Here is a 63,357-nt window from a genome sequence, read left to right as displayed (position 1 = left end):
ATGAAAATAAGTTAATTATGAACAAATTTGGTAACAAAGTAATTGACAAAATTTTTTATTTGATGTTAAGTGACATTCTATATTTAAATAAATGTTGTTGTTATTGTTATTATTATATTTTGTGTTATGTGAAAAATATTCTAAAGTAGTGATCGACACCTGTATCGATCGTACTCATATAATTATGTATTTCATACTTTATTACACATACTATAATTAAAAATCATTATCAATAATAATCACAATAATGTATGGTATATATAATAATATGGTGCGATTAGTTATAATGTCGACTAACATTGTAAATTTTCTCTACTACATCGGCCCCCCCGACTCAAGTTTTCTGGCTCCGTCCCTGATTGCAGTGTTGTAAAACTCGGCATCCTCGGTGCCTAGGCGGCCTCCTCGGCGCTAGGCGGCGCCATACCGTGCCGCTTTTGATTGTAGTCGGCCATTACTCGGCCGGCCGCCTAGGAGGTCAATTCGGCCGAGTCGGTCAACTCAGCCAACTCGTTCGAGTCGATCGATTTTGTCCAATTTTGACCGATTTTGTCTTATTTTGATCGATTTCGTCCCATGTTGTCTTTCATTAATTATTGATTTTAATATTATTATGATATTATGACGTATAAATTATCGTTATTTCATTTATTTGGATGTGTTATTTGATTGAATGTTGAAAACACTCTCATTAAAATTGTCAAACTACAAACCTGTCACTATTTTTTAAAATTTTTTTAATGCCCGCCTAGCACCGCCTAGATTCTGCCTAGACGCCGCCTAGGCGCTGCCCGAACGCCCGCCTAGCGCCTGCTGCAGCCATGTTTAATTGATACATTATAATGTCAAGAAATGCGCTTCAAAGGGCACTTATTATTATTATTATTATTATTATTATTATTATTATTTGCGTACCTCATATTAGCTTCCTTGTTTTTTTCGAACTTGCCGACATGCCAGGGCAATCACATTAAATATCCCACACAAATATTCGCTGTGCCAGTCGGGTCGGAGATATGACTGCACTAATGTCTTGTTCTGATCTGTTGAAACAAAAAGTAGTTGATGTTGTCACTTGGCCAGAGATGTTTGGGTCGAAATGAAGACAACTTATAAAGTTGACCTTTCAAATCTGCTAAAATATCTGTCGTTAACCTCTATAGTATGTGCAAATTAATTCATGAGTTTCTTCTTCGTCTTTTATAGATTATGGACTCTATGTGCAAACTAATTTAATTCAAAATGACATTCAAATTATGTTTTTGCATGTAAATTTATTATGTGCATGTAATTAATAAATTATTTACTTATAAATAAATTGAAATATAATATATTAATTGCATGTACATAATTTATTAACTACAATCACATAATATGTTAACTGCAAATACATAAATTGATTGTCAAACTTAAAAATTACAATTAGGTCAATCAACTTGTAAAAAAAAATAAAAGTATAATTAGTATTTTGGTAGATTACCATCAAGATACTTATTTTTTGGATGTAGCCCAGAATTTTTTCACTGTCGGAAACAATAATTAATCTCTTCGCTGAATTGTACGCACCTCTATTGGTGGGACAATTGATCTAGAGAAAGCTGATCCGTACATGAAGAATCTTTTAGTTAATTTTTCATGCTAATATAGCTCCCATATATAGTTTTAAATTAATGTGTTTTGTTAAATTTCAATTTCAATAATAATAATAATAAGAGTAAATACCCAAAATGGTCCCTCGACTATAGCAAAATTCACAAATTGGTCTTCGACTTTCAATTTCAACCAATTAAGTCCTTAACTTTGTAATTTTAACATAATTTGGTCCTCTGTCTATTTGACCGTTTGTTGACTGTGATTTTTGAGGATATATATGTAATTTCATGGTCCATCGTCGGTTTTTTAAGATTTTGGTTGCATTTACAGACCGCACTGTTACATTTGAATCCACTGCCGAAAGCAATCTACCAAATCCGGTCGTCTTTCTTCATCCTCCCTTTGGATTCAATGTAGTTGAGTTCGTACCAGAGCGAAGAAGACGATGTGTTTCCGGACCAGTGCAACGTCATCCTGGAGGACTCCACGTGCTCCGACGAGAGCTGAAGGTTCTTCTGGAGATCGTCGATCACGGTCAACAAATGATCAAATAGATGGAGGACCAAATCGTGTCAAAATTACAAAGTTAAGGACTTAATTGGTTGAAATTGAAAGTCGAGGACCAATTTGTGAATTTAGCTATAGTCGAGGGACCATTTTGGGTATTTACTCTAATAATAATAATAATAATAATAATAATAATAATAATAATAATAATAATAATAGAATTTCTTTATAAAGGTAAAACTTCTTGTCCTGGCAAGCTAGCAGGGCATGGGCAAGTCTTACACTCAGAGCATCCTTAATAGTTAATTTTCATTGTGATTTTTGAGGGATTTTTATAAGTGTGATTAAAAAATAGATAAAAATGAGATGAAAAAGAAAAAAATAATAATAAATTCTGATATTTAAAAAAAAAAAAAAAAAAAAGTGTTTCAAAAGTCACTCTGACGAAACACGCGCTCGCTGTGGCTTGTGGGTGCAAGGTGCGCACCAAGTGCGCATCTGTCTTTAGTTTTTTTTTTTTTTAATTATGACTGAATGGGTGAGAACCCCAACCCAAGAAAGGTTGGCCCAAGAAGGGAATCCAAGACAAGGGACGTGAGCTGGCCGTGGAAGAAGCCCAGTGAAAGCTTGGGCCGAGTCCAGGAGTCGGCCCAGGCCCAAGTCCATGGAGAGACGGCTCAGAGCCATTAAGCGAGCGTTGAGAGGCCTCATTTAAAAAGACCCGGCCCCGGAGCCGTTGGAGGCATTCAAGGCAAGACCCGGTCAGACCGTTACGGATTCAAGGAGCCGTTAGCCGATCCGGTAACGGTACACCACGGCTCGGTGGTTGTAATTAGCCTTGAAGTCAACCATTAATGGCCTTCAAGTCGGCAGGAGGAGAGCCTGCTATATAAAGGCTCCTCCACCCTTGTAATAGGGACAGGTTGATCCCAGGAGAAAAGAGAGATACACTTGAAGCCATTAGAAATACTTCCATTTCTTTTACAACCCTGTGTGAAAGGTGAATCCACCAACTAAGGTTGTGTTGGACCTCCCTGGGCCGGAAAACTCAAAAACCAACACTGGCGTCGTCTGTGGGGATCGATACAAAGAGCTACGTGACTCTCTGAGCAGGGCTAGTCCCGAAGACGAACGGAAAAGTGTCATAAACATGTCGGAAGGACGAGACCAAGCAAACAACCGGAACAACGGGATATAGGCAGATCTAAGAAACCAGTTGAACCAACGAAATGCTCAAAGTCAAGGAAATGAAACGGCACCGGTGAACCGGCAGCCGCCTATGATACACCTCACCCCGGAACAACTCCACGCGATCGGACGAGCCTTCGCCGACGCGAGTCGAGGGGTGAGGGAACATTCAGTTTCACGGCCGATGCCTCGCCATCAACAACTGTCCCAGAGGCCGGAAGACGGACAGGAAAATCAACGGGTAGAGAGCCAGCCAGTGCGATCAGTCCACTCAAGGCTGGGTCCGAATGCTGGGCGGCAGCCTGCACGAGAACGACTAGGAGAAAGGGAGCCCAACCGCGCACCAGCAGGACCCCGAAACCGGGAGACCGGTCGGGAAAGAGCTCGCACCCGGAGAACCAAAACTCGAACGCGACGGACCGAGCGCATAACGCGCCAAGATGACCAACCGGCCGAATCAGAAGTCGGTGAAAGCACAGAGTCCATCGGAAACCACACTCACAATGAAGGCGACGTGGCCCAGTTGGCCCGAGAGGTACGAGACCTGAGAGAACAAATGGGGGGAAAGACCAAATTCCCTGGGCAGACGTTGCTCACAGCTTTGTCATTCTCTTCCGAGATCATGTCCTACAAAGTACCCGGCGACTTTAAATTTCCGGAACAAGCCACCTTCGATGAATCCGGAGATCCGCGCGAACATTTGCTTAGTTATCAAGCCAAAATGCAATTCTTGGGAGTGCGAGACCGGGTGATGTACCGCGCCTTCTTGCCCACGCTGAAAGGCTCGGCACAAAGGTGGTTAGTGGCACTGCCCCCCAAGTCAATTCACAGTTTCGAGGAGTTAGCCGACCGCTTCATGAGCCACTACGCGGCCAACATTAAGCCTCAGAAGGATCTGACTCATCTGGGAGACATTCACCAAGAAGAAGGCGAATCTCTGAAAACCTATTTAGCCCGCTGGCAGAAAGAAATCCAATCCATTGAGGAAGTCGAGGACCAGACGGCACTAACCTTCTTCATCGAGTCTTTGCGGTCTGGTCAGCTATACCGAGATCTGCGGGACAATCGCCCGGCCACCTATGCGGAAGCCATACACATGGCCAACAAGAGGGCCAACATGGAACAGGCTATGAAACACAAACGACAACGCGATGTCGGAGGATCCGCCAGTGGGAAGAGGACGCGAACCGAAACAAAGGAAAGGCGCTCGGAAGTGACCCGGCGACCCGATGCCAGACGGCCATACGACAGGCCCGTCGTACACCCCTATTGGCCGGTTCCCGAACGGCCAGTGCACGAGGTACAAGCAGTCGCTCCACCTCCGCCCCCGCCGACTAACGACCACGCGATAAGCGATGAGGCGGGTAAGACCTCTAAATACTGTCGTTACCACAAATCCTACACTCACAGCACGGAAGAGTGCTTCTATTTGAAGAAGATCATGGAAGGTATCATCCAGCAAGGGACCCCGCCTCCTAATCAGTGGAGGCGGAGGTCGGCCATTCAGGGGGACGAGGATCCCACTGCCCCCGCGGAGAGCAGTCGAGGCAAGTAGCCGGCTTCTGATGAAGACGAGGCTCAGTGGCGTCAGAAGCCGGTTATCAATATGATAGTTGGCGGACCGGAAGGTGGGGACTCAGCGAATACTCGAAAGGCCTGGGCTCGGCAGCTATATGTCGGGACGGTATATGGGCGCGAGGAGAACTCTAAGAAGATATGTCGAGAGCCTATCACTTTCACTGATAGAGATTTACCCACGGGAGAGACGCCGCATCGAGATGCGCTGGTCATTGCGATGGATATCAATGGGGTAGTCGTTCGCCGGATCCTGGTTGACACGGGGAGCAGCGTCAACGTGCTATACCTCGAGACCTTCGACAAAATGGGGCTAACCCGAGAACAGCTAAACCCCGTTAAAACACCACTCACCGGTTTTACGGGGGACTCGGTGGAGGCAGAAGGATCCATCACCCTGCCTGTCGAGATTGGCAGTCATCTCGACGTGCAAAGGCTTAGTATGAAGTTCATTGTGGTAAACCTGGCCTGCTCCCACAACGCTATACTCGGTCGACCGGGCCTGGAGGACCTAGGAGCTTTGATTTCCATCGAGCATCTCTGCCTGAAATTCCGTACACCAAGTGGGATAGGCACGGTGCGTTGCGACAGGAGAGTCGCCCGCGACTGCTACCTGCAGGCCTGCCGAGGGATGGGCAAGCGCGAGATGCAGGTCCATGAGATTACGGAAAGGCCTCCGAAGAAGGCGACGATACCTCGCCCGGGGCCGGCCGTAGAATTGGAGGAGGTTGAGATTGACCCTGATCAACCGGACAGGCGAGTCCGAATTAGGGTCGGCCTCCCCGAGGAAATGCGAAAGGAAGTCATTAAGGTGCTTCGAGAGCATCGACTGGTTTTCGCCTTGGGTCCGGAGGACATGCCTGGTGTCGACCGATCCATCATCGCTCATAGACTCACCGTGGATCCTAGCCATCGACCAGTCGTGCAGAAGAAACGGTATCTCGCCAATGATCGAAGGGAGTTTGTGAAAAAGGAGGAGAGCACGCTGTTGGCAGCGGGCCACATTCGCGAGGTCAAATACCCGGAATGGTTGGCAAACGTAGTCCTCGTACCAAAGCCCCCGGCTTGGCGGATGTGCGTTGACTACACCGACTTCAACAAGGCCTGCCCAAAAGACCCGTTTCCCTTACCTCGGATCGATCAGCTAGTCGACGAAACCGCCGGGTCGGCCCTGTTAAGCTTCATGGACGCCTTCAGAGGGTACCATCAAATTTTCATGCATCCTGCCGACGAGGAGAAAACCGCATTCCTGACACCGGATGGAGTGTATTGTTATCGAGTCATGCCATTCGGACTCAAGAATGTCGGAGTTACTTATACCCGGATGGTGGCCCGGCTGTTCCAAGATCTGTTGGGAAAATCCATGGCCGCATACGTGGACGACATGCTCGTCAAAAGCCGGGAAGAGAGCAAGCACGCGGGGGATCTGGCCGACTGCTTTCAAGTAATGATAGATATAACCTCCGGTTGAACCCTAAGAAATGTGCCTTCGCGGTGCAAGGCGAAAAATTCTTGGGATATATGGTTACCAAGCGAGGCATCGAGCCCAACCTGGAGAAGGTCCAAGCCATCATCGATATGCAGCCTCCCAGCTCCGTCAAAGACCTGCAACGGTTGACTGGTCGACTGGTTGCCCTCAGTCGCTTCCTGAGCAAGGCGGCGGATAAAACTATACCTTTCTTCGAAGCCATGAAGAAGAAGGAAGGCTTCGCCTGGACAGCCGAGTGCCAGCAGTCGTTCGAGGAATTAAAGCAATACCTTTTTACGCCTCCCGTATTGTCCACCCCACAGGTGGGTGAGCCTCTGTTTTTATACCTGGCTGCTTCCCCGAAGGCCGTGAGCTCGGTGCTGGTTTGAGAAGAGGAACGAGCCCAGCACCCGGTATATTATGTGAGCCGCTCCTTGAAAGCCGCCGAAACACGGTACTTGGCCTTAGAAAAGATAGTTTATGCGCTGGTGATTACCGTGCGCAAGTTGGCGCCCTATTTCCAAGCCCACACTGTCCGAGTACTGACTGATCAACCGTTGGGGAGCGTCTTGCGGAACCCCTCGTCGTCTGGTCGTTTGGTGAAGTGGGCCGTGGAATTAACCCAGTACGGGATTGAGTATCAGCCACGGCCTTCCATAAAAGGCCAAGCCTTGGTCGAGTGCACAGCGGGCGAAGAGGAAAAGGTACGCACCTCGGAAGATGACTTTGGCGAATAGTGGGAGATGCACGCGGATGCAGCCGCCAGTCGACAACATTGCGGGGGCGGAGTCATGCTAATCACACCAGAAGGGTTCCGACTATATTACGCACTGAGCTATTCATTCCCAACGACCAACAACGAGGCCGAATATGAGGCAGTGTTGAACGGTCGTCGACTCGTCAAGGCACTGGGAGTAGAACGATTGCGGATCAAAACTGACTCTAGATTGATAGTAGGGCAGATCTCAGGCACGTGTGAGGCTAAGAACGCCCGCATGACCCTTTACAGGGAGAAGGCGATGGAGATGTTAAAGGAGTTCAGGGCCTACGAAATAGAATATATCTCTCGGACAGACGACGTGGAGGTCGACATACTGTCCAAGATCGCATTGGAATGAGTGCCGGATCACCTCATTAAGATTTGCCAGAAGGAAGAGCTGAGTCGGCCGAGTATCGAGGAGACGCCGTCGGAAGTCCAGCAGGTGACTCACGCAGAGTGGGATCGGGGGAAGAACCCCGAGATGTTTTAGATCGATGATATCCGACGGTTTAAGGAGATGGGCGAATTGCCCGAAGACCCAGGAGTCGCCGCCAGGGTTCGACGGAAAGCCCCTTCTTTCCAAATCCTTGATGGGCAGCTATACAAGCGATCATTCGGTGGTCCTCTTCTGAAATGTCTGCTTAGACCCGAGGCCAAGAAGATAATGGATGAAGCCCATAGAGGCATCTGTGACGCCCACCAAGGCGCCCACACACTCGCTCGAAAGCTAGTCGTCCAAGGATACTATTGGCCGACCATGATACGGGATTGCATCGAGTGGATAGCAAAGTGTGGCGTGTGCCAAGCCTTTGCCAGGAAGGACACGCGGCCTGCCACCTTCTACACCCCGGTCACCACGGCCATCCCTTTTGCTAAATAGGGAATCGACTTATTGGGACTGTTACCAGTCGCCCCGGGAAGCTTGAAATTCTGCGTAGTGGCCATCGATTACTTCACCAAATGGATCGAGGCCGAGCCTCTAGCTACCATCACCGAATATCAATGTCGACGCTTCCTATGGAAAAAGGTGATTTGCCATTTTGGCCTGCCCGAGCATATCGTTAGCGACAACGGTCGACAATTCGATTGCCAAGCGTTCGCCGACTTTTGTCGTCGACACGACATCCGTCACACCAAGGTATCCGTGGCATACCCCCAGGCCAATGGACAAGTCGAGAACGCGAATCGAACCATAGTGGACGGGATCCAAAAGAAGCTGGAAGACATTGGAGGGAATTGGGCGGATGAGCTTGACCGGGTCCTATGGGCTTATCGTACTACGCAACGACGAGCGACCGGCGAGAGCCCGTTTTCCCTAGCATACAGCTTCGAGGCCAAGGTTCCGATAGAATTCGTAGAGCCCACTCACCGAGTCCGCAGTTACTCCGATGAAGAGAACGAAGAGAACCTCCGAATTGAGAAGAATTTCCTAAAAGAAAGAAGGGAAGCCGCAGACGCCCGGATGGTTGAGTACCAACAAGCCGTGAAAAGGTATCGTGATCGGAGGATTCGCCCGTGAACCTTCCAAGTCGGGGACCTCGTGTTGCGAGACCGGCAGGCGAGCCAACCCACGGAAGGGGGAAAGTTCGCAGTCAAATGGGAAGGACCGTACCGTATTGCCGCGGTGGTCCAAGCCGGCACCTACAAGCTTGAAACCTTGGAGGGCAGGCCCGTAGACTGGATCTGGAATGTCATCCATTTGAAGAAATTCTACCAGTAGAAAGAGGTTAGCCATGTACAAGCACCTAAGTTTCGAAACTTGAATAAAAGGGCACGAATTACCGCCAAATACTGCTGGACTCGGCGAAAGTGATAGGGAACAAGGGCCCAGACCCTTAGTCGTTTCCGTGAAAAAGCCAAAAGGAGTCGCCTCGACTGAGGGACTAGGCGAGTATATAAAGAAACAACGGGGCACTGACCCTAAACTGTTTCTAAGAGAAGAAAAAGCCTAAGGAGTCGCCTCGACTGAGGGACTCGGCGAGAGAGATAGGGAACAAGGGCCGACCCTTAGTCGTTTCCGTGAAAAAGCCAAAAGGAGTCGCCTCGACTGAGGGACTCAGCGAGTATATAAAGAAACAACGGGGCACTGACCCTAAAATGTTTCTAAGAGAAGAAAAAGCCTAAGGATTCGCCTCGACTGAGGGACTCGGCGAGAGAGATAGGGAACAAGGGCACAGACCCTTAGTCGTTTCCGTGAAAAAGCCAAAAGGAGTCGCCTCGACTGAGGGACTCGGCGAGTATATAAAGAAAAAACGGGGCACTGACCCTAAACTGTTTCTAAGAGAAGAAAAAGCCTAAGGAGTCGCCTCGACTGAGGGACTCGGAGAGAGAGATAGGGAACCAGGGCCCAGACCCTTAGTCGTTTCCGTGAAAATGCCAAAAGGAGTCGCCTCGACTGAGGGACTCGGCGAGTATATAAAGAAACAACGGGGCACTGACCCTAAACTGTTTCTAAGAGAAGAAAAAACCTAAGGAATCGCCTCGACTGAGGGACTCGGCGAGAGAGATAGGGAACAAGGGCCCAGACCCTTAGTCGTTTCCGTGAAAAAGCCAAAAGGAATCGCCTCGACTGAGGGACTCGGCGAGTATATAAAGAAACAACGGGGCACTGACCCTAAACTGTTTCTAAGAGAAGAAAAAGCCTAAGGAGTCGCCTCGACTGAGGGACTCGGCAAGAGAGATAGGAAACAAAGGCCCAGACCCTTAGTCGTTTCCGGGAAGAAGGCAAAGAGAATTCTCCTTGACCAAGGGACTCGGCGAGGTGAGATCCGAGATGAATACTTGAATCCTTAAAAATGCTTCTGGTGAACCTTGAGAGTCGCCCCAACAGAAGAACTCGATGAAGGCTTAGACCGTCCTAGAAGGACCCGACGCCTTAGCAATTTGTTCGATTTTGAGAATCATGAAGTAGTTAAAAGAGTGATCGAGGCCAAGACCATTCAAAAGAAGCAAAAGCAAGAAATTTTTTATTAATAAAAAAGGCCCGAGAGGGAGACCAGCCCGTACAAAAAAAGAGGCTATCCAAAAAAGACTAGCTCTAAGCTACTGGGGGAGGAGTGTCGACGTCGACCCTCTCAACTTGCTCTCCTGCCGTTGGTCCAGCGGGGAGAACAGAAGAAGGATCCTCTGCTCGGAGGGGGGGCTCTGTAAGCTCTGAAGGCTCGGCCACGGGTAGGACCGCCGAATCTGCAGGCTCCGCCACAGGAAGAGCGACCGGATCCACAGTCGATACGGGCTGATCAGTCGCCGGAAGGAGGTCTAGCAGTGGCTTGAGGCCCCAGCTCTCGGGAGTAAAGGCAGGATCTCGGGTCTGCAGGACGGCGTAGGTTTCCTTCTGAGCCTCGTGAAAGCCAAGGCGATAGTCACGCTCGCCCAAGTCCAGAAGATAGTCGTCCCCCTCCGGCGTCGCCAGCCACTCCGTGGCAATCTCCTTTTGACGAGCCGCTATTGCCGCCTTCACATCCGCCTCGAAAGCCGCCGACTTCTTGTAATCCTCCACCAAGGTCGCGGCAATGGTCGCGGCCTTGTCCCGCTCCTCCTCCCACTGACGGGTAACCCTTAGTAGCTCGGAGGTATGCACCTCCACCGACTTGGCGTGCTTAGCCTGCTCTTCCAGGAAAGCTTCCTCCGTTTGGCGCAGTCGAGTGGACAGAGACTGCAGCCCAGTCTTGTACTCCCTCAGCCGCCTGCGCAGTTCCATCTGGAAAGTAAGGTTCTGCAAGGCCACGAGGAGTCAGATAACAAGAAGAAAAGAACAAGGAGATGGTAGGTCAGAAACACTTACGCGGTACGATTGGCGAAGTGAGGCCTCGATGATGTATTCGTCTGGCATGGCGCCAGTCGTCGCCACGTCCTTAGGAAGAAGGACGTGTTCGGCCCAGGAGCGGACGGAGGAATTGCCTTGCCAGATCTGGGCATCCTCATCAACCTCGACGCTCAACCAGATCTTCTTGGGAGCCGGCGCATCCGGTTGCTCGACCGGCCGTTTGTTGCTCGGACTCTCAGATGGAGGAGGAGGCGGCAGTCGAGTAGGCGAGACGACGGGCGACGGCGTCAAGTCGACCACCGTACATGGTGGTGGAGGAGTCGACTTTGGAGCCGGTGACGGCTGGGATGAAGAGGCAGCAGCAGCGCCGGTAGCGCGTTGAGTCAGCCGACGCCTCATCTTTTCGGCTCTGTCAACCATATCTGGAGTCGGAGCGGCAGCCTCGTCGGAACTGGTGGAGTCGGAGTCGTAAGGACCTACAAAGAAGAAGATCAGTGTTAGCAGTCGGACAAGAAAAGAAAGAGAAAGGAAAGGCATGGGAGAACTACCTAAGGTGGTCGCGCCGTCTGACAGCAAACCTTGTTTTGCCATGGCTCGGACCCGAGACCAGTACTTAATGGAGTACGGCCCGAAGCCCTTCAAGAACTCGCCACCCTGGATCGCATCTTGAGAGAAGACGGCGCGCCGAGAGCAGGGCTTGAATAGAGCGGCCGGCCACAAGGTTGGAAAGGTGAAGGGAGAAAGAGCGGGACGAACAAAGAAGTAGAGGGGCTTCCAGTCCTTGATGGAATCGGACAACCCCTCGAAAAGCTGTCGCCCTAGACGGGCGGCAACCTGGACAAAGCCCGGCGAGTGCGAGCCAACCTTATTCACGGTAAAGAGATACCGAAACAGGTCCAGATCTGGCTCACACATTCACCAATGGCAGAGGTTTATGAAGCAGGTGAGGAGGCGATGAGAATTGGGCACCAGTTGACCCGAAACCAAATTATAATGGCGAAAGAAGAGGGAGAGAAACAGACGCGGAGGAACTCGTAAGCCGAAGGCAACCGAGTGCAAGTGAATACCAACACAACCCTCCGGTGGGTCATGAATGGGCCGGCCCTCCGGGGCAAAGACTAAGGCCGAAGGCCCAAGTAGAAAACGGGTCATGTCCAGGTCCGCCGCAGTAACGACGGACGGTGGCCCGGCCGGCCGGACGATGGAATCAAACTTGCCTCGCGGCCGTCCGGCGCCGTCTGGCAGAGCCGCCACCGTCGTTAGAGGAGCAGGGCTTATGGGAGTAACCCGCCCCCGAAGAAGAAGGGGTCGGTTGAAAAGAAGACGCCGATGGAAGACCGTCCGGAATTTCCATGCAACGGGGAGAAGAAGAAGAAGAAAAAGAAGAAGAAGAAGAAGGAGGAGGAGAAGAAGATGACGAGGAAGTCGCCGCTGGGTTTTCGGCCGAGCGACGACGAGAAGAAGAAGAAGGGGAGGAGGAAGACATTTACCAACCTGAGTGTGGACTGAGGAAATTGCAGAGAGGATCGGAGGTGCTTGGCCCTGAGTATGGAGATTTGGAGAAAGTAAGGAGAAGAGAGAAGAAAATGGCTATTTAAAAAGGGGGGGAATCCCAACGGACAGCCACGCGTCACCCTCTCATTGGAGAAGAGAAGGGTGACAAGAGGTGAAAAGACGCCGTAATTAATGCCTCGGAAGGCGGAGAGACGGTTCAGACCTAGGGCTAGCCTACGGGCGGCGCATCTACCCTAAGCGTGAACCGGTGTCAGTGACCCAGCCTGCTAAGCTAAAAGCCCATCGTAGGCCACGGCCTCTGGGCCCACCGGGTCTAGGGTGGAAGTTTCCAGAAAGGTCCGATGGAACCCGGTCCATCAGTCGACACGGGCAGGGCACACAAAAAGATTCTGGTCTCAGAGTCGGACAACCAGATTTGGCGACTCCTCAACAAAGAAAAGTTCCCATGGGAGAGGGGTTAGAAGTCGATCAAGGAATGGATGAGCATCAAGCAAAACAGGAAAGCATACAATTTATTCGATAAACACGAAAAGTACAAGGCCCAAGACTCGGCCGAAGGCAAGATACAAGGGAAAAGCAGATCAGGGCTTGGTTTCCTTCTCCTCTGACAGGCGAGCAGGCGGAGGGCCCTCCAAGAAGTACTGAGGTCGGAAAAGCAGAGGACTCGGTTCAGGCTCCGACACCTCGTCTAGGTATACAGCCGGCTTCCCATCGTCGATCATTTGCAGGGGCCTCTCTAGGGCACTCGGAGACATAGCTACCCCAAAGAGCGCAGGAACCTCCCACACTTCTTCCTCCTCTGGAACTGGGTCGTCCGCCACTGGTTCCATTTCCGCGACAGCTGGCTCTGTACACATTAGGTCCAGCATGTCCGGGGGCACCACAATGGGGTCTGAAGCCGAGTCGCCCACCAAACGCCCTCCATTAGCCAGCCTCTTTTGCTTCAGCTTCTCCAGTCGAGCATGCTCCTGGTTGCGGATGGACCAGCGGCGATCACCGTCTCTGTAGCTCATAGTTCCGCGCTTTTGAAAATGAGGTATATTGTGATTTGCACGAACCATGAAAGGTCCTTATATAGCCATGTGGAAGCGAATACCTAGGCGAGAATCACGGAAGAAATTGTAACTGACATAACTGAACCGGATTAGACGGATGACGCGAATCTCTGTCAGAGACTAGTTCCATCAAATCCGCCTGGGAAGAGTGAGATTCGCACGCCGCGCAGAAAAGATTAGATTCACCCGAGATATGGGGAATCTTGCAGATGTCAAACTGAAAAAAGCCTGACGATGTGGCCGACTCCTCAACTAGTCAGCCAGAAGTATACACGACAAGCCCGAAATATAAGACAAGGCGGAAAGATAGCATTTTATTGAAAATGGGGATACAACGAGTCGGGGGCTTATTACAACAAGAAATAATTAAAATGCTCCTAAGTAAGCCCCTCGGAAATACGAAGCCGACACTGGTCGAGGTGATCACTTGCCGGGTGAAGAGGAGTCGCTTCCCAAGAACATTCCCCCCGATGGCCCAGGGGGAGAGGGGCAGAACAAATCCCAGAAGGACGACATGAACGGTAGGTCCACAGGCTCCTCCTCATCAGGATACGTCTCCAAGTAACGAGCGTAATCCTCATCATCCATCAGGCCCGTGACTGGCCCGTCCGGGTCATCTAGTGGAATAGAGAACGTCATGAGAAAAGTCAATTGCTCAGGGACGGCCACCTCCACGAAGGACCCATCTTGAGAAGTCGCCCTGGCGGTTGTTGGAGTCGGCGGGCGGAGCAGAGATGGCACGACCTCTCGCTGAGGCGGGGTCGGCGGTTGAGGAGCTGAGGAGGTGGCACCCGCAGGAGATCTCCGAGAAGTCGGTCGAGAAGCTTTCTTCTTGCTTTCCCTCTCAAGTCGAGTCCGCTTCAAAGGAAGGGGACGTCGAGGAGAGCCGAAATCGATCCGCTTCCCTTTTAGAGGTGAGCGACCCATGGTGGACCAGTGGATGAGATGAGGAGAGTGCGAGACCATTTATAGGAGCCGCGCAGAGCTAGGAGAATCCAAACGGTTCCGTTGAATCCGGGAAGATGCAGAGAATCCGGGCGTCATAAGGGATATTGAATGCATGGATCCGGTGATTGAAAGAGATGATCAGTTACTACTTTTCCAAATCCGGATTAGCGGATCGGATGTGGAAAAGTGAGGGACTGGTTGATGGGGTGAGAACCCCAGCCCAAAAAAGGTTGGCCCAAGAAGGGAATCTAAGATAAGGGACGTGGGCTGGCCGTGGAAGAAGCCCAGTGAAAGCTTGGGCCGAGTCCAGGAGTCGGCCCAGGCCCAAGTCCATGGAGAGACGGCTCAGAGCCATTAAGCGAGCGTTGAGAGGCCTCATTTAAAAAGACCCGGCCCCGGAGCCGTTGGAGGCATTCAAGGCAAGACTCGGTCAGACCGTTACGGATTCAAGGAGCCGTTAGCCGATCCGATAACGGCACACAACGGCTCGGTGGTTGTAATTAGCCTTGAAGTCAGCCATTAATGGCCTTCAAGTCGGCAGGAGGGGAGCCTGCTATATAAAGGCTCCTCCACCCTTGTAATGGGGACAGGTTGATCCCAGGAGAAAATAGATATACACTTGAAGCCATTAGAAATACTTCCATTTCTTTTACAACCCTGTGTGAAAGGTGAATCCACCAACTAAGGTTGTGTTGGACCTCCCTGGGCCCGAAAACCCAAAAACCAACAATGACATTATCTTGTTCTTTGCAGAAGGAATAACCCATGAAATAAGCTCACCCTATATTTATAAATAACCCACCCAAGTTATTTCATCTGACATAATCCAAGTATTATTCCCTAGTAGGGATGCTCTTAGAGCATCTCCAATAGTGGTGGCAGTGGCGAACCCAGTGTGGGGGCAGCTGCCCCCACTCCACCCACCCCACCCCTTTATATATATATATATATATATATATATATATATATATATATATATATATATATATATATATATATATATATAGCATGAAATATTATATAAAATCTATATTTATGTTAAAAATATTAATAGTTTAAGTAGTTTAGTTGGTTGAATTTCAAATTTTATGTTTTAAAAGGCTTATGTCATGGGTTCAAATCTCATTAGCAACACGTTTAATTATCTTCTCTCTTTCATTTCTTCACAAGATAAATTAAAATATTTTTAGTCTACTTTTTATGAATCATTTAATTAAAAAATTAAATGCTTTTTATAGTCTAGTTTTTATAAATCATTTAATTAATGTAGTATACAAGTTTATAATATACTTTATTGTATTCGAAGTAATTTAGAAAAATTGATCTAACTAAAAGAAATTAAAATTTAAAAGTATTTATAAATATATTGTTATTCAAATTATTTTATCTAATTGATTATGTTTCATATTTTCTCATAAATATATTGTAATTTATAATGTATTTTGTATTTTAACCTTATTATGGTTGTTCGATATTTTGTCATTGACATTTCTAACGTCATTTAATATTCGCCCCCACTCAGATGATTTTCTTGGTCCGCCACTGAGTGGTGGGTTTTTTTTTTTTGTGATTTTTGAGGTGCCAATTAGAAGAGAGGGAAATGAAAGAGGAAAAAGAAAAGGAAAAGGGAAAAAAATAAAGAGGTCTGACACGAAGAAAAAAAAAACATAAGTTCTGATGCGCTCGGCTGGGTGCGGTATGTGCAATCCCACTCACGAGGGTTGCGACTCTCATTTCCTTTTTCTCTCTCCTGGCGGACCCCACAAAAAATCAATATTGCATGAGGAACTTATTTCTTCTCTCTCTTCCCTTAAGAGATGTTGCGAGTTTGAACCCCTCTCATGTGAAAAAACTCAATCTGATAAGCATTTGCCCCTTAATTGGGTCGACTCGGTGCAAATGAGATTCGTCTGAGTATAATATGGAGTTAAAGGTGTCTCATACATTTAAGGCCTACTCAGGACATCTCATATCCCATGGTCTGACCAACAAAAAAATATATTATATTAAAAAGGAATTGTAAATACTGCGTAACAAACAGGTCATGATTTTAAAGACACCCCCATAGCATCTTCATTTTGCTTTTGGAGCCATAGGAATTGATCTGAAAAAGCTAGTGACCGTGGGTTTACCTCCTCACCCAAAATAAGACTCATATAACTAGGACGCCTTGGTAATAATCCTTTGATCATATATAGATAAGCTTTAGTTTTTTTGCATCTCATTTGACTCATTTTCATACTCTACTGTACATACTGAGTTCAACACCTTCAGTTCCCCTCTAATGTGTAATATGCGCGACCGCATAACATCCCAAATTTTTAGGGGCCCCATATTTAAAAAATAAAATTCTATGTGTATATAGTATACCTTATTTCAGGTTAAGTGCATGGAGATTGAATCAATTGCTGATAGGGTGAAATTGAGCTAAATTGACTAGTCACAATCATTTGGTTTGAAATCTTATATGCGGTTAATTCAGTTAGCAAGCAATAATTAACAAATAAAAGATATGCTTCTTTATGTTGCTATTAATCAAATTAAAGGGTTAGTTTCTTTCCTCAAGAATTATAGAGAAAATGGTTTTTCTAGTGCCATGGATATTACAAAGGAATTGCCACTCAATTAGAAATTGAGCCAGTTTTGGTTTTTTGTTTAGTTCTGACAAATTACAATCGATGGTTGATATGGATTTGAAGTCTTGTTGCATTTGTTTAGATGCCGCTCTTAAGAGAGATGAACGGTGTGGTGATATTGATGGAAATGGATTATATATTGAGCTAAAATTGTTAAGAGAGATTTTATCGAAAAAAAAAAAAAAAAAAAAGGGGCAGTGAGTATATTGAATTTATTGGAACAGGATGGTTGTTTTCCAAATGCTACTATAGCATAACGAATATTATTACTATCTCAATTATTGTTGCCTCTGTAAAAAATGAGTTTTTCAAAGTTGAAATTGTTGAAATCTTACTTACGATCAACTTAGGATGAAAAGTGAGCATGACCAACACTCATGAACGGATTCTACAATTACCTTTTAACTTAGAGACGAAAAGTGCAATTTTTCCTTAATAATCATTTACTTTACAACACGATTTTATAATATAAAACTATAAAATTCGACAAAAGAAAAAGTATTACATCAAGAAATTCTATCATTTCAATTGAACATGAAAATACTAGCTAATTACTAAGGGTAAAAATTACAAATATTATCAAGCCATTTTCTAGTTTTAGTAATTAATATTTTTATTATCGACATTGTATAATTTTGAAATAAATTAAATAATCACCTATTAATTTATCTTTGCCCTTGTCTACTGTCTATCACTCAAGAACCAATTGAGCTAACCATGTGATTAGCTATTAAGTTGTCCTCACAAATTGTATGTTTGACAGAAGCATTGATGCAAACATCAAGAAATATACATTATTTTTATTATCGACATTGTATAATTTTACGATAAATTAAATAATCACCTATTAAGTTGTCAGTGTCCTTGTCTACAGTCTACCACTCAAGAACTGATTGAACTGCTCATGCAATTAACTATTAAGTTGTCCTCACTAGATATGTCAACGAGGCGAGGCGGGGGGCCATACCCCGGTCCCCATCCTCGCTGGGGAAGGGAAAAATCTCCACATCCCCCCGGGGATTATCCGATGACGGAAATTCCCTACTCCGTTTCTAATTTATAAAAATATTAAAAATTAAACTACATTTAAATAAATAATTCATATATATTCAACTAAAGTACTACTAACATATTCATATCCCAAAAAAATAAATCTCAATGCAAGTAGTTCCAATGTCTATAATTTTTCTAAAATTATATATATTATATACATAGTAATACATGTATGTGTGTGTTGTAGGGCTTAAATGTATGTAGTTATATACTTATACACATATATAATTTCCGGGGACGGGACGGGGAGAGTACTCCCCATCCCCTGTGGGGAATTAAAAATTTTGCTCTGTTGTGTGCTTCACTTCCTGTTGTTACTTGTATCACTTGTATCTCCTTCTTCAAGTCTTCATCTACTTTTATAACTGTGAATTTGAAATTGTCCGTTAGAGATAAACAGTTTCAAATTTAAAATTTGTACTTTAATCTTGTAACGGTGATTTGAGGTGTTGAATTTTTAATTCTGCTACTTTCTCATATGCTTTAGATTTTGTAAGTTTTTTTTTTTTTTTTGCAAGTAATCTCCAAAGCTTGATTGTAGCTGAATTTTAATTCTTAGCTGATTTCCAACGGTCTTCTTGATTCCTAAGCTGATTAATTTTGTCTTCTTGATCGTCTCTTCAAATCCCTAGCTTTGATTTTTATTTTATTGCTCCGTCTGATTCTTCGAATCATGGCTTAGCTCCTTGGAAAATTGATTTAATTAATTCAACTCATCTTCTTTTGGACCGTAGCCTTTACTTTAAAAACCTTATTTCAACATTTAAGACCTTAGCTCATCCAATATAACCTTAGCTAATCCATTAAGACCTTAGCTCATCCATTAAAACCTTAGCTCCACCTTGGCTTATTTTCTTTTAAATTTTCCAACGCATTCCATGCCTTCATTGCCTTGATTTCCATCCTTAACTCTTTTATTTCAGACATTGGCTCCTTCATTAAAAACCATAGCTCATCCTTAACTCATCCCATCCTTAGCTTAAATTGAGACCTTAGCTCAATTTCTTAATCTCAACTCATCTTTAATTCCTTAATTCATCCTTTGATTCCTTAGCTTAAATTGAGACCTTAGCTCAATTTCTTAACTTCAGCTTATCTTTAATTCCTTAGCCTGATTTTTCCAACGAATTTCCTTCAACATTAGCTTGAACTTTGGCTGCTTCGAATTTCTTCCTTTGCCTGACTCAAAATATTTTCTTAGACTAATTTTCTTGACCCTTTTATTTATAAAATAAAATTTATACGAAACAAAATAAAATAGGGGTCTAAATTTTTTATCCTAAATTACATTTTGACTCATCAAAATCTATATACAATTATTCATTTATTCCTAACACATGCTCTATTCAGAATAAACATAAATCGAGTGTAGTTTAATTGTCAATCAACCTAGCACTTAGGTGACTACCAAGCTCTTCATAATAAATAACATTAACAGAGCATTTGGTTGGAGGGGGGGAATTATGTGGGAAAGGAATTGTAATTTCATGGGAGTTGAATTACTGGGAATAAAGTGGGAATTTAAATTCCAATGTTTGGTTGACAGGAATAGAATTACTGGGAATTTCAATTCCAATGTTTGGTATACATGGGAATTGAAAGGGAATAAGTAGTATAAAGTCAAAAATGTCAATTATTGTTGTTAGACATTAATTTTAGGTTAAAAAAGGAAGGGGCAATTTTGACTCATCACTATTTTTTTTCCCAGGAATTAAAATCCCAGGGGGGACATGGGATTTTAATTCCATGAAAATGGGGGAATTGCAATTCCCTCCAACCAAACTACGGAATTTAATGGCCTTTGAAATTATGTGGGAATTAAGTGGGAATGGAATTTAAAATCCCTCCAACCAAACACCCTGTAAATTGGGGTAAAATTAATTGTCAATTTTATCTAATTATCATTCAATCAAGATAATTTGGTGACTAACTACCCTTTTTCATAATAGATATGTATATAGAAATTATTGGCAAATTAATATAGATATCTCTGTATATGGAAATTACCGGCAAATAAAATGAATTACATAAAATTGATTAATTTTGAAATCCAATTACACTTTTTTTTAGATTGAATGGCTCAAATGCATTATCGCGTGCAAATCAATAGTCCATTTGAACATTATGTATCTAAGGTTCATAAAATGATGCGTTTATAAAGCCCATTTACAATTGACTTATGCAATGAACTTTTACTAACATAAACTAACGGTAAATTTCAGAACTTAGATGTACAAAATATCATCCTCCAACAATCTCATAAAAAGTCTCTTGAACTAGAGATTAAATTGTTGCTTTGGTATTTGAAGGAATCATATTGGCATAATTCCTTCCCCTTTTGCATGATTATACTTCTATATAACATTGTTCTACCTTTGATTACACTCACCTTTAATTCTCCTACTTGATACGACTTGAAGATGAAACAAATACAACTAATCTCACCTTCAATTAGTTTATTTTCATTTTCAAAAGCTCTTCACAAACTTGTTGAGGACTTTGACAAGAAACAATCAACCTTGAAACTTCCTAATCATTTCAATAACCCAAACAGAAGAAAAAACATAAGACAATAAGATAAAGACATCCATGTTTCTATCCTTGATAGGCTTTTCATTCCATTTCTTCATAACGAATTTTTCAAGAATTTCATAAATGCAATGCACATTTAATATGAGTAAACAATAGCAACAAAGAGAAATCATTTCTATCAACAACTTACAGCTATAATGAATATCCAAATCTTTAGGATTAAAACAAACTTCATGTATAATAATATCAATCTCAAGTTACCACACGAATACTTATATTGACTATCATCAGACAACACAGAATCTTGATAGCAGGCGGTAGCTCCCAAAAAAAATTTCTTCAAACAAATAATAAATCTGAAAGGAAAATACCTCCATAGCATGTGAAAGAAGCTTCATTACATGTATATAACTTGACAACACCGTACATCTTCACAAATCTCTATAACAAAAGAATTATAAAAATCACAAACATGACAAAATGCAGCAAACTTTGATAACTTTATAAAAACAAAATGATTAGTAATTTCACTCATTTGTGATTATAAAATACCACTAGAGAAATCATCTTTGTTAAAAGCAAGACACCATTTCTCTCTACAATCATAAAGCTTCTCTATCAAATATTCTTATGACACATTTACCTTATCACCATCTTGGAAGAATATCACCATTCTCTATACTTTTCCATTTGGATATAACACTAACAAAAGAATTATAAAAATCAAAAAATGCAGCAAACTTTGATAACTTTATTAAAACAAAATGATTAGTAGTTTCACTCATTTGAGATTATAAATTACCACCAGAGAAATAATCTTTGTTACAAGCAAGACACCATTTCTCCTTACAATCATAAAGCTTCTCTCTACAATCATAAAGCTTCTATATAACATTTATTATAGACAGAATAGAGAATTGCTAGAGAATATCATGTGTAAAGTACATAAACTTTAAATTATAGGAATATCATGTGTAATGGCAATACTATATGAGTATATTCTGTCCATAATATCTATTATAAATGTTCATAAACTAAAGCGCAAAGTACATAAACTTTAAATTACAGAAACATCATGTAGACTATCAGTAATCTGTTCTATGTCCATAACATCTGTTATAAATGTCCATAAAGATAAAACATATCGTACATAAATTTTAAACTACAAGTACGTCATTTGTAATTACAATCACTCTGTTCTATGTCCATAATATCTACAATTGAAATTACAATGCTATTGAACGATTATTGCAGATTCATAAAACATACATTATAGGTTCAAAAAAACGATTCTACAATTTCACAAAAACAATACCACAGTTTCATAACACTAACTACAAATGATTAAAATGCAATACTAATCTTAGCACATATTAAACACAAATTAAAACCTAAATTTAAACAAGTAAATCATAATTTGATGAAACAAGCAAATCGTAAAAATAAAATGCTAATCATAACTCGACCGAGCGGATAAGGGACCCTTGTGCGCAGCGTGTACAAGCAAGGGGTGGGAACCTAGAGACTGACAGGGCAACTCGCGATTTACCTCCTCCAACGACTCTTGGGAGGGATTCTGGGGACTTAGGATTAGCCTAGCTTAAGCTGGGAATATCCAAAAAAAAAAAAAAAACAACAAGCATGTGAACCAAAAGTTCAACACAAATTAAAACAAAACAAATCCAAAGTAATAGAAGAACCTGGAAACGAAAAAGCTTCATCAACACTCAATTCTAACTAATCACTTGCACATTCCACAATTTCGACAACTCACAGCAATGATATCAACAAGGGGAATAGTTGCAGTAATGGTTTAAGAAAATTGAGGAAGGAGAACACGCAGAGAGAATATGATTTAGGAAATTTGGGAAGATGATGGCGAAACACACACAAAGAAGAAGAAGAGGACCTATTAATATGAAACAAACGTAATTATGGACCAGAATCCATCAAGATGGACCCTGGTTCAGGTTATAATTTGGGTATAACTATGTTTTTCAAGATTTGGGCCGGAACTCAATGCCTTCAACAATGAGACCGCTCTTCCAATTCAGGTCCCAGATCTCAATGAGTCGCGCTTCTACATCACCGTCGTCTCCTTGGTCGTTATAAAAGCTACCCAATTCCACCTCCATCCATCCATCGCTTCTCTCTCGGCGAAGCTCATTGGAAGTCTGAGAACCACCACGTCTGTTAGATTGGCCGCCAAACAGACTCACCCCGTCAGCTCGATTTTCTGCCTCCTCGTCGCACTCTTGACTAACGAATCTAACCAATGATTTTGCGGATTCAAGGCCGCAGGCCATGTCTGATAATCTGAACACTAGATAAGCTGCGTAATCTGTGGTTGCAGAGAGCATATTAGTTGTGATGACCCCCCGAATATCAAGCCAGCAAACGGACCGGAGATTAGCCACCTCTGAGAACCTGTTGTTGGGCTTCTTAGCAAAGCTTTCGAACATACAAAGACTGGAAAAGATTATTGATGAGGGAATGAAATAAAGGGGAAAACCTAGAGTCAGGGTGAGGTTTCAATTCCCAGTAATACTGTTTGTTTCCCCATGTAATATCCAGCTCTCTTGCTGCTATCATGAAGCACTTCTTCCCACTACTTTTATCAAGTGAAAAGCTCTGTTTGATTCATATATAAATATATAGATACAATTCACATCCCAATCAAGATATGGAGATAATTATAAATGAAATTAACGGGGGAAAAAGAAAAAGGGCGGCCTACCAGTTTACTTCCGTCGTCGAGGAGAATGGGAGAGTTGCAGAGGGTGAAGTAAAGCTCTTTCATGTTGGAAAACACCACCGGAGACCTCGATCTTAAGAGGATATCGCTAAGATCTTGCGGAAGAAATCTGCCCCAAACAGAGTCCGACTCGGCCGCCGCCTTGAATACCCTCGAGATCACCGATAATCTTGCGGCATCTACTGCCGACGTGAGCGAAATGATGTCGGATATGAGGCCTTCCGGCAAGGATGCGAAGAAGTCCATCCCTACCCTGATAAGCTCCGATCCGCCATTCCCCTTCCTAGGTTTTCGTCGCAAGAGAAATGAGAAAAGTCAAAGTCTCCCGTGTAAGATGACAAAAGTGGGGCCTTTGCCATCCTCACCCATAAAAGGGTTGAAATTATAATTTTTTTTTTTTTTTTGAAACCAAAATTAATTTTCTCCCTATATAGATGAGAAATTCATACTCCTTCTATCTCATTTTATCTGTCCTACCTACTATTTATTGGGTTAAACTAATTATTTTTTCTTTTTTTATTTTCTTTAGTATTATTTATTTATTTTTAAATTCGATTTTTTAAATTTAATATTACTTTTAATGTAGTTTTTAAAATATATAAATTTTGTATACAAATACTAAAATTAAAATTATGAAAAATTATATTAAAAATAATTTCATTCAAGCATCGTTAATCGAACCAAGACACATAAAATGGGACGGAGGTAGTATTTTAGTTCTTCAATTATTTTTAAATTATTGATGTAATTTTTAGGGTTGCGTTCAAGTTATATAAGATAACTAAGATTATATTTGTTTTAGAATATAAGATTTTCATGTTTAGTTCAGGTTATGTAATTTTTCCAGAGAGTATCACATAACCTCTCTATTAAGTTTTTAGTTATTGGAAAGGAATGTAAGATACCATCCAATTTCTTAGGTAATCTCACATTCCCTTATCTTATTATTAATTTTGGACTTTTGACATTTTAATCAATTTGTCTTATTATCATTGTCTTATTTACATACCTTAGTTTTAAACCAAACACAGTAATCTAACATTTCTAGCAATCTAACATTCTCTAAGGTAATATAACATTTTATGAACCAAACGCCCCCTTGGTTTTAATTTCAATTAATTTGATTTTCAAATTATTTAAAATACATCAATTAAACATTTCCGTGGATTAAATTGATGAAATTTAAAATTGTGAAAAATCTACCTCTGAGTAGGTTTAATTGACGGAAGCTTAAACAATCTGAGAATCAAATTGGTTGTAATTAATAATTAAGAATTATATTGACAATTGAAAAATAATTGAGAGACCAAAATAGCGATTAACTCTTGTATAAAATATGAATATGCTTTGTGTGCTTTTATGTGCCTTACGATAAAGATTTTTTATTCTATACAATTCAAACTTTTAAAAAAGTTTTAGTGTATATATATTGATGAAAATCCAAATCTCTTTTTAAGGCAAATTATTGTGTGTACCACGGTTTAAAACGATATCATTTTGATTCACATGTGTTAGAATAATGAACATTATGGGGCAAGATAATGTATTTTATGAGTTAAAATAATGTGCTTTATGTGGTAAAATAATGTACTTTATATGCGTTAGAATAATGAAATTTATGGAGTAAGATAATGTATTTTATGAGTTAGAATAATAAAATTTCTAAAATAAGATAATGTATTTTATGAGTTAGAATACTGTATAATGTACTTTATGTGTTAGAATAATGAAATTTTAAGATAATGTATTTTATGAGTTAGAATTTGTCTATTTTTAATGTATGACAAAAGCTACTTTAGAAAATCTCTCACCAATTCAAATTAGTACACTTTGAGAATCTAATTCTCATTTACCATTATCTATTTTGAGTCTATAATACATCAAATTAATTAAATCTTTTTTAAAATCTGAATATATTTTGACCCGACAACTCGACCTAAATTGAACTAGACTATGGGTCCGTTTGAAAACCCGAAAAATGAATTCTGAAAAATATTTTTCGAATTTTAAGTGTTTGGATTCCGTATGAAAATCCGCTTTTTGACCCTTATTCCTAAAAAGTGTTTGACCCTTATTCCTTAAAAATAATACTACAAATGACCACTTCAAATGTGAATTTAAACCAATTTTTGAACAGAGTTCATCATTGTTTCTCAACTAACATGCATCTTTGCGTGGAGCATTGGAAATGGATCCAATATTTGATCTTAAAAGCTTGAGTGGAGCTGTTTTGGATTTAGGTAGGCCGGAACTCAATGCCTTCAACAATGAGACCGCTCTTCCAGTTCAGGTCCAAGGTCTCAATCAGCCGCGCTTCCACATCGCCGTCGTCGACTCCTCCGTCCACGAAAAACCTGCCCATTTCCACCTCCATCCACCCGTCGCTTCTCTCCCGGCAAACCTGCCGCCGGTTTCCACCTCCAAATTCCCTTGTGAATCCACGTCTCTTAAACTGGCCGCCGCATAATATCACCCGATTAGCTCGCATTTCCGCCTCCTCCACGCTCTCCCGGCTAGCGAATCTAACCACCGCGTTTGCCGGTTCAGAGCCGTAGGGGTTGTCTACTAATCGGAACACAAGATAAGCCGCGTAGTTTGTGGTTTCAGAGAGCATTTGAGCTCCGATCTTGCCCCGAATATCAAGCCGGCAGATTGACCGGAGACTAGCCACCTTTGAGAATCTGCCATTGATGAGAGCTTATACCATATCAGCAAAGCTTTCCAAGATTCAAAGATTATGGATATATGAGGGAGTGAAAGAAATTAGGGAGAAAATTAAACCTGGAGTCAGGGTGAGATTTCAATACCCAGTAACTCCGATTGTTCCCCCAACTAATATTCAGCTCTCTTGCCGCGATCATGAAGCACTTCTTCCCGCTCCTTTTATCAACTGAAAAGCTCTGTTTCATTCACAATTTCACATCCCAATCAAATGGTGAAATATAGCAGAAAAATTAGTTGAAAATTGAAAAATTAATAGTTAATAAACTAACTAATTGAAATTAAAGTATTTTATAATTTTATAATAATAATAATAATAACTGGTGAATTAATTAATAAATGTAAAAAGAAAAAGAGAAAAAAGAGAAAAGATATTGGATCTGTTTGGTAAATAATTATTAGTTGATTCTGTAATAAATTTGATTAGTTAATAGTATTAACTAATTATAAAAAACTATTTAGTAAATTAGCTGAAGATTACATGCAAAATAACTTTGTTAAAAAGTTTATTGAAATTTGAGCAAACTTTTTAAAATTTTAGCATTTTGAATTAATAAAATGTTACAAAAAAAAACAATTAATCAACACTTATATTGAATGTTACCAAGACTATGTGATCTAATGATACCCGAGTTAGACTTCCATTTGGAAGATTGTGAGTTCGAGCCTCACTAGAAGTGTTATTGATTCTTTGTGTTTCAGTAGGTTAAAAAAGTATATGAATAGATACTACATTGTAATAGAGCCAGTACAATTCAAAAAAAAAAACAAACAATTAATAATGGTTAAAAAATCAAAATTAACTGATAAACTAACTATGTTACCAAACAGATCTAATAATGATTTTGATAAATGAATAGTAATTAGTGTTATTTTTGTAGATTTATAAAAATAAAAATAGTTAAAAAGTCATAACTTATTTTGAAACGCTACTTTAAATAATATTTTGAGATGGTTCTCAAAAAAAATTATTTTTAGATAAATTATTATTTTAAATTTTTTATATTATACTAAACAAGTTCATAAATTATTTCTAATTTAAAATAAATTAAAGTTCTACCAAGAATATTCTTAGGAATAAATAAATGAGGAAAAGAAAAGCGGCGGTGCACCAGTTTGCCTCCGTCGAGGAGAATGGGGGAGTCGCAGAGGGAGAAGTAAAGCTCTTTGGCGTTGGAATACACCACCGGAGACACCGATCTCGAGATGATATCGGCGGGATCCGGCGGAAGGAATCTGTCCCAAACAGTTTCCGACGCGGCCGCCGCCCTGAACGCCTTCGACAACGCCGATAATCTCGCCGCGTCTTCCGCCGACGTGAACGAAAGGATTTCGGCTATGCAGCCTTCCGGCAAGGTTGCAAAATAGTCCATCCCTGGCGATAAGCTCCGATCCCCTTCCTAACGTCGGAAAAAAGAAGCGATAATAGACGACACGCACAAAGATAGATTAAGATTGGCTGCGTAGGTTCGACGGAGAAGACTTTGACGACATACCTTAGTAAAGAAGAAATGAGAAAATTCTCTCCCATGAAAGAGGACAAAAGTGAAAGACCGAAAGTGGTTTAGACATTAGACATGGGAATGCGTTTAAATTGCATTTTCTTCGGCTATTTAGTTCACAAAATCTGAGATTATATTTTGATTAACGAGACTTTAACTGAATGTATTTTTAATTTAATTTTTCAATAATATTAAGTTTAGTATTTACTATTTAGTATATAAAATTTATATATTTAAAAATTACACTAAAAGTATTATTAAACACAAAAAAATATCAAATTTAAAAATAAATAAAAAATACTAAACAAAATAAACAAAAAGAAAGAGTTAGTTTGACAAATGAATAGTAAGTAGGACATATAAAATGAGACAGGAGGAATATTAGATTGCCAAGCTAGGAGCCAATGACTTTGTGATCTAGTGTCATGAAGTTACTATTCCAAATGAGGTCATATATAAATTTGAGCATCAATACTTGAGCCGGGGTATAAAATATAAACATGTTTGGTTGAAGAGTATATTTTATTCCATGGGAATTTCAACCAAACGTAGTAATGTTCCATAACCAATCAAATAAAACATTTGTTATCTTATTAAATAACTTGAATCAAACGTAGGAATCTTACTATACTAAAAATGTTATATTTGAGTCCATTAGACTATTGATGTAACCATAGGATCGGAGCTTTGTGCCAATCTTTTGTTTTTAAAAGTAAAAATAAAAATAAATAATAAGAATCAAATTCTACAAACAAGACTCAAGAAAATTCCAAATAATTAATTTCACTTATGGTCATATAAGTTATGGGATCTTATTACTTTTGATGCACGATCTTTAGTTTTTCAATTTTGATATTTAATTTTATTTTTTATTAGTATTGATCCTTCCAACCAAATTTGTTATGAAATGTCGAATATTATATTTTTAAGGATAAAATCGTCAGTCCAAAGGAAAGTAAAAATTTCTTCATTAAAAATAGATCCTCGGAATAAGAACATTTCTTCCCCTATTCTTCATTGCATCATGTACGTAATTCGCATTGTGATTGTGGGTGTGTACAAGCTATGGAGAACTCATCTCCTTCTTCTAATACATGCAGCGACAACTTCGTATTTGGTGAAAAACTTCCAGTGGAGCATTGTCATTGTGGAAGACAATTAAAGTTTCTCACTTCAATTCATGGACAAATGAAAACCTAGGTGGAATATTTTGGCATTGCCCTGAGAGTACTGTAAGTGTTTTCCCAGTTGTTCAAAAAAAATTAGTTTTAAATTTATTTATAATTTATTGCTTATTTGGCATTTATCTTCGCACTTCATGCAGAGGAGTGTGAGATGTTAATCCATGAGTTAGTATGATTCTCCCATGTGTAGTCGATCGAAGTGAATAATCGCAGGTTTGCTTAAACGGATAAATCAACAGGATGACAAAATAATGAAGTTTGTTAGAATACTGGAGAGAGGAGAATACCTCTAGAGAGTCCTTCCTGTTTCTCTGTCTCTTTAGGGTTAGTCAACTACCCCTTAAATACAAGCTGGATCTAAACTGATATGGTATGCTAATATTTTAGTTTCCTAAAATATAGGATACTCAATCACACAGAATATTCTATAACACTCCCCCTCAAGTTGGAGCAAAGACATTGATCATGCCCAACTTGTTACACAAATAACTGACTCGGGTTCCAGTAAGGGCTTTCGTGAATAAGTCTCCGAGTTGTTCTCCTGTCTTCACAAATCCTGTGGAGATTAACCCTTGTTGTATCTTCTCACGTACAAAATGACAGTCAATCTCTATGTGCTTAGTTCGTTCATGGAACACCGGGTTGGATACAATATGAAGAGCAGCTTGGTTATCACACCATAGCTTTGCAGGAATTGGAGCTTTGAAACCAGACTCATACAAAAGGTTGTGTATCCACATTACTTCACTCGTTGATTGTGCCATCGCTCTATATTCAGACTCTGCACTCGAACGAGAGACTACATTCTGCTTCTTACTCTTCTAGGAAACCAGATACCTCCAAAGAAAACACAATATCCAGTTGTTGATCTACGATCCTCTTTGGAACCTGCCCAATCCGCATCAATAAAACACTCAATCCGAGTGTGACCGTGATTCTTATACAAGATTCCGTGTCCCGGGGCTCCCTTTAAGTAATTCAAGATGTGTTCTATAGCTGTCCAGTGATCAATAGTTGGAGATGACATATACTGACTCAAAACGCTAACTGGGTATGCAATATCTGGACGGGTTACGGTCAAGTAGTTTAGCTTCCCAACCAATCTCCTATACCTCTCAGGATCTTCAAACAATTCCCCCTCCTTTGATAATTGCAAGTTCGGTATCATGGGAGTATTGCATGGCTTAGTACCTAGTTTTTGCGTTTCAGAGAGTAAGTCAATAACATATTTTCGTTGGGAGAGTAATATACCTGTTTTGTTCCTCATAACTTCGATTCCCAGGAAATACTTCAGTGGTCCCAAATCTTTTGTTTGGAATTGACTGTGAAGAAATGACTTGAGAGACAAAATCCCTTCGGTGTCGCTCCCTGTAATGACAATGTCATTTACGTAAACCACCAACCAGATGATACATGTACCACTTGTAGAACATGGAATGATCCGATTTCCCTTTCACCATCCCAAAATTCTCAACAACTTGACTAAATTTTCCAAACCATGCACATGGACTTTGTTTCAGCCCATACAATGATCGCCAAAGACGACATACTTTCCCAGACTCCCCCTGAGCAACAAACTCAGGAGGTTGCTCCATGTATACCTCTTCATGAAGATCCCCATGCAAAAAGGCGTTCTTGATATCAAGCTGATGCAAAGGTCAATCATGAATGGCAGCCATTGAGATGAGTAACCTGACAGAAGTAAGATTAGCCACAGGAGAAAAAGTTTCAGAATAATCAACTCCATAAGTTTGGGCATATCCCTTAGCCACAAGACGAGCCTTCAATCGAGCCACAGACCCATCAGAATTAACTTTGAAAGTAAACACCCATTTACAACCAATAGATCTTTTACCCGCAAGCATAGTGACCAACTCCCAAGTACCATTGTGATCCAAAGCGTTCATCTCCTCAATCATGGCATTTCGCCACCCAGGATGGGACAATGCGTCCCTAACAGTCTTAGGAATGGAAATAGAATCAAGGGAAGCAATAAAAGAACACGAGGCAGGTGACAGCCTATCATATGATGCAATAGAGGATATAGGATAAGTACAGGTACATTTACCTTTCCGGGTGGCAAACAGACGTTCATCAAGTAAGACTGGATCAAATGACACAGAGGTGGCGTCAGGGCACAGAGTCGGTACCGAGTCTGGAATGGGAGGCGGTGCCGGTACGAGTGCGTCAGGTCGAGGTCGACAAGAATACACTTGTAAGATAGGAGGGGTAGGAACAGGGGAAGGAACAAACGACGTTACCGTATATATCAATATATCATCCCCCCCCCCCCTCCCCCTTACGAACAGCATCTGGGGATGAAGGAAAGAAAGGGACGTCCTCATGAAAGACAATATCAATGGAAACAAGGTACCTACCAAGCTCAGGAGAGTAACACCTATACCCTTTTTGCACACGGGAATATCTAAGAAACACACACTTCAAAGACTTGGGATCTAACTTGGTGACATGGGGACGGACATCCCGAACAAAGCACACGCAGCCAAATATACGCGGGTCAATATGGAATATAGGCTTTGAAGGATACAGAGTATGGAAAGGTGTTTTCCCACCCAAGACCGCAGAGGGCATTCGATTGATCAAGAAACAAGCTGTGGAAACGGCATCACCCCAAAACTGCTTGGGAACCCACATTTGAAACATCAAGGCCCTTGCAGTTTCAAGTAGATGCCGATTTTTTCGTTCAGCGACCCCATTTTGGGAAGGTGTATCAACACAAGAGGACTGATGTAACATACCCTTATTATGCATATAAGAGACAAAGGGGAACGAAAAATATTCTTTTGCATTGTCACTACGTAAAACTTTGATAGGAGCACCAAATTAAGTCTCAATTTCAACACAGAATCCACAAAACACCTCAAAAAGTTCAGAACGAGACTTCATTAGATATAACCATGTTATTCGAGAAAAATCATCAACAAACGTAACAAAATACTTAAAACCAAGTTTAGAGGTCACAGAACGCGGACCCCAAATATCATAATGCACTAACTCAAAAAGAGCAGACGCTCGTTTGTAAACTCTAGGACTCAAAGGCACAGGATGGTGCTTGGACAACTGTACGACTCACAATGTAAAGAAGACAAACTTGAAAACTGCGGACACAATTTCTTCAACAAGGGAAGGGAAGGATGCCCCAAACGACAATGAGCTTCTACTGAGTGACAGCACCTGAACAAGCAATAAGCTCTCGCCTCATGGTGTCAAGAACATAGAGGCCCCCAGACTCGCGCCCCTTACCAATAACCCTCTTCGTCAAAAGATCCTGAAACAGACAATAATCAGGGAAAAACGTAACAGGACAGTTTAAAGCACGGGTAAGCTGGCTGACTGAAATTAAGTTGAACGAAAAGTTGGGTAGATGCAAGACAGAGGACAAGGGGAGCGAAGGGATGGGCGTAATTGTACCGGACCCAAGAACATGGGAGGTAGAACCATCTGCTAAAGTGACGGGGGAATTATGTGAGCGAGAAGAAAGCGTGGAAAACAAACTAGAGTTACCTGTCATATGATCCGTGGCACCCTAGTCTTAGTCTATAACCCACTTGGAGGAGGATGAGAGAAGGCACGTAGTTGCATTACCTGAGTCAGCAATAGTAGTGACTGGAGAGGAGGATGAACGCTTTAAAGATTCTCGATACTGAGAGAACTCGGCAAACTCATCAGCAGATACAGTGACCATCTTGGAAGACGCCTCAGTTGTGGATGCAACATTAGCAGTTGGATTTCCTCGTTCCCTCAACCATCTCCGAAAGTCCCTTTTTATGTGTCTAGGCTTATGGCAATAATGACACACAATACCACCAGAAGCGTATCCCTGAGAATTTTTTCCATTCCCACTGCGAGGATGACGGCCAACAAGAGCATTGTTTGATGGGATGGCAGCCTCAAGCATATTTGGTTGCGATTGCACCGATCGACTTAGACGGGGGAAAACATCAGCAAGAGAAGGGATTGCAGAGCTACTAAAAATTGTAGACCTCTCCGTGTCATACTCAGAAGGGAGACCTGTCAAAAAACTCAGAACAGCCAAATGTTCACGTTGGGTTTGCTGCTCTTTAATGTCAGCAGTGAATGGCATAAGCTGATTAAGTGCCTCATGAGTCTTCTTAAATTCCATAAAGTATGCATGGAGAGACAAATCACGTTTTTTAGTACGGAAAAAAGATTGCAAACATCATAAACACAAGTGACATTCCCCTTCCCAGCGTACAAGTATTCCAAATACTCCATCAACTCTTTAACAGAGGCACAATGACTAATGAACCCAACAATACCCTCATCAATGGAATTACGGATTTGTAGGAACAAACGGACATCATCTCGTACCCAAGTAGCGTCTTGGTTAGCCAAAGGTTTGGACAGGTGGTCACTCTTATCCAAACTAGTAAGATAAAGTTTAATGACATGAATCCATTCCAAGTAATTAGAGTCATTAAGCTTACAATCCGTGATTTTAGAACTAACAGGAACTATATCAGTGACAACCACAGACCTATTCTCAGCCATCCACAAATATTTGACCCCAAACAGATCACAAATCACGCAAAAAACTGAGCCGAAGGGTTACGAAACAACCTGACCTTAGAACCGAAAATACCGATGCGAAACTGGTCCAAACTGAGCCCGGAATCGAGACCCCCAAACTCAGGTGACCCTGGGAAGACCGGCCGAAAAGATTTCCGGTCGCCGGAGATGGCGCACGCGCCGGCGCGTGTGGACGGAAGCAGCGGACGACGGTGGCGCGTGAGGCTCACACGCAGGTCAGATCGCCGGGAAACTTTCCAGGCAAGGTCGCCGGACGACGGCAAGAGGCCCTGGACCGGTAGTGACGATCGGAGACGCCGAAAAAAACAACATATTCTACTGGCTCGATACCATGTTAGAATACTAGAGAGAGGATAATACCTCTAGAGAGTCCTTCCTGTTTCTCTGTCTCTTTAGGGTTAGTCAACTACCCCTTAAATACAAGCTGGATCTAAACTGATATGGTATGCTAATATTTTAGTTTCCTAAAATATAGGATACTCAATCACACAGAATATTCTATAACAAAGTTACAAGTGAAACTAAGATCTTGTTGAAATGGTGTGGGGAAAGAAGTGAAGTTATAGATCAAGTGTATTGCTATTGTAGTTGTAGTGTTCATAGTTTTAGTTATATATAACTATATATTGTGGGAGTTTGAGATAAACAAAGGCTAGCAATTTTCCTATTGATCAAATATGGTAAGTTTTTAGTTCATATTATGAAATGGTAAGTTGGTCAACAATTATTGTAAGTTTTTAGTTCAAACATTGTTACCTTTATTTTGAACAATTATGCAATGTATGGAATGGTAAGTTGGTCAATAATGGAACATTTATCTAGTTCAAATATTGTAATCTTTAATTTGTAGACAGTTGTATTAAACTGCTACGTTGAAAAGAATTGTATGAAATTGTATGTTGCATGTTAAGAACCAAGCACACTGCTATTACGAATAAAGGTCACTGATAAAACGAAAGATGTGTTCCAACATAAGATGTTCACATTAACAATGTAACATTCACAATCACAACCATCAAAGTATTGTAAAAAGAACAATCACAATCTAGTGGTCCTTCCAACTAGATTAGAATTAGAATTGTTTTTAATAATTTATATAATTTATTTATTCAAAATTAAAAATATTTTTTATTATAAATAAATACATAATATAAACAATTCTTTATTTATAAAAAAAAAAAAAAAAAAAAAAAAAAAAAAACCAGCCACCGACTGTCCGCACTGGACAATCGGTGGTTGTCTTCTTCACAGACAGCCGTGGCAGGACGTAGGACAGCCACGACCGTCTTCGTGAAGAAAACAGCCATTGTCTGGTGGCCTGTTCTTTTTTTTTTTTTTTTAATTTTTTTAATTTATGTATTTGTTTATAATAAAAAATATTTTAAATTTTGAATAAATAAATTATATAAATTATTAAAAAAAAATTCTAATTATATAATATGAGGGGTCAAATGTACCACATTATGAACAATTAAAGGGTTAGATTTGTTCAAATCAATTGACGTGGGCTAAATTTTTAAAAGTAAAACAATTGAGGGGTCAAAAATACCGTTTTCCCTTATTTTAATTATTCATTATTCTTAACACAATCATTCCAAAGATCACACATTTTTTTCAATCTTTATTTTTAAATTATCCAAATTATAAACATTACTGTAAAATTTTAGAATATACTCCATATTATAATACTTGGTAGTATTCTACTTATACTCTATTTTCACAATGCAAACAGACAAATGATAACGAGAAATACAAAACTTACAAACCCAGATGAATATTTACCACATTTTTTTTTTGTTATGAATATTAAGCAAGAACACGCATGGGCAGCTCAACTGGTTACAAAAGTAAAATTTTGGAAGAATGACCCGGGATCGAGTTTCACCAGCAGCAGTGTGGAGGTGCACAAATTTAGCCTCTATCCCAAATGCTCTGTCGTGTGGGGGTCCTAACCCTTAGGATTAGGGTTTTTCCTTTTGGAAGAATGAATATTCGGGTCGGGGTGTGAGGGACCCTTAGGATTAGGGTTCAGCCTTTTGGAAGAATGAATATTAAGCAAGAGCCAAGAGCGTGTTGAATGGAAAATTGTAGTGGAACCGTGTTCACCTTGCAAGTTGGACACGGTTTCAAAATTGTTCATAAGTATAAATATATACAGTTCAAAAATTATGAACATATAGTTCTATAATTATGAACATAGAGTTGCAAACATAATTACGAACATATAGTTCTGTAATTATGAATATAGAGATTTAATAATTGTAAATATGAAATTCAAAAATTATGAACATATAGCTTTATAATTATGAACATATAGTTCAGTAATTATGAACATAGAGTTCTGTAATTATGAATATAGAGTTCAATAATTATGAATATAAAGTTCAAAAATTATGAATATATAAATTTATAATTATAAGAATATAGTTCAGTAATTATGAACATAAAACCGTGTCCACAGCGTAACGATTGAGTTTTGTCATTTAGGGCGGAACTCAAAACCTTGAACAATAAGACCCCTCTCCCACCTGAAGGGCCACAACTCAATGAACTGCGCTTCCACATCGCCGTCGTCTCCTGCGTCGTTGTAAAAGCTACCCATTTCCACCTCCATCCATCCGTCGCTTCTCTCTTGCCGCCGGACGCCGCCGATAAATAGATTGACCAGATTATCTGCTCCATTTTGTGCATCCTCCTCGTTGCTCTCTCGACTAACCAATCTAACCAACGCTCGTGATGATTGAAGGCCGTAGGCGCTGCCTGCGAATCTAAACACTAGATAAACTGCGTAATTTGTGGTTTCAGAGAGCATCTTAGTTGCGATCTTGCCCCGAATATCAAACCATATGATTCTCCGGATAACAGCCACCTCTGAGAACCTGCATGCCGTTACGTGGACCTCAATTTAGCCGCAATCATATTACCAGAGAATTGGAGCATTAGAGCATACAAAGATGGAGCATTAGAGCATACAAAGAGTTAATACCCAAAATTGTCCTCGGCTATAGTGGTTTTTCTCAATTTTGTCTGGAATGATTTTGGTGGCTTAATATAGTCCCAAAGTTTTGTATTTTTACTCAATTTAGTCTTAAATTTTTGTGTTTTTGCTCAATTTAGTCCCCTATTTGTTATTTCGTCCATTTGTTGTTAAATAAATAGACAATTCAGTTATTTTAATATTGTCATCTCTTTACTCATAGACATGTGAAGTGCGAAATCTTTCTTTTTTTTTTACGAATTACTCCCAGAATCACTCCTAAACCTGTGAATATAAAATTTAATTCCTAGGTCTAAGAGTAATTCTGGGTGTAATTCGTATAAGAAAGAGGGATTTCTCACTTCGCAGGTTGAAAGTAAAGAAATGTCAATAGTGATATTATTGAATTTTCCATTTATTTAAGACCAATTTGACGGAATAGCAAACAGATGACTAAATTGAGCAAAACACAAAAGTCTGGGACTATTTTAGGTCACCAAAGTTGTTTAGGACAAAATTAGGAAAAATTACTATAGTTGGAGACCATTTTGGGTATTAACTCAGCATACAAAGATTGAAAAAGAAGAAGAAGATATGCTTAATTTAATTAAGGCCTTAATTATGTAGTTTAAGTGTAGTTTGGTTGAATTGCATGATTAAGTTTGTTTTTATACATGCATCTTAAATTATGGAACTCATACTACTAATAATATGGCAAATTATGCTGTGCATCCGTATGTACCTTGCATGGTGCATACGGATGCAAAAATGACGTCGTTTTGCATAAAACGCGCGCCCTACTTAAAAAAAATCAGTTTCGATTTCAGCAACAATATTATGTTATTCATTTTTGGTTCATTCATTTTGGATTTTTTAGTTATGAAATTCTGGAAGTGTAGTTATGCAATTATGGATGTGTAGTTATAAAGTTATGGAAGTGTAGTTTTGCAATTTTGGAAGTGTAGTTATGCAATTCTGGAAGTGTAGTTATGTAATTCTGGAAGTGTAGTTTTGCAATTCTGGAAGCGTAGTTATGCAATTCTGGAAGTGTAGTTATGTAATTCTGGAAGTGTAGTTTTGCAATTCTGGAAGTGTAGTTGTGCAATTCTGGAAGTGTAGTTATGTAATTCTGGAAGTGTAGTTTTGCAATTCTGGAAGTGTAGTTATGCAATTCTGGAAGTGTAGTTTTGCAATTCTGGAAGTGTAATTTTGCAATTCTGGAAGTGTAGTTATGCAATTCTGGAAGTGTAGTGAAATTATGGATGTGTAGTTATGTAATTCTGATTTTTTTTTTTTAAGTTAGACGCCAAAGCGATGTTGTTTTTGCATATGCACAGCATAACGCTCCTAATAATACCAATATACTAATTAACGTAAATACTTTATCGGACCGGGGTGTGAAGGGCCCTTAAGGTTTGGGATTTGAGAAGAATATACTACCTAACGTTATTTCTAAGACATTTCTAACTAACCCGTCAAAACACCAAATTGACAAAAAAATAAAAATGGCGCAGGAGAGCTCCAATCAACGCCGTATTGACAAATTGATGTTTCTTTTTGTGTCACAGTTTGTTTTCCATTTGGCCCTGTTTTGTTGTTGATTTTTTTTTTTTATATATATAATTTCTTTTGTATCTTTTTTGTTTTTTTTAAACATATATATTTACATATTTTGTCAAATTTTTAAACTGGTATATTATTAAAAATAAATTATATAATTTGAAAATTTTCATCAAAACTACTAAAACAAGACGGTTGGAATTTATTAAATTACAACTATATGTTATTATATGTTATATTAAAATATAAAAGTATAAATATAAACTTTTAATTTATGAGAATATACATTATTTTAGTTTAGGAATAAAAGTTAGTGTAAATGGGTTGGAGATGAAAAAAATTTGGTGTAAAAATATGCTGTGAATATTCTTTTAGTGTAAAATTTGATGTTTTAAGTTGGAGATGGTATGAGAGTAAACACTAATCACTGCTACGATGTTACATTTCTCGTAGATTATATTCAGTAGCATTATATTATCTAACAAATGAAACAATGGGACGGGGAAAACCTACCTGGAGTCGGCGAGAGATGCCCATTGGCAGCAATGGTCTTCGTTTCCCCATATAATATCTAGTTGTCTTGCTGCAATCATAAAGCACTTCTTCCCACTCCTTCGATCAAGTGAAAAGCTCTGTTTGAAGAACAGGACAATCGAAAAGTATATATGAATATCATGTATTGTAATTTATAATGTATTTTATACTTAACAATCTTATTCATATTTGATATTTTATATTTAAACTTTTTAAATTTAATTTACCTTTACTCTTTCGCCTCCACTCAAATAATGTCCTGGCCCCGTCGTTGGGCGCACCAATTTGGCTCCGTCGTCAAGGAGAATGGGAGAGTTGCAGAGGGTGAAGTAAAGCTCTTTCTTGTTGGAATACACCACCGGAGACGCCGATCTTGAGATGATATCGGTGAGATCTGGCGGAAGAAATCTGTTCCAAACAGAGTCCGATTCGGCCGCCGCCTTGAACCCCTTCGACGTCGCCGATAATCTCGCGGTATCTTCCGGCGACGTCAACGAAAGGATTTCGGATATGCAGCCTTCCGGCAAGTGTGCGAAATAGTCCATCCTTAACTAGAAGCTCCGATCCCCCTTCACGTTCACGTTGGAAAAACGAATCAAAAATAATTATAAGCTTCAATTCTCTGCAAAGTATTTCGACTAAAATTCAAACTACGAAGAAGACTTTGACGACATAACTTATTGATGAAGAAATGGGAAGAGTCTATCACCGTGTAGAATCATACTTCATACGTGTTGAGAGGACGTGGTTGGAAGAAATGTAGAAATTCAAATTAATTTAGGTTTAATAGAATTTCTGGAAATTTGAAGGAAAATACTAAAATGTTCTTAATAATAATAGTCATCAAAGGTAATGCTGTAATTTTATTATTTTTTTCATTTACTATCAAATTAGAGAAAAATTTCAATTTTGGTCACATGACTATAGGGGCATTGTTAATTTCAGCACCTGACTTTTAAAAGTGTCAATTTAGTGCCTTGACTATGTAATTTTTGTCAATTTTGGACACTCCAGCCGAATTGACGGTCAAATTTGGCCGGAAAAATTTAATCAAACATTTAGTATATAATCTGAGGGGCAAAATCGTCTTTTGATCCTTTCTAGACTAAATGTTAGATTAAATTTTTCCGGTCAAATTTGACCGTCAATTTGGCCAAAGTGACCAAAATTGACAAAAATTACATAGTCAAGGTACTAAATTGACACTTTTAAAAGTCAAATGTTGAAATTAACAATGCCCCTATAGTCATGTGACCAAAATTGAAATTTTCTCTATCGAATTAGAATTCATAGGGGAGTTCTATGAACTTCAATTTCACAAATGGAGAGAATTACAATTTTGTGTACAATTTCTTCCAATCAAACAATGTAATTGTGTTTCGTAACAAATTGGATTGTAGTTGAATTACAAATTGATTCTGATGGATCGGAAGACTGGAGGAGTTATTCAGGCAGGTTGCTTTGACTCAGCTACAATTTTGAGTACTTGATGGGTGAGGCGATTGGTTGATTAGACTATTGAAATGCACTCTTGTCTCTTAAGAGATGTCAGGAGTTCAAACTCCCTCTCGTATTGAAAAATCAACCTGATCAGCATTATGCCCTTTAATTGGGTGGGCCCGGTGCGAACGGGCTTAAACCCTCTCGTATGGAAAAATAAACCTAATCAATACTTTACCCCTTAATTGGGGCGGCCCGGTGCAAACGGGCTTAAAGGTGCCTCCTACCGTCAGGGTCTACTTAGGACACCTTGTGGTCTGACAAAAAAAAAAGTTAATATTTATGTTATAATGTACATTTTATTTTAATACCCTCAACATATGTCATGTATTTCAATATGTAAAGTTCAAAGGTGATATTTTGAACAATTATTGTAAGTTTTTAGTTCATATTATGAAATGGTAAGTTGGTTAACAATTATTTTAAGTTTTTAGTTCAAACATTGTAACCTTTATTTTGAACAATTATGTATGAAACGGTAAGTTGGTCAACAATGGAACCTTTATTTAGTTCAAAGATTGTAACTTTTAATTTGTAGACAGTTGTATGAAACTGCTATGTTGAAACGAATTGTATGAAATGGTATGTTGCATGTTAATAACCAAGCACAAGCACGCTGCTATTAAGAACCAAGGTCACTAATAAAAAAAAAAAAAAAAAAAAAAAAGAAGGTATATTCCAACAAGAGTTGTTCACATTAACAATGTAACTTTCACAATCACAACGTAACCATCAAAGTAGTAAAAAAAAAAAAAACAAAAATCACAATCTAGTGGTCCTTCCAACCAAAACTAGCAAAAGTAAAGATAATCATCTATCCGTCATTATTAATTGTGTCATCATTATTGTCACAAAATTTAGACTTAAATTGTATCGGGTGTTATATTTATTTGTCACTTGAAATTGCTTCTTCTTCTTGGGAGGTGTTGTCGATTTAGGGAGGTGTTTATAAAAATGAATAAACAATTTAAAATCAAATAAGCTTATAAAGAGTAAAATATACCGTCTTATAATAAAATCAATAATATTCAAAAAATATATTTATAAACAATAATATTGTTATCATAATAAATAATAAATTAATTATTATTAAAAATTTATAAAACAACACTTACAAAGAGATGCGAAGTTAAAAATCTTAATAAAACATGATTTTAAAATAGTTAAAATTGTTTGGATAAAATAGCATATTATAAATCATAAATCTTATTATATTTATAGTTATTCTTACTTTGCAGGACTGGTCTTCAAGCTGTTATGAATTTGTAGTACATTAAAAATGAATTTGCAATATACTAAAAAAGTAAAAATGAATCTGTATTGCTGGGTTCAGGATATAACGGTTGGATCATTAGTGCAAATTTATATTTCCAAGCTAATCAACAAATCCAAAACACAATTGGTTTATGACTTGTTTATTTTTATTGTTTTTCAAGAATTGTATTAGAAACTCTCAATCCGGTGGTATCTAGAGGATGAGATATTTGGCAGCTAGACATTGATAATGCTTTTGAGAATGGAACTTTAACTGAAAAATCTATATTCATACTTCCTATTGGACTTATGTTTGCAAGCTCCAGAAATTTGTATATGGGTTAAAATAGGCTCTTCGACTAGTCCACTACATTTGGACCATCATCTATTGCAAATTATACTATGGACCGGGGTCTACCTTGCATTATAAATTCTGGTCCAAAAATAACCTTCAAATTTTGTATCTATATAGTTGATACGCCTTGTACCTGCAGTTGACAGTTTTTGTACATGTAGCTATCATATTAGTGTCAGCAATTATCAAGTCAGATTCTGTATCTATAGTTGATACATTTTGTAACTGCAATTGATAGTTTCTGTACATGTAACTATCATATTATGTGTCACCAATTATCAAGTTATTTGTTTACATGTACAGAAATGTTAACTGTAGGTACAAGATGTGTTAACTTAGTATAGAATTTGTATATCAAGGTTCACAATGCAATATGAACCATGATTCATGGTATAACAATATATCATCTATGTTGTTGTCTGGAATCGGGATGTTTGGCAAATTATACGATGGACCACGGTCCACCTTACATCGTAAACCCTGATCCAAAATGGCACAAACTTATTATGTGCCTGCAATTTCAATGGTCTTTGGTTTGTTCTACCTTGCAAGGTGGACCTAGGTCAAAATACACAATTTATATGCTGAATGTTTATAATTTGAATTGTGAACATTCAGTATGTAAATTGTGAACATTCAGTATGTAAATTGTGAACATTCAGTATATAAAATTGTGAACATTCAGTATGTAAATTGTGAACATTCAATATTTAAATTGTGAACATTCAATATGTAAATTGTAAATATTCAGTATGTAAATTGTGAACATTCAGTATATAAAATTGTGAACATTCAGTATGTAAATTGTGAACATTCAGTATGTAAATTGTGAACATTCAATATTTAAATTGTAAATATTCCGTATATAAATTGTGAACATTCAGTATATAAATTATGTATATTTGGATCTGAGTCCACCTTACAAGGTGGATTCAGGTCCACATAATAATTTGCCTAGTTTAATTGGGTTGGCTCTCCTGATTATAGAAAATCCACTATAGTCATTTTTTGGAAAATATATTGGCACTAATTTGGTTTCATGGGTCACTAGAAAACGGGAATCTGTTGCACAATCCTTAATACAAGTAGATGCAGGGACGGAGCTAGAGAATTTTGTGAGTGGAGGCGAAAAATAACGTTAAAAATATTAATTACAAAATATCAAACACTCATAATAGGGTTAAAATGCAAAATACATTATAAATTACAATAGAATGTTTTTGATATATTACACGATAGTTAGAGTCGGAGCTAAAAATATGCTTGAGTGGGGTGACAATTCATAAATACGTCTTAATTTAATTTTTTTTAGTTAAATCAACTTTAATTTAAGTTTTTCTTGGGAAGGAATGAAAGTACACTAAAAAATATTTATCTTGGGAAGGAATGAAAGTAGACTAAAAAATATTTATCTTGGAAAAGAATGAAAGTAGACAAAAAAATATTTATCTTGGGAAGGAAGGAAAGAGATAAAATAAACAAGTGAAAATAAGAAAAATGTTGTTAATGAGATTTGAACCTATGACCATACACTTTCTTAAAGTAAAAAAAAAAAAAAAGTTCAACTAACTAAGCTACTCAAACAATTAGCAACTTAAACATAAATATTTATTTTATATAATATCGAATGCTATATATATATATATATATATATATATATATATATATATATATATATATATATATATATATAAAGGGGTTGGGTGGGGGGCAGCCCCCACACTAGTTCCGTCTCTGAGTAGATGCATTTCTGTTACTCATAAACCACATCTTTGGATCTGAATCAAAAAAAAAATAATAATAATAATAAACCACATCTTTGGTGTGATAATCTTAATGCTATAGGAATTGCCTGAAATAGACAATTTTTGAAAGTATTGGAAAAAATGAGATACTTTTTAATTTGGGACAATTCTAAAAAAAAAAAAAAAAAAAAAAAAAAAAAAAAAAAAACATTAGGACTTGCGTTTCTGATAAAAAACACATGATAGTGTAAATTCAATGTAATGCGGTCAAAGAAGTCAACACGGTCAAGTCAAAAGCAAGTAAAGTCTTTATTGATCGGGTGAAGGACCTAATACAATCTAAAATAGCTATTCCGAGAGCCGATTGACTGCGGTCGGGCTGCTCTGTCAATAGCCTATCGATCGTTCCAAAAGTCCCCCCCCCCCCCCCCCCCCCCCCCGCTACAACCGCCGTGGGCATTTATAGCCGCTAGGCCGGAGACACAATTCTGGCCGGCCGGCATGTAACCCACGTAGCAGCCACGTGTCTTCACCCCGCGAGCCCTGCCTGTCAGCGGGTAACGTTGCCACGTGCTTCTTCTCGGATCTCTCGTTCAAGGGCCATCCATCGGGTGTCGAAGACATCGGTCAGGAGACATGCCGGTCGGATCCGACCGGATTCCTTTAGAAATGTCCGACCTGTAAACCTGCATAAATAACAAAAAAAAAAAAAAAAAAAACGTGGCATAACGGTCGGGATATATCCTACCAAAAGCCCCCCAGCCCGAGCCTTTTTGACCGCACGGGGAAAAACGGGACGTGATGAAAAAATCCCATTAACCGGCCTGCCATCCCGACCGGACAGGTGTTACTTGTCGTGCCACGTGTCGGCTTCTGCATGCCTCGAAGTTTGTAATGGTAGCGTCGCGCAAGTGGGTCGTTTCCCGCCCAAATGTTCTCCTATAAATAGGGCTTTCTGAAATTCATTTGAACTTCTACCACCTGTGAAAGTCGATCGGAGCGTCCCGAGCAACCAACACTGAACAGTGATCGAGCTAAAGACTTTCTGCCTTCTCTGCGAACGTTAACTGATCGGTAAGTTCTCACCTCTTTATCTCGTTATTTTTCCGCTTTTACTTCAACCCACAACGGCCGACTACGGGCTTTAACTAACCACGACCGGACCATACCCGACCCGTTAACTGAAATCCTGACCGCCCTTTAGGAGAAGCAAATGTTGGACTCGGATAGTCAAAACATCTCGGGCGCGGATTACGACGACGCAGTCGAGCAACTAAGCGAGGAGGTGGACATTGAGGCGTCGTCGCCTGAAAGCGTCGAGGTCATTCAACGACCGAGCAAGACCCCCTAGCGCCAGAACTCCTCTAGTTCAAAGAGTTCCTCGGGGTCAAGTGATTCAGATAGCTCGAGCGGCGGCGAGAGCAACAGCGATACCTAGACAGCCGACCGCGAAACCCCGGTTGAGGTCATTAGGGAAACGCCCACCCGAACGATAGGGGACGAACCCAGAGCATCTTCTTCTGCCCACGATCGGGAAGCTACACCCGAGCCAATGGAGGACGAGCCAGCCGTACCAGCCGCCAGACCAGAGCTCGTTTTCCTCAACAGCGAAAGCGTCGAACAACAAGAATGTTTGTTGACGACCGGTGAAGCATCGAGGATCGCCGCAAGGCTGAGCGGTCGAGTTCGATTCGATACGCGGCGTTCTTTAGGTAATATAGTGGAACGCCACCTGGGAAAGTGAATCGGGATGCACTATGACTCCCTGATGGCCCCGATCACTTTCCCGTTCTCCGGCCTCCTGACCGCGTTCTTTGGCTACTACCGGGTAGTACCCGCTCAGATATGCCCGAACGCCCACCGGATCCTGGCGTGTTTCCCCCAGATCTGCGCTCGGCATGAGGTCGCCTGCTCGATGGAACTGTTCAACTTTATCTACCAGGTCAAGACCTTAGCAGCAAAGTACGGGGGGCGGCTTTCTGATGATACAATCCCGGGCTCATCTATGCACGATCGACAACCTGCCCGGGAACAACCGCGGATGGAAGAACCGCATCTTCTCGGTCGAGTACGACCCATGGATCCTCCCGGTCGACCGGACCTGGTCCACACACTATACGAAACAAGTTCAGCCGGTCGAGAGTCAGGCCCTCCGAGATGCTGTCTTCCGGATCTCCAATGAGATCCACGAATACAAGGTATTCCGGTCGAGGGAAAGCTACGAGGCTGCCCGACTGCCGCCACCTCAATACAACCTGGAGGAGAAATACAAACCCCGACCAACGGGCGTATCGATAGCGGTTACTCGGGCCAAACCGATCAAGAAAGGTCTAACACCTATCTAACTTTCCCGACCCTAACTCCCCGCTCGGACCTTGACGTTGCACTAATTGTTTACTCTTCATTTGCAGAGATGGCGCCTACGAAAAATTTTGATGAGGCGGATGCACCCCGAGCCCCCCGAGCCAAGATCGCGCTCGGGAAGAAGAAAACTGCAGCCGGGTCGTCCGGCGATCAGCAGATCCCGACCGCTCACCCACTAAGCGCAACAACCGTCACCATCGCCGAAGGGGGCGTGGTCGAGACGTCCGACGTTCTCCTCTCCCGGACGGCTGTTCGCAAGGGCAAAGAGAAGGCGATCGAGAAGGACGCCGAGGAGGGTAGCGCCTTGAAACGGCGGAAGAAACAGGGCAGTCCAAGCCCCCCGGTCGGGGCCATCACAGGGGATGCGGCAATCCTCACGCGGATCGGGAGCCTTCGGTCGATCAAGGAGGACTTGACGAAGCTGACTCCCGTTCAGGTGGCCGAAAATATCGGCATGGAGTTGGTCGAGGTAAGAAGTTCTTTATCTTCCTCTCTTTAAATATATAAACTGCCACTGCTCGGGCTAACACGATTGATTTTGCAGTTGTCCCGAGCGGCCCAGCATCTTCAACACCGAGCGCTGTTGGCCAATGAGGCCGATGCTCTGAAGAAGCTCGCCGACCGGCGAGTGGTAGAGATCACCGAGCTCCAGGCCGAGCTGAAGAAAGCGAAGGCGGCCCAGGAGATCGCAGAAAAGGCCGCCCGGAAGGCGCTAGGGGAGGCCGGGGAGCTTAAAGCCCGACTAGGCAATCTCGGTGACCTGACGAGGTTCCTCTGTCGGGACAAAGCGTCGGGCGAGAAGCTCTTCCGCGAGCTGAGGAAGAACAAGATCGGGGAAGACCTGATCTGTACTTTCGGGCATTGGGCCTTTAAGTCCGGCCAAAGGAAGATGCGCGCCAAGACCCAAGCAATAATGGAAGAGGTGCTTGAGGGCGACGACCTGCAGCTGGTCTTGACGACCCTTCCCGACGAGGTCCCTGATCCCGGCCTGTCTCCCTTCGGCCCCGAGGATGCAGCCGAGCCAAGCGATGCCGCGAAGAAGTAGACAAGGTCATGTAGCTTCCGACCTTTGTTTTTTGTTGTAAACTCCATCGGGAGCCCGGTCCCGATTTGTACCGGGCACCTTTTCAATTATCAATGGAATTATTTTTGCCAAACTTGTCTCGTTCGGGTTGTGCGTTTTTATTTTAAACTTTTGCTGGTCGTCCTTTATCCGACCTATTGGCCCAACGGCCTGGTCGTTCGTTTCCCGACCAATCGACCTATTGGCCTCTTAAAAACTCTTCGGCCTTTTCGTTCGGGGCTTGCCCGACCGTTTGGCCTCGTGCTTTCTTCTTCACCCTAGCCCCCACACTGTTGTGCACACGAGGCACGAGTGAGTGCGACGGTGGATAGAAGTTAAGTTGATCGGGGTGTCGTGGTGTAGCTCTACCTCCCCCGATCGATGGCGTGACCCGAGTGTCCGTCGAAGAGGAGCGCATTATGCCGGTCGTTAAAACCCGTCCGGCAAAGATGTTGATGGCTATTAAAGCCAATTAATTGTGTGTGTGTGTGTGTGCGTGTGTGTGTGTGTGTGTGTGTGTGTGTGTGTGGACGGAGCCAGGACGGAATAGTTCAGGGGGCCAAACTACGATTGAAGTACTAAATCAAATACATTGATATCCCGTTAACATATCTCAAAATAATCATTACATTACAAATTCAATAAAGTTTAGAATAAATTATTTATAATTGAATCTATATTAAATCTTTTCAATGCACATTACTTTGTACGGTTGAAAGAATGAAAACATTCATGCATGTTTTAAAAGACTATTGATTATTTCTTGAAAAACCCTCTTCACAACATAACATAATAGCAATTGTTTTCTTAAATATAATACATATACTACACAATTGTTACATTATTATGCATTTTAAATTAAATACAAAATTTATCACACAACCACAAATTTACATAATTAACCAAACAAATGCACCTTGATATCCATGATTTAGAATCAAACAAAACAATTATTTAAGATAAACAATAGAATATGAAACAAAAATTAACCAAACAAGTAGTTAGAAACAAAAATAAAAAACAAAAATTAACTTGAAAAATATGCATAAATTTTGTTAATGACAAATTATCTTATTATAACGTATATGCCGCATATATGCATGGTTCTAGACAGAGAAACTAGTAAGTAGGTTAAATGAAGTTTAATTTGAATGTGAGTCAACAATATATGGAATACATAATTTGAAATATGAGAGAACTGAAAAAGTTGAGAAGATGAAAAAATTTATAACTTTACCTGTAAGATTAATTAAGTGGAGGGGGGCCAAATATTTTGAAAAAACAACAAAATTTTAAAATTCTATATAATATTTTTTTAAAAAAATAATACATATATAATATTAAAAAATTTTGGGGTGGGGGAGGGGGGCCAAGGCCCCCCTAAGCATGCACTTACCTCCGTCCCTGTGTGTGTGTGTTCCGAATCAGGTGAGGACCTATCCTTAGGTGAGGACGGTACGTGAGGACTAATCCAGATCATCTATTTTAAGTGATCTAAAGGCTATGACAATACAAACGGACTGTACAACAAAGTGGGATGGATGCACAACAATCACACTATGAATGAACAACAAATTGAGTACGAACGAACAACAAACTGAGTACGAATGCACAATAAATTGAGTACGAAAAATTAAATCCATTGCATAGAATTAAATCACAGCCATTGACTTAATTAAATGAAAAAATCAATAAATCCTCACGTCTTCGATCACCTAAGGATAGGTTCTTATTTGATCCTTAATCTCTATCTCTATCTCTATATATATTAAAGCAGAGATACTGTCAAAAGTTCCTGCCCAAATATTGAATCTTCTAACCAGAATTGCCAAAATATTGAATCTGCGTGGCCATGACCGTGATTGCCTAATCATTACCAAACTTTTTTTTTTTTTAAAGGACCAAACTTATTTCTCCTAAAATTCCTCTCTCTATATATAATTTCTTGACGCGTAATTATTATTATTATTATTATTATTATTATTATTATTATTATTATTATTATTATTATTATTATTATTATTAAGCCAATAAGCTAGCCAATAAAAATCAATTGTTAAGTTTAAACCAATCAAATCAATTACTAAGATATCTAAATATATATATATATATATATATATATATATATATATATATATATATATATATATATATCTCACATCCTCTGCAATACAAACACTATCAAGAAAGTTGTGATAGCGTATGAAATCCATAAACGCTCTTCGCTTGCGAGTTGTGAGAGCGTATGAAATCCCTGAGAGAAAATCGTCTTTCATAATCAAATCCAAGGAAGTTGTCTTCCAAGACTAGCAGGTAAGTTCTTTTACAAATCTCAATTCAAATCAGACTACATCAATCAGTTTATACGAAATCATGTTAAAAGCTCTATTCTATGAAAACTGAGAAACTTAAGGAATAGTGAACATCAGGATGGGATCTTTGTGTGTGTGAATTTTGAATTTTAAACAATTGAATGGTGGTTTTTTTTTTTTTTTTTTTTTTTGTGCTGAACAATGAACAAATAGACATTTTTTGTCTAAGGCATTTCAATGGGGGATGAGATGTCATTCCTACTTCGAATCTGATAGGCCTTTTATTATGTTTTTTTTTATATTTCATGATGGATCTGTCTAAGTTATTCTTAAATCCTTATTACTATTTAGAATAAGGTAGCAATAGTGCTTTATATGCTACTAGTAATTCACCCGCGCGACGCACGGGAAAAAATTATTATGTTATTATAAATATAAGTAAAAAATAGAAAAACTAAAATATTTTAAATTATTTAATATAATAATATTTTTGAGCTTCTATTGGTCAAGTATTTATTATTTTTATAGAATACAAAATTACAATTAAAATTGCAATTAATATTAAAATTATAATTTTGTATGGTTAATATAATCTCTAATTATGTGCATATTCAAATAAACTTATAGAGAGAATTTACATAATTACGTTGATTTATTCTTAATTGTATTTCATCTATATTATAATTTTCACAATATGAATAATAACTAAGATAATTACATTTGGAAAGCAAATTTCAAATTTTGTATGTGTAAATTTAAACTCTAATTGAACACATTTTTTATATGATTATATAATATATAGCTATTTTATTTTTCAAAAGTATATTTTTTATATGATTATATAATATATAGCTATTTTATTTTTTAAATGTTGTGCTTTTTTTTTTTAATAATAAAGGATGTTGTGGCATTAATTGTAACATTAATTATTTCCCAAATCATATAGCTTTATTATATAAAGGATTTCATAATATTTTGCAGGTTTAGAAGTAAACACATCACACATAGCAAATGAGAGGACTCCAAAAGTGATAGAATTTTATTATCCTTATCTATATTTCAAGGTGGATCTCTCTAAGTTATTCCTAATTCCTATTACAAATTAGAATTAGGTAACAAACCGTGCTTCCTTTTGGCTTTGGGTTTCTATTTTGCAGGTTTTGGAGTACATATACAAGAACACATCACACAACCAATGAGAGGACCATGGCAAACAGTGTGAAACAACCAATTTCAAGAGCACATATATCATGCATGAAGACACAAAAAGTAGTTTTTTTTTTTCTACCAAAAAAAAATGTTATGATAGAATAGTGTAGGACATGTATTTTATGTAATAATATTGTTAAGCTTTAACATGCACAATATATGACATTTTGTTATTAATGGAAAAATGTATTCCTCTAATCACAAAATAGAGCTAGGAGTCACGGTAACATCACAGATATTTTTTGTGAGAGTTTTTGACAATGAGTAGAAATTTATAAATAGAATGAAATGATATTCCTCAAAAAGACTAATCACATATAAGATTCCAGTAAATAATACAGTTAAAGTAAAAAATAAGCATAATTATTCAATATGCTCATTGTTTTAATATTTAAATGATATATACATTTAAATAATTTTTTTGTTAAAATTATTATTATTAGGAGTATTAGTATTAATTACTTATAGGTATAATAAGATGATACTATATTTATATATTTATATATTATTATATACATATATATCGTACATCATATAGAGTTATTAGGATCGTATTTAGGAATGATATATATAATTGGGTAGAATAATATAATTATATATATTAATTTAAATTTAAAACTAACTATTAAAAGGTTTTAAATGATGTAATAAATTATTTTAAAATTATTTGACAGATTGGAATGCCCGCAAAAGTCTCCTTGCAATTAAGAATTTTTATTTGTAATTATGAAATTAATTACCATGCATAAAAATAGTCTATTAAAAGGCAGAATATTTATTTATATAATAATTAATTTTCATATGAACGTATGTAACTGTCAATTCCATTATTTAAAATACACATAATATACTTTAACAATGTGAAAAAAAAATTAACAATAACTACTACAAATTTATATGCCGTGCATCGCACGTGTATCATATATATATATATATATATATATATATATATATATATATATATATATATATATATATATATATCAAACTAAAATTACAAGTCTTTTATAAATTTTTAATTTATCAATCTAATATAATTTAGTGACTGAGAATCAAATAAACTTTATAATACATTTTATAATATGTATTATTAAATTTATTAATCTAACAAGTATTTTTTTTTAAATTTTTAATAGTACAAGTTCAAATAATATTACAAGACTTTATAAAATTTTAATTTAGTAGAAAACAATATTAATTTTTTATTTTGAGATTAAAGGTTCAAATTTTACTTTAAACAAAAATATTAACTTTGAAAAAGTGTGTATATAAAATATTAATTTGCGTTATTATATTAAAAATGTTGAAATAGCTCAATTGTAGAATATAATTATAGTTGTTAATAATAAAGTTCATGGTTCAAATTTCATTTCAAACAAAAAATTATTTTATTAAAATAAAAAAAAATAATAAAAAATAATAATAATAAAAAAAAAACAAAATTGGCTCTGGCTTGGACTAGCATGACCCAGGTAGTTTAGGGCCGATCATAGTTTGTGTCTCCCTAAAAAAACCTTAGCATCACAATTGAAATGAATTAGTGGCTTTTGTTTTGAATGAAATCAAAGTGAGTATCACGCATGAGGAGCAAGTAAAAGGTTGTTAGGAATTCAGAAGCTTCAAATTAAATGTGTAAGTTTGATTGAAATCAAAGTGAGTGTAACACATGAAGATCAAGTAAAAGGTTGTTGGAATTCAGAAGTCCCAAATTAAATGTGTAAGTTTGGTTGAAATCAAAGTGAGTATAACGCACACGAAGAGCGCGTAAAAGGTTCTCAAGAATTCAAAAGCCTCAAATTAATTGTGTAAATTCTATTTAGGGAAAATGGCACTTTTTCCCCCTATGTTATATACTTATAGCACTTTTTCCCCCTCAATTATTTAAGTGGCTTTTTTTCCCCCTGAAATGTTAAATGGACATATTTACCCTTAAAATAAATATTTCATTTATTTTTATTCTCCAATAAATTATTACTATAATTTGATTCAAACCAGATACTATAGTAACCAAACCAAAATATTCCAATTACAATTTATAATCAAAACGCGATATTTAGAGTTTATTAAAATCACGAACTGGAATGGCCGGTTCATGTTCCAAACTGAAAAAATAAAATACATTTATTGCTGAATTTAAAATATTTTAAAATAAAAAATAAAATTTTAAAATAAAGACGGTTCAAAATCGCGAACGGGATCCGGAACCGCCGGTTCATGATCCAATTTTTTTTTATTCTTAAATTTAATAAATTGAAATCCAAATATTGGGTTCTAGATCTGAATCATAACTGAAAACTTTTAATTCGATTGCTATAGTGTCTGGTTCAGTTCGAACCGAACCGTGGTAATCGCTACATATACGCAATAATTTGTTGGAGAAGTAAAATAAATAAAATGTTTACTTTAAGGGTAGAAATGTCAATTTAATATATTAGGGGAGAAAACCACCACTTTTAAAATAATTGAGGGGACTAATGTGCTTACATAAATAATTGAGGGGGAAAAAGTGCTATAAGTATATAACATAGGGGGAAAAAGTGCCATTTTCCCTTCTATTTATGTATTAAAAGAAGTATGTCTATTTTGAATCGGAAAAAAAAAATTATATAAGAGAAATAAATATATAGTACTATATAATAATATGTTCATTACTATTAAAGGTCAATTTACCTCAACTCGAGAAATTGTCTCAAGAAATTCGTTTCAGTTGAAATTGCAAGTTGAAATAGTTGTACAATTCCATTCCATCGGATCTGCAAGTTGAAAGGTAAATTACTATCTTATTTGATGATGAAATTGTCAAAGTTATTGTTTGTCAATCACTTGTTTTGCTTGATAGGTAGATTCAAATATGACACTCAAATCCTCACTGAATTATCTAATTGAAGAAATTTCAATACCACCAAAAATGAAATTGGTAACAAAAGGAATCAACGAGAAGATAATAATTTACATTTTAGTCTTCAAATTTCATGGAGATAGGATGAAATTGTTAACATATGACTAAAATTAAAATTGTTACTATAATTCATGTTCAAAAACTCCAAATGCTAAAGTCTGTTAAAAGGAAATATTCAGAATAGTGAATAGAGAGATAAGGGAGAAAGGGGGAATCATGTTTTCATTCATCTGTACAACTTCCATTACACATACAATACATATATATAATACCGAATAATAATGGCATACATAATGAGACATTAATATGTCTGTTACAAACGTTACAAAATAATGGCCACCATTAATATTTATAACACTCCCCCTTGGACATTATTTGTCTATGATCTTGCCTCGTTAAAAACTTGCTAGGAAAACCCTGTGGGAAAAACCTAGACAAGAAAAGAGTACAATAGCAAATATAATCATGCCTCATTAAAAACTTCACTAGGAAAATCACGTGGGAAAAACCTAGTTGAAGAAAAGAGTGCATGATATATGTAAAAACATATTTTGTATTAGTCGCCTCATTAAAAACCTTAACTTAAGAAAACCCTGTGGGAAAAACTTAGTTAAGGGAAAAAGAGTACAACCATAAGCCTTCAGGGCGCAAACTGCATAATCTTCAGGATTTTGGGGTTTGTCCATTTAAGCAATTATTTTGCAACTTTTCCCCATTGTCATTACTATATCATACTCATGCCTCGTTAAAAACCACACTAGAAAACCCAATGGGAGAAAACTAGTTAGGAAAAGAGTACATAATATTTATGTATTTATGCGTTGCAAATAGTGCGCAACTGTTAGTCTTTTATGACTTAATCTTCAGGATTTTACGTTCAATCTTCAGGATTGATTCAAGTAAATGTATTTCCCGTTGTGTTGCAAATAGTGCGCAACTGTTAGTCTTTTATGACTTAATCTTCAGGATTTTACGTTCAATCTTCCGGATTGATTCGAGTAAATGTACTTCCCGTCTCCCCCTGAAGATAACAATATTCAAGTTCTACATATATTTCAAAATTTGAAGAGATGGATTGGACAAATCTTCTGGATTGTCACTAGAGTAGTGTACAATAATCTTATGGCTCTTCTAGAGCTCATATAACATTTGTGCAACACAAGTGTTATTTTCCTCATTTTGAACATTTAGAGAAATTCATTGTATAACCAGTTTGGACTTGGCATTGCGGGGATCAAACAAAACAGCCAGTACCCAAGTAGCCTATTAAAATCGTATCATGGTTTCTTACATAAATGTCATGTCTTTGTATCTTGAAGATACCGGAGGATATGTTAATTATTATTCAAGTACTTCATTTGTAGGGTGAGCACTAAATTTTGCTAGCAATTTCATCGCAAATATGTTGTGATTATGGAACTTCTGGTTCTAAAAATGATGCTCCAACGATAATGAAGTAAGGGACTTCGAGTCCAAAACGGTTCCTTATCTGCTTCAGGAGATTATTAGGCAACCTTTAGTTTGATAAAAAACATGACACTTATATGCATATAGATATGTGAAAAAATATTTTTAGATGTAGGCTGACTGGTGTATATATAAAAAAATCTTCAAAGAAAAACTCGATCTTCAAGTCGAGATAATACTTATAGCTTTCACAAGCTTTTTATTTCAAAAGTCTCAGTCTTTAAACATGAACTGACATTATCAAGCTCTTTATATATTTCATTGATGTTTACACCATCAATCTTGATTGGGATAAAAAATAATAAATAAGTTCATTATCAACCCTTTATCGAGCACACAATGGTACATATTATTCCTTCAATGAGGATATTAACTCCATTCGCAACCCTTTAAAGAGTAAATAATGACACATACATTCTCATTTCGAGAATTATAAATCCATCAGGGATTTCTCAAAAATAAATTTAAATGCATATCTAAATTTAGTATTCTGCCAATTGTATTATGTAGCGGAACTTAATGCCATTTACTGTGGGAGAGTATATTTGATGAAAATCAATTAAGGGTCTCTGCGTGAACCCATAGGCTACAAACTCGCTTCATCACCTTGTTATTCTTACTTCTCTTTCATGCACGCACCCATTTGTAACCTTTAGGGTTAACGCTTAATGGTGTATTGTCATAAAGAGAATTTATTTATTTTAGCGAGTCGAGCTATGCCTTAATTGCTCCTTCATATATTAAATAGTCATGGCACTTCTGGTGCCTAACTCTGGATCCATATTATCATATAACGAGCAATTTGTAATGGCAATTGTGTTGTCGACAACTATAACCTTTTTGTAAAACTCCCATATCTGTAAAAGTAATGGCAATTTCTAAAACAACCAGATTCTAAACATTTCCCGAAGATATTTTGATCTAGTCGTTCCGCGTCCCTAGTATTACGTTTGTTTGGTGCACCTATAAGTCTTACCAGGGTTTTTCGTCATCTGGACGAACGTCTGCAGGACATAATTATTCAAGCTATTTCAAGAGTGACAATATTTCTTTACTAGATCTAGTATTATAATTCATATCTTTTTCATCGATAGATCTCCTACACTTCTGGCGTCAAGGAGTATCGATAGATATATTTGGTCCATGTTGGGGAAGGTACATGGAACCTAGTCACTCTTTTATGATCGGTATGATCAATAGATGTATTTGGCAGATTATTTGCTAAAATCGCAAATAGATTATCTTTTGAACTTCCAGTTCAATCTAACTAGTACATGGATTTAAATAATGAAGATGTTTTTATTCTTATGAAATTTCTTGGCATTCCATTAAAAGCTACGGAGTAGCATATTATCTCCCCCTAATGCCGAGAAACAATCTTCATTAGGAATGCAGTCAACGTACCCAATTATATGCATTGATCCCCTATCATGGGCTTTCGATATTTAATCAATAGACGGAGGTTTCTTTGATAGCCCTTTTAGATGTACGTTGTGGTGGTGATATAAAATAGACTGCGCAAATAAAATAACGCAGATAGGGAAATGCTACTTCTGAAACCACATACTAGGTGAAAGAGGGGGTATAGCAATCCTTGATGGATTGATTTGTGATATGCATTGAGTTAGACTTGGGTAAAAAGAACTTGACTCATAGTAACGTCAAGCAATCCTTCGGGGATTGATGGGATAGGTTGACCATTTTTGGTCAAGAATTCATTGTCAAGATTCATCCTAAAAGGTTCATCCTAAAAGAATGGGGATGACTTAGAGAATTAAAATCCTTAATCTACCTTCTAGGCAAATAAATATACAAAACAATGAGGGCTATAAATTTAAATATCATATGCCCAAATCTCATGTCAAAGAGTTTCTATAGCAGAAACTAGCATTGTAAACAAGTCATAGCCTTTAACTATTATCACATGCAAGCTAAGGTTTAGCAACGACAGGTGCAACCTAACCATATTGAGAATTCATGCTATTGCCTCACTTATAAGTTGTGTGATGAATTTCAATAGCTATGGCCTATAGCAAATCATAAATTGCCAACAAGATAAATAACAAAATCTCTTATGTGAACATAATCAAGAGATTATATGCTAAATGTTGTCAATTAAAGAGAAGCACATGCAACATGTGATATAATTGTCCCTTATGTCTTGGACACCAAACTCTCAATTGAGTCATGCACATCCATTAAATAAAGAGTATCATGTTTGGTACACACAAGGCATGACATGACAAGAGATATTGTTTCTTAATTCATAAATTAGAAAAATGAGAGAAGTACCGTTCGCCGAAGAATAATGAGCACATGTTCGCTGCCGGGCCCATTCATTCCTATTTCGGGGATTCAAAAATAGCACTTTTCCAAGCAAGCTCTCATTTTATTTCATAGTTTCATATCAGCATGAAAACATCACAAAATAGCAAGATATACAAGCTGAAAACGGCAGAAAATTTTCAGAATTTTGACCTGGATTGCAGAATTTTCTGGGGGAAAACGGTAACACATTTTGACACAAAGTTTGGCAGATATGTAGTTCAGCAAGTCTAGAACATATATAAAAATTTTCATGTCAATCCAAGGTGTGGAAGTATTTTTTCTGAAATTTTTCACAACATTGCTCCAGGCAGAAAAATAATTGGCAGCACACTGCCAAAACTTTACAAATTTTTCTGGAATAACCAAAGAATATTTTTAACAAAATATTTTTACAGACATCAAATATCGCGAGTCTAGGTTCTCCAGAAAAAATTTCATGCCAAAAGGAGTTCAACAAGTATTTTTCACGAATTTAATTTTCAAACTGCGCCTGTCAGAATTTTCAGGCAGTGATTACTATGTGTAAAAAAAATCACAACTTGTTTGCTTCAGGCAAACCAACATGATGTGAGTCAATTTTGACTTTTGGACAGTAGCATAGCATTAGAAATAGAAGTTGCAAACTTCATTCATGAGTAATTAGTCACTTTAAAGATCAATCCACATTCAGGGTCTTCCAAACCTTATAAAAAATAGCCCAATGACCAAACACTTAGCACAATTTTGTCATGTACTACTACTAGAGTACAATACGACCATTGACAATGAGACCCGCATACACCAAATATCCTTCAGGGATTCACTTAGGGTCTATAGATCCTTTTAGATCAAATATCTATAATCGAGGACCAAGATTAAGGGTGACTGATAAAATTAGTGCTCTTGATTTACCTTCTGGGTAAAACTATATTAAAAAAAATTAGACACTCTCATTTTGTTTAAATACTCTGATTTAAGATTTATTCTAATGCCCAAGACTCATGTGAAATAATTTCTATAGCAAATTAGCACCATCAATTAACTTTTAAAAAAATACAAAGCCAATTTTACATTGGGGAAACTGCCCTAGTGCTGTTATTTGTAATTTATGCTATGACTTGTTGCCTTTTGGGCAATGCTATGTTTAGAAATTTGACTATAATCACTTGTTGATCATGATGATCCTTCAGGGACGGTCATATAATATGTGCTTCATTTCTGGGCAAATATTACATGCATTTATGCAAGTTCCCATTAAGATTTAAGAAAAATCTTATCATCAAATATGGCCTATATCAAGTAATTATTATGTCAAATTTTCTTTCGTGATTCACATGACCATATTGCATAAGAGAGCAAATTGTGACACAAAATAATTGTCACATAACCTTCATAACAATTACCATGTAATAAATGAAATGATAATTTATAAAATTTCATGCTTATCACAATATTTTATGTTTCAATCATGCTCTCGAAATTTTAGGCATCAACGGAATGCAAATGCATATGACATATAACCCTCTTAGCCAACATACATGATCCCTCATCAAAGTTTAATCATGCTATAAAAACAATCTTCAAGCATACATGATCATTCTTTAATCTACATAGTAGTTCCGTTCATTCTTATACTACCACACAAACAGGAAGATTACTATCGTATATAAAGCATGAAGAACACTACTACTTGTATAGTCTGTTCACAATAGAAGTGGCCTGGGAGCAACATTCTATGAATGTGCTACTTGAAGCAGAAAGAGATTGACAAAGACAATGAATAGTTAATGGGGGGAAAATGAGTGGGACCCCAAGAGATGAAAAGAATTAAAAAAAAAACATGAAATTGCACCTGCTACAGTTACAGGGAAAAAGCGCACCTTGGACTGAATCACATCATAGGAGATGGAAAAGGCTACGCAAATTAGACATCCCTTTTCTTTATAGCATATCACATATCACCGCACGTAATTTCATGTATTGATTATGCAATTGTGCAATAAATAAAACAGCGTAGATTTCTAAACATAGCATCACAGCAAGTCACTGTTCAATAATAATGAGGAAAACGTACCCACATAGGTGCCTAGGCAGTGACTGGTTAGCCGCCGACGGCCGGAGGGCCGTGATGCCTCCTGGGGCGTGACCGAGCGGAGGCATGGGGAGAAGGCTGACCTGGTCCGGGGACATTGACGGTGCCTTCACCATCATGGCTTGAATCGTGAAGATTGGAGCATGCGGTGGGATTGGAGGTGGACTGGACAGACTGGGTGATCAGATCGGCTACCATGGTCTTGGCCGACCCCTCTCTGTCGCCCCCGCCGGCGCCGGACGACGTTGTCGCTGACATCTCTATTCCATCTTCGCGTATTAATATACGCGCACACAGTCTGAAAAGAGGATTACGTTCGCCGTATCACGGAGGGGACGGCCGCAGAAGCGTACGAGATGGAAGCATCAAGGCTGACCAGAGAAAAAAACTTCACTGGGGTATTCCGTCGCTCATCCATCCCAACATCATGCGACATCTCGCGATCGTACCCCTTAACGAACCTAGGGTTTCGTCTTGTGACTTCTCGTCAACGATCGACTCTGCTAATCTTGTTTTGAATGTCGGAATTGATAATCCATTGGTTAGAGCATCGTGTGCTGATAACGTGTTAAAAGGAAATATTCAGAATAGTGAATAGAGAGATAAGAGAGAAAGGGAGAATCATGTTTTCATTCATCTGTACAACTTCCATTACACATACAATACATATATATAATACCGAATAATAATGGCATACATAATGAGACATTAATATGTCTGTTACAAACGTTACAAAATAATGGCCACCATTAATATTTATAACAAAGTCTAAATAAAAATTAATTTTTAAAATATTATTATTATGATTGGTGGGTTGACTTGGCAAGCTAAGCCAATTTGACAACTCTATTCGTGGATATATATATAAAATTAAGTTTCAGTGCGGGAAAGTATCTCTCGTGCGGTTGTGTGGGTGATTAAATGTGCGTGAGTTTTGTACTTAAGGTGCGTGCGATTTGTGCTTAATGTGTGTGAGTGTGTACTGAGTTTTGTGCTTAATGTGTGTGAATTTTGTACTTAAGGTGCGTGAGTCTTGTTCATAAGGTGCGTGAGTTTTGTGCTTAATGTGCGTGAGTGTGTACTTAATGTGAGTTGTTGTTGAAACTTTAAGGTGCATAAGTTTTGGGCTTAATGTGCGTGAGTTTTGTGTGCTTAAAGTGCGTGAGGTTTGTGCTTAACATGCATCAGTTTTGTGCTTAACGTGCGTGGGTTTGTGCTTAATGTGAGTAGTTGTTGAAGCTTAAAAGGTGCCTGAGTTCTGTGTTTAAGGTGCGTGAGGCTTGTGCTTAACGTGCGTGAGTTTGTGTTCTTAAGGTGTTTTATTTGTGTGCTTAATGTGCGTGTGTTTTATACTTTAAGTGCGTCAGAGTAATGCTTAACGTGCGTCCACTCGCACAACCGCACGGGAAGCCTCACCCGTACTTGATCCCTTCCATATATATATATATATATATATATATATATATATATATATATATATATATATATATATATATATATATATAGAGAGAGAGAGAGAGAGAGAGAGAGAGAGAGTTAATGCCATTTTTGGTCCTAAACTTATTAACGTGTTGACACTTTTCATCCTCCATAATAAAAATTGCCCCACACTTATTGGTCATTGGACACTTTTAGTCCTCTGTCAGTGCAGCCGTCTATTGACCGTGAAAATGAAGGGCAATACTGTCTTTTTACATGTTCTTCTTCTAATCGTATTAATCAATTTTTTTTACTTCTAAACAACAACCCAGACCAAGCTCGGCAGTTCGAAGACACCAACAACCCAGAATTTTCCACCCCTTTCGCAACCTCTAACTTCTCCTGCTCAAGCCTTCTCCGACCGGCGCCCTCATCGATAACCGGCCCTCCACCGCCATCAACCACCGCGTCTTCCTCGACCGCAGCCAACTCCACTATCTCCTCCACCCTCGGTCTCCTCCCATGGCCTTCTCCTTCTTGACTCATCATTCAATACTCTGCCATAGCATGACTAAATCGGCCACAACTAGAGCAATAAGCCTGCACTTTCTCCACCTCAATCCTCAGCCAAAATCCATACAATTCCCCTTCACCTCCAACAATTTCCACCTAAACTCGATCAATCAAAGGTTTAGAGGCATCAATTTCTACTCTAACTTTGGCCACGCTCGACCTAGTTTGCCTAATGGTTGCCGAGTCTAGGGCTATGACATTTCCAATCGGCTCACATATTCGGCTGAGCATCTCAAAATTAAACAAATAAACAGGTAGAAAAGGCAATTGGATCCATACCAAAGTCAATGGAGAATCTCTGTTGCCTCCCCCCTCCGGTGTCCACTTCGCGAACCCTCCTACAACCCTCTTCTAGAGAGAATTGTATGAGAACACTTCTACAATCAGTGACGTAGTGGTGCTATTGCGTGACTCCAACGGACGCATGGAAGGCGGCGGCGATGTTACGAAGTTTGCCATGGGGTTCATCAAGCTGGTGGTTGGCGGCGGCCCCGGGGATTTGGGGCTCAAGTCGAATGAGGAGGTGAAGCTCCACCATTCGATGCTGTGGATCTCCGTGCTGCCCTGAGTCGACCCAGCGACTCCGACGAACTGAAATCGTTGACGTACTGGGCGAGATTGAACGGGATAATGGATAAGAATGAGAGCTTTGGCTTGAGATTGGAGTAGGAGACGGAGATTTGAGTTGCAAAGTTAACCTGGAGTTGCAGATTGGAGTACTCGGTCAACAACGAAGACTATGTTCTTCTTATTAGGATTAGGAGGAGAACATTTAAAAAGACATTATTGCCCTTCATTTTCACGGTCAACAGATGGCTGCACTGACAGAGGACTAAAAGTGTCTAACGACCAATAAGTGTGGCTACAAATTGGCAATTTTTATTATGGAGGATGAAAAGTGTCAACACCCTAATAAGTCTAGGACCAAAAATGGCATTAACTATATATATATATATATATATATATATATATATATATATATATATATATATATATATATATATATATATATATATATATATATATATATATATATATATATATATATATATATATTTGTTATGTTTTGTATAAACATGTTCTTTTTTCTAGTATTGATTGTGACAATTGACATATATTTTCAGGAGTTAATTCTATTTTTGGTTATAGATTTATATGTGACAGTTCACTTTTAGTCTTTTTATGAGAACATTTCATTTTGGTCCTAGTATTATTGTGGCATGACCAATTTTGGTTTTTCATCAACCAAATCGTTGAAATGTCGTTAAATACAAGAACATTTTGATCTTTTAATATAAAGTGCATCGACCCGTTATATTTTTATGTTTATTTAAAAAAAATCATAATTGAAGACTGAAACGCCCTTGTATTTAAAGATATTTAAACTATTTTGTTTATAGAGGACCAAAATTGGTCCTGTCAAAATAATACTATGACCAAAATGGGATATTCTGATTAAAAAAAAAGACTAAAAGTGGATTATCATCTATAAATCCAGAATACTTGCTGGGAGCTTTGGAAGGCTAGGAACAAGTGGGTCTTCGAGCAGAAAACGAGCAGCTCAGAGGACATTGTTCAACAAGTTAACATGTTCTCAACTATGACGATGGAAATGACGAAAGCTCACCTTGGACGGCAAGGGGCACTCACTAGCTGGATTTCCTGGAAATCGCCGGAAATGGGGTGGATAAAGATCAACACAGACGGCTCGTTCAAGAAGAGTTCCAATATCGCCAGTGCAGGAGGATTGGCAAGGGATCACCAAGGGAAGTGGATTTTTGGTTTCACAACCAAAGTCAGGCATTCTAATAGCTTTGTCGCGGAGCTGTGGGGCCTAAGGGAGGGTCTACGACTGGCAAGGGCTAAGGGTTGGGGGAGAGTGATTCTAGAACTTGACTCCGAAGCGGTTATTGCTGTCATGAAAGAGACCGAGGAAAAACAGGAATCAACGTCAACTATCGTCAAGGATTGTAAATTTCTTGCGAAAGCTTTCAGTACAATTCGGTTCCATCATACCTTGAGAGAAGGCAAAAGGTGTGCAGATCACCTTGCCAACATCGGTCAACAAGGCGATTGGGGTACCACGGAGTTGGTCGACCCCCCGGAGAGCCTGAAGCATCTCCTCGCAGTGGATGTTTTCGGGGCCAGCACCCTTCGTGTCTGGTAGTTTTGGGATGCTCCGTTCTTAGCTTCTCCGTGTCTTAGCACAGGTCAAATTCACCAAAAAAAAAAATCTATAAATCCAGAATCAAAAATGAAATTAACTCTATTTTCAGTTGTGCATTTATATATGAGATTGTGATAAAGTTTTACCATGAGAATATAATTTTCTCTTTCTATAATAGTGTTGTTTAGATTTTCTTCCAAAATAATTCAAGTCATCATGATAATGACTAA

At 38.8% G+C, this 63,357-nt stretch overlaps 2 protein-coding genes across 5 annotated transcripts; both read right to left on the bottom strand.

Moving 5' to 3' along the window:
• Window positions 1-22,240: 22,240 nt before the first annotated feature.
• LOC109176499 (F-box protein At2g02240-like) lies at window positions 22,241-23,723 on the bottom strand. The gene is made up of 3 exons (XM_019325946.1): window positions 23,334-23,723; window positions 23,109-23,227; window positions 22,241-23,023 (listed from the first exon to the last, which is right to left on the bottom strand). Exons 1-3 carry the CDS (start codon window positions 23,595-23,597, stop codon window positions 22,594-22,596), a joined length of 813 nt encoding a protein of 270 aa, XP_019181491.1. The 5' UTR covers window positions 23,598-23,723; the 3' UTR covers window positions 22,241-22,593.
• A 1,411-nt stretch (window positions 23,724-25,134) lies between these two features.
• Window positions 25,135-39,102, bottom strand: LOC109176498 (putative F-box protein PP2-B12). 4 transcript variants are annotated; one of them, XM_019325944.1, is made up of 5 exons: window positions 27,569-27,672; window positions 27,185-27,472; window positions 26,133-26,251; window positions 25,596-26,032; window positions 25,135-25,175 (listed from the first exon to the last, which is right to left on the bottom strand). In XM_019325944.1, the coding sequence occupies exons 2-5, from the start codon at window positions 27,443-27,445 to the stop codon at window positions 25,159-25,161; spliced, it is 834 nt and encodes a 277-aa protein (XP_019181489.1). In that variant the 5' UTR covers window positions 27,446-27,472; window positions 27,569-27,672; the 3' UTR covers window positions 25,135-25,158. The 4 variants fall into 4 exon arrangements, with proteins under 4 accessions (XP_019181489.1, XP_019181487.1, XP_019181488.1 ...); XM_019325942.1 differs by lacking the exons at window positions 27,185-27,472; window positions 27,569-27,672 and adding an exon at window positions 38,683-39,102; XM_019325943.1 differs by lacking the exons at window positions 25,135-25,175; window positions 25,596-26,032; window positions 26,133-26,251; window positions 27,185-27,472; window positions 27,569-27,672 and adding exons at window positions 35,773-36,209; window positions 38,381-38,499; window positions 38,629-39,100.
• Window positions 39,103-63,357: the final 24,255 nt, after the last annotated feature.

This window comes from Ipomoea nil, unplaced genomic scaffold (assembly GCF_001879475.1).
Source record: "Ipomoea nil cultivar Tokyo-kokei standard unplaced genomic scaffold, Asagao_1.1 scaffold0706, whole genome shotgun sequence".
Lineage (NCBI taxonomy): Eukaryota > Viridiplantae > Streptophyta > Magnoliopsida > Solanales > Convolvulaceae > Ipomoea > Ipomoea nil.
This window is presented reverse-complemented; position numbering and strand designations above follow the sequence as displayed.

Excerpts from the sequence above, each read along its gene's own strand:
- LOC109176498 (XM_019325942.1), bottom strand. The coding sequence starts at position 38,946 with ATGGACTATTTCGCACACTTGCCGGAAGGCTGCATATCCGAAATCCTT. Across the intron at positions 26,252-38,682 it reads TTGACGACGGAGCCAAATTG|AGCTTTTCAGTTGATAAAAG; the intron begins GTGCGCCCAACG and ends TGAATGAAACAG. Across the intron at positions 26,033-26,132 it reads AAATCTCACCCTGACTCCAG|ATTCTCAAAGGTGGCTAGTC; the intron begins GTTTAATTTTCT and ends CATCAATGGCAG.
- LOC109176499 (XM_019325946.1), bottom strand. The coding sequence starts at position 23,597 with ATGGACTTCTTCGCATCCTTGCCGGAAGGCCTCATATCCGACATCATT. Across the intron at positions 23,228-23,333 it reads TCGACGACGGAAGTAAACTG|AGCTTTTCACTTGATAAAAG; the intron begins GTAGGCCGCCCT and ends TGAATCAAACAG. Across the intron at positions 23,024-23,108 it reads AAACCTCACCCTGACTCTAG|GTTCTCAGAGGTGGCTAATC; the intron begins GTTTTCCCCTTT and ends GCCCAACAACAG.